The sequence below is a fragment of the Phoenix dactylifera genome, chromosome 13 (genome assembly GCF_051530095.1).
Source record: "Phoenix dactylifera cultivar Ajwa chromosome 13, Ajwa_hap1_PhDact_Kaust_v1.1, whole genome shotgun sequence".
In the NCBI taxonomy this organism is placed as follows: Eukaryota; Viridiplantae; Streptophyta; class Magnoliopsida; order Arecales; family Arecaceae; genus Phoenix; species Phoenix dactylifera.
Window position 1 is genome coordinate 101,778 of NC_143202.1, and position 71,871 is coordinate 173,648.

The 71,871-nt window shown below is 42.8% G+C and overlaps 3 protein-coding genes across 3 annotated transcripts; 2 read left to right on the forward strand and 1 right to left on the reverse strand.

Moving 5' to 3' along the window:
* Positions 1-1,869: 1,869 nt before the first annotated feature.
* Positions 1,870-30,688, forward strand: LOC103722289 (chloroplastic import inner membrane translocase subunit HP30-2-like). The gene is made up of 6 exons (XM_008812787.6): positions 1,870-2,240; positions 3,287-3,402; positions 27,874-28,000; positions 30,051-30,199; positions 30,303-30,365; positions 30,459-30,688. Exons 1-6 carry the CDS (start codon positions 1,950-1,952, stop codon positions 30,490-30,492), a joined length of 780 nt encoding a protein of 259 aa, XP_008811009.2. The 5' UTR covers positions 1,870-1,949; the 3' UTR covers positions 30,493-30,688.
* A 9,732-nt stretch (positions 30,689-40,420) lies between these two features.
* Positions 40,421-42,669, reverse strand: LOC148700159 (uncharacterized). The gene is made up of 2 exons (XM_088710111.2): positions 41,848-42,669; positions 40,421-40,849 (listed from the first exon to the last, which is right to left on the reverse strand). The coding sequence occupies exons 1-2, from the start codon at positions 42,667-42,669 to the stop codon at positions 40,421-40,423; spliced, it is 1,251 nt and encodes a 416-aa protein (XP_088566237.2).
* A 12,301-nt stretch (positions 42,670-54,970) lies between these two features.
* ERD1 (Clp ATPase) lies at positions 54,971-65,884 on the forward strand. The gene is made up of 12 exons (XM_008814254.6): positions 54,971-56,335; positions 58,691-58,848; positions 58,944-59,173; positions 59,262-59,370; positions 59,461-59,591; positions 60,899-61,000; positions 61,097-61,378; positions 61,462-61,589; positions 61,686-61,980; positions 63,057-63,290; positions 64,938-65,171; positions 65,439-65,884. Exons 1-12 carry the CDS (start codon positions 55,674-55,676, stop codon positions 65,748-65,750), a joined length of 2,877 nt encoding a protein of 958 aa, XP_008812476.4. The 5' UTR covers positions 54,971-55,673; the 3' UTR covers positions 65,751-65,884.
* Positions 65,885-71,871: the final 5,987 nt, after the last annotated feature.

Below are 71,871 nucleotides of genomic sequence, written 5' to 3' on the forward strand. Positions count from 1 at the left end.
TGAAGCGCGGGACGATCAAAGGTCCGGCTACTTCCATCGCCCGAGTTGAAGGGCAACTTGACCTCGGAAGTGGGGGGCAAATGATGGGGGGCGAAATGGATCGTCCAGCCCATGGCTAAAAGGCTGCTCAATTTTGGCCCAATAAATACCAACACCGACCGGTTGAATCTTCGGCCCGGCCCAGAGCCAGCTCAGCTTCGAACTCCGCCAAAAGCTCCATCAGCTTCAGATATTCGTCAACTCCTCCGACCAAGCTCAGGGCGTCTCCAATATTCGCCAACCTACCCCGACCGAGCTTGGGGCGCCCGCTTCGGTAATACTCCCTGACTCTCGAGCTCGGGGTGCTCCGCCGGGTACACCTCGGAACATAAGGAGCAGAGCTGCCTTCGGCACCCATCTAGCCGACCTCGCCAAATGCATGATGGGACCTCTCAACGAGCTCGGCCCCGCCATCAACCACACCCATATGCATGCCTATGCCCTCCTACATGGTTGTATATTACAATACCACCGTGCCACGCCTCTATAGCTGGCCCTCAACAGCCAAAGGACGGTACCATGACTACTCCGACCATACTCTGCTATGACTGTCAACACCTTACCATTCTCGAGAACGGACAGCACCACACGCCACCAACCAGCCTTAGCTGCGCGCCATTCGGCTCAGAGCCATGCCCCCTCATGATGAGAGTGGACAGTGTCTCTGCCACTTGGGCCTCTCCACCAGAACTATAAATAGCCCGATCAAGTAATTTCTAAGGAACTTTTGGCTGGACCAAATTTATCCAACTCTAACTTGATCGTCGAAGGGCTCTCACCGGAAACACTGGTGAGACTTTGTGTAGGTCTGCCACCGTCGCGCAGGAGGTGGCCCCTGTTTTCTTGTTCCAACAACCAGTTCTCTCGACTCCTCCGGCGTGGTCACCCTCGGGCCAAATTTGAACCACAACAAGCCCAAACATGCTTGTTATGATCTCCATCTTCTATCCTGCTTTATACTCAATTTCCATGAATAGATCAGAAAACCTTTACCATGTAAAAGGCCCAGATCATGGATCACAGTTGCAGCAGGATGGATAGTCCTTTACATTTGTCACATGCTTATTATTGAAGAATTATTTATAGGTACTGAAAAATCCGTAAGAAATGTATACAACAAGGAAGAGAACTTGCAGAAGTCGCATATTTCTTTAAGGATTTCTTAGAACAGATGCGTTCCCATCAACTGCCCAGCTCCTCCATTCCATGACTATAGTGAAATAGATACCTATGCCAAGTGGTAATTAGGTAGGGCACGTTTCATGGTTTGACAGGCACACGAATAAACAAAGGAGTGAAATATTACAACAGACATTTCTTTTACCTTTCTTCGGTCCTGCTTCGGTGCCCAAAAATACGAAAGTAACCTATGTGTGGGGGGGGGGGGGGGGGGGGGGGCGTTGATCCATGCCATCCATGCCATCATTCACATGGTATCTATTTAGTTCTAAACATTTTTTCCATAAAATTAATGGAGCTATAGATTGGGTGGCTGCTTATGTAGCCAATCACTCCGGTAGTATCCTATATACTGGTAATGAAAAGTTGCCTCTGACACTTCGAGATATTTTATTTTCTGATTTTATTGAATGCATTCATATTCGTCAGATATAATCCGCCCATTTTTTTTTTTTAAAAAACTCTCATGTCATACTCTTTTATCAATTTGATAAATATTCCTTCGTTTGCTTAAAAAAAATTTAAAAAGAAAATTGTAATCAGTAGTCATATTTGCAATAACAACCTTGTCGAATGACGATATCATCGTTTTCCTTTCAGCTGCCTCTTCGTCTTTTTTATCTATTTTGACCTACTCTGTGTGCTCGTTTCTTTTCGTATAAATAGAATAAGAAGAGGGGTGGAGGAAGCGAGACAGAGAAAGGGCACCGAGAGATCCGGCTGCGTCGGCCATGGAAGGACGGCAGGGCTTGGTGTTGGCTCCGGCCGGTTCTCCCCCGAACCCCATCGCGCAGGTGCAGGCCCGGTTCAAGGAGCTGGAGGGCGGCTTCCGGGCATGGCTGGCGAGGCAGTCGATGCCCGTCGAGGCCGCAGTCGTCACCGCTACCAGCGCCGCCCAAGGCGCGGCCATCGGCGGCCTCATGGGCACTCTCACCTCCGACCTCACCTCCGCCTTCCCCGCCCCTCCGCCCCAGGCCGCCGGCCTCAGCCCCCAGGCCATGTCCTCCCTCAAGCAAGCCCAGGTCTACGCCTTTCCTTTCCTTTCCTTTCCTTGCCTTCTTCTTTGTCTTTTGTCAGTTCTTCCACTCCTTGAAGAATCGTTCTACTTGTCGTGGAGTTCCTTGATGGGCTTGGGTTTATCTAGGGTTTCAGTTTCTTGATTGTTCTGTTCCCAAGTATTTTTGCCCGCTTTTTTTTTTTAAAAAAGAAAACTTTCGTCTATTTTCTTGCATAGATTAGCAGCTGAGGAGATCATTTCATGTAAGTAATTTACGAAGATGTATCTGCCTGCACACAGATGATTAAGATGGTCAAGGATGTTGTTATGTCCTGATTCCACGTTTATCTCCAACACTTCTCTTTACCTAAAATATTGGATTTTGTTTCACAAGCTAATGGTTCCGCTGTTTCGGTTCGTGGATATAGACGTCTTCAAATCCAAAGAATTCCGATCTTAAATGCAAGTTGAGAGTCTGTGGAAAAGAAGGAGAACGGATCTTTCCTCTGAAGAAAATAAATGAATGTATTAGAGTTTTAGACCATTAGTTGCGTGGAATGAAGTAAGATAGCACCAATTTGCGAAGTAAAGAAGAGAGTGTTTGACTTTTCATCTGGCAGACTAATATCTCACCTCTCACCTTTTTTGAGGCTTTGTTTTCAGATTGATCTATGCATATTTAAATAATCCAACTAGCATGGCAACATGTTTTGCATCCTTTTTAATCAACAAGAAGAGAAGAGTGTGTTTCAATAACCCGCATGATTGGCTTTAAGAAGTTAGTTACTATTCCAAGTTCTTGTGAGCCACATTGGTCATGTGTATATCTTGTTATGTTGTTAGTAGGTTTGTGCTGCTTGTTCTTGATCTTTGCATGCTGGGAAATAAAAGCATATGGCTATTTTACAGCATGTTAAAAGGAAAATCCTCTTTACTGATTCATTTGTCATGCATAAGTTGCCCCCTTGCAATTTTCCAATCTTCCTAGCACACATTATCTACTGATACACGACACTTATTTTTCTATTTTCCCTGTCTACATATATAATTTTTATGTTACATGAATTACAGGCCTTTGCAGGTGGCCCCTTGGTACAAGCTCGTAACTTTGCAGTCATGACCGGTGTAAATGCAGGTATTTCTTGTGTGATGAAAAGGATAAGAGGAGTGGAGGATGTCCAGAGTAGGTAAGGCTTCACTTAGTATCTTGGGTGTTTGAGTTCATTCTACTGACTATACCCCTTTTTAGTTCTTGGCATTTATGCAATGGCATCCCGATTATAGGATCAGAAGATTGGAAGACATCAAAACTCCTGAAGATAGAAACTGTGCATTTGTTATCATTAAATATGCAATATCAGAAAATATATGGTTTCTAATTACACCTAACACATCTGAACTTCATTTTTTTCCCCTTCAATAAGGGAAAATATATAGGTGGACAAATAAGAAATTTATGACAGGAAATAATACAATAATTCAAAATGAGAAGAAAAGTAGCAAAAGCAGAAAGGGCACTATGACCGTCTATCCCACCTAGAGTTGGGCACTGGGCCGGGCCGCCCACGGCCCGGCACGAAGCGGGCCGTGCCTGGCACGGCCCGCTAGCTACAGTACCGGGCCGTGCCTGGCACGGCCCATTTAAGGGGGCCGTGCTGGGTCATGGGTTTCTGGCCCGCGGGCCGAGCCCGGCACGGCCCGCTTTGGGCCTGGGCTGGCACGGCCCGCTCTTGGCCCGCGGGCCAAGCACGGCACGGCCCATAAGGGCTTGGGCCGGGCTGGCCCGCGGGCCTGGCCCGGTCCGGGCCTGGGCCGGGCCAGGCACGGCCCGTTTCCATAAAAATTAATGTTAGCATCCCACATATGCCATGAAAATTTCGAAATAATTTTCAGATTGCAGCGGAAAAACTATGCGGGATCCGTTCATCGCATGAACATCTTTTAAAACTTTTCGTTTGTAGATAGATTAGAATTAAATTATTTTAAACCATTTTAAAATCATTAAGAAGATCAGATCTTCACCTTGTGCGGGTAGATGGTCTCCGCAAATCTGATTTACGTCGTATTTGATCAAGGCTCAGTGGAAGCCGCACATGCGTCCGGCCTCTACGGGTATCCACACGAAGTAATGAGTCGATCGAAGCCTTTGGATCTCCCCGGGGTGCTAGCTCCCTTGCAGAGAAGGCTTTTGATGGCTGAAGTCTTTCTCCTTACAGCAATCAACACTTGGTTGCTTTCTCTTGAGGATGAAGAAGAGGAGAAAAAAAATAAAAATAAAAGGAAGCATACACTTGCAGCCTTTTATTTTTGGCGGAAGAAGGAAAGAAAAAGAGATGCACACGCCTCCCTTCTTTTCTTTGTTGGTGGCTGATGAAACCCCAAAAGAGGAGAGGGCTTCTCACGGCTCAAAGAAGGTTGAAAGGAGGAGAGGTACGGCTCAATCATAGAAATAATCCATCCATGCGGCAGCCCCCTTTTATTATGGTTTAAGATAAAGTTGGAGCTCCTAAAATTTAGGAGCTCCATCTTTATCCATTATTCAAGAGGAGGGGCGTGGGCCCCTCCTCCTTTTCATCCCGTGAAATGCCAAGGGAGGGGTGTACGCCCCTCCCTCCTTATTTTACATCATGCTGCCTCCACTTGATCTAATCAAGTGGAGGTTAGGGGCTTAATCTTAGGTGGTTTAGTCCCTTTCAAAAGGACTAGGTGCACCCTTTCTTTCATTCCAAATCCTAATCCAATTAGGATTTAATTGAACAAAGACTCCATTGAACTCTTCAATCCTAATCCAATTAGGAGTCTTTAATTAATTAGATTAAAATTAAAATTAATTCTAATTAATTAGGACTTAAGAAAATCTTAATTTAATCAAGACTTGTTCAAATTTCAGCCCTAATCAATTAGGACTTTAGAAATCCTATTCCAAGTAGGACTCTAATTTAATTTGAAATCCTAATCCAATTAGGACTTCATGAATCCTACTCCAAGTAGGACTCATGATCAAGTCTAATTAAGTAATCCAATTAATTAAATTAAATTGCAATCCGATTGCAATTGTTCCTTCTTCCAACCACTAACTCTTAGCGGGTTATCCATTTATCAATCTAATTGATTATTTGTGATTCCTAATCATATTCAACCATCGGATCGGTCATTACCTCTAATGTGTGTGACCCCATAGGTTCTATTCTGACTGGTAGTGAGATATATTGCGATCTCTATCACAATATCATTGAAAACTCCTTTCAATGGGTTGAAACAATTCCAACTCAACTCATCAGGGTTCATCGACCATCAAGATGATCCCTGTAAGTCTCACCATCCACCAGTGACACCTAGCAGTATGTAGTGGCTACCCAACAGAACAGAATGATGAACCTCTAGGTGCAGTTATCGTATGATACAGTCCCTCTATCGTGGATCCCTACAGACCGGAGGTCATGGATAACTCGTCAAACCCCGTTGTCTGTCATATGTCTAGATTTATTTGACTTGAGTTCGATAGTGAAAAACTCTTTCTCCACTTTATATTTTTGCTCTGGCCAAGGTCTTAGAACTCAGTCTAACAAATCACATAGGATTACTCCTCTTCTATCAAGGTCGATAGATTCCATGTAAGTGCATACTCTACTCCTATGGTGAACTTACTGCAGCCAATCTACACTACAAGGACCCATATGGCTAGAGACCATGTATACGTGTAGTCAAACTACAATAACCTTACTGTGAGTAGCCGAAGTACCGCAGGTCAAAGGACCAGTCACACTATTGCAACATCAAGTAAGTCACTGACGAGTGGATAGACATCCAAGTGACTTCTTGTCTTGGTCACGCTCAGTACCCTTGTTCTCTAACAAGCACCTGCACTATCACTTCAGTGTCCCCACACTGTGGACTCGAGTCTCGTCCATCCATAAGGAAAGCGATCTGTGCACTGATCGGATCGATCACCGTCCTCGTGATGATCCATTGATCAGGAGCATTTAGAAATTAATCACCAATGATACATGGCTCAAATTCTCAACTCTTGAGAATATGTATCATCATCTTATTAATTTCTTGGACGATTCATAGACACATAAACAATATGAATGAAAAAGATGCCCATTTATTATTCAATAATAATAAAGTCAAGTACAAATTTATGTCCTAGAATTAATAATGTGTCCGCCAAATTGGCTTCTAGGGCATACATCTAACAATCTCCCACTTGCACTAAAGCCAATCAGCCATATATCTAAGTCCCATCTTCTCAAGGTGGGCTTCAGTCTTCTGCTGACTTAGCTGTTTAGTGAGCGGGTCTGCCACGTTGTCCGCGGAGTCTACTCTCTGTACCTCGACATATTTCTTCTCGAGATAGTCGCGTATGAGGTGGAAACGCCGCTCTATGTGCTTGGACTTCTGATGAGACCTTGGCTCCTTAGCGAGAGCTATGGCGCCATTATTATCGCAGCAGAGTGTAATGGCATCTGATGGCATTACATTTAGCTCTGCAATGAATTTCTTGAATCAGAAGGCTTCCTTTGCAGCTTCAGAGGCGGCGATATACTCAGCTTCCATGGTAGAATCAGCAATGATCGGTTGTTTGGAACTCTTCCAATTTACCGTACTACCATTGCATAAGAACACATATCCAGATGTAGACTTTCTATCATCAATATCAGTCATAAAGTCTGAATCTGTGTATCCTTCTATCTTTAACTCCGATGCTCCTCCAAAGACCAAGAACAAATCTTTAGTTCTTCTTAAGTACTTAAGAATGTTCTTCACAGCTGTCCAGTGCTCTTCGCCTGGATTCGACTGATATCTGCTAGTGACACTCACAGCAAGGGCTATATCAGGTCGTGTATATAGCATGGCATACATGAGGCTCCCTATTGCAGAAGCATAAGGAATCCTGCTCATGCGTTGAATCTCTTCAGATGTATTGGGGCACATCTTTTTGGAGAGATGAATCCCGTGCCTAAAGGGTAATAGACCCCTCTTGGAGTTTTTCATACTGAACCTCTTCAGTACCTCCTCTATGTACATCTTTTGTGATAGGCCAAGCATCCTTTTAGATCTATCTTTATAGACCTTAATCCCCAAAATGTAGGATGCTTCCCCAAGGTCTTTCATGGAGAACTCTTTTGACAACCAGACCTTGACCGAGGTTAGCATAGGAATATCATTTCCTATTAGGAGGATGTCATCCACGTACAGTACGAGGAACACGACAGCACTCCCACTAACCTTCTTGTAAACACACGGTTCCTCTTCGTTCTTGATGAAATCAAATGATTTGATTGCATCATTGAAACGATTATTCCAGCTCCGAGATGCTTGCTTTAGTCCATAGATGGACCTTTGCAGCTTGCAGACCTTGTGATCACCATCACTGGAAGTGAAACCCAAAGGCTGCTCCATATAGATATCTTCATCAAAATATCCATTCAGAAAAGCAGTTTTCACATCCATCTGCCATATTTCATAATCATGAAATGCTGCAATGGCAAGCAATGTTCGAATGGATTTCAGCATGGCTACAGGTGAAAAGGTCTCCTGATAGTCAATGCCTTCGCGCTGACTATACCCTTTCGCTACTAGCCTTGCCTTATAGGTCTCTACCTTTCCATCCGAACCTATCTTCCTTTTATAGATCCATTTACATCCAATAGGTACTATACCTTCTGGTGGATCTACTAAGGTCCAAACTTGGTTGGAATACATGGAGTCTATCTCTGACTTCATGGCTTCCAGCCATTTCTCGGAATCGATATCAGATATCGCCTCGTTGTAGGTATTGGGATTTTGTATATATTCCCTATCTCCCATGAGGAATATTTCCTCTGTGTCCTCTCCTAGTATACCTAAGTATCTATCGGGAGGATGGGAGACCCTACTTGATCTACGAGGTGGAGGAGGTACAACGTGTACTGGCTCTGTATGAATAGCTTCTATAGGATCCATGACTCGTTGCTTTTCAGAGACTCTCTCTTCAAGCTCAATTTTTCTCCCACTGCCTCTATCAAGGATAAACTGTTTTTCCAAGAAGACGGCATGTCGGCTCACAAACACATTGTGATCCTCTGAGACGTAAAAATTGTATCCTAATGACTCTTTAGGATATCCAATGAAACGAGCACTTATGGTCCTAGACTCTAACTTGTCCGCCTGTAGTCGCTTGACGTGGGCCGAACATCCCCAAATCTTGAGATGACCAAGTCTCGGCTTCTTACCATACCATATCTCATACGGTGTGGTAGGAACGGATTTAGAGGGAACTCTATTCAATAAATAAATTGCGGATAATAAGGCATCTCCCCAAAGAAATATAGGTAGATCAGTGAAGCTCATCATGGATCGGACCATATCCAATAGAGTCCGATTCCTCCTCTCTGACACCCCGTTGAGTTGAGGTGTACCCGGAGGCGTCCATTGTGAGACTATGCCATTCTCCTTGAGATAGTCCCGAAATTCCCCACTAAGGTATTCTCCTCCTCGATCTGATCGAAGAACCTTAAGGATTTTTTCATTCTATTTTTCTACTTCATTTCTGAATTCTTTGAACTTTTCAAAAGACTCAGATTTGTATCTCATAAGATATACATACCCATATCGTGAATAGTCATCGGTAAAGGTTATGAAGTATGAATAATGACCCCTGGCTAGCACATCGAATGGGCCACACACATCAGTGTGTATCAGGGTAAGTATTACAGTGGTCCTCTCCCCATGTCCTACAAAGGGTAATCTAGCCATTTTTCCTTGAAGACAGGACTCTCAAACTGGATATGACTCGGAAGTCAATGGGCCAAGAAGCCTATCTTTCTCCATTTTGTTCATTCTGTCCTCTCCAATATGGCCAAGCCTGAGGTGCCACAAATACTTCTGGTTTATCTCATCTTTGGATCTTTTAGATCCTATGGCACTCACTACTTGCTCAGACACATTCACAGACACATCAATATGCAAGTGATAGAGACTGTCAATCATGAAACCACGTGCAACTAATTTATTTCTGAAATAAATAGAACAGCAGTCTTTGTCAAAGGTCAAAACATGACCATCCTGTGCTAAACACGAAACAGAAATCAAATTTCTGCTAGCAGCAGGGACATAATAACAGTCTCTAAGCAATAAACTAAATCCAGACGGTAATCGCAGAGGGTAGGTGCCCACAGCTACAGCAGCAACTCTTGCTCCGTTGCCAACCCGAAGGGTCACTGCACCTTCCGCCAGCCTCCTACTTTCCTTTAGACCCTGCATATAGTGCACAAATGAGCACTAGAACCAGAATCTATAACCCAACTAGAAGTAGAAGAAACCGTAAGGTTAGTTTCAATCACAAGCAAGTCTAGCATACCTTCAGAAGGTGTGTCCCTTTTGTTCTTCAGGCTCTCGAGGTATGAAGGGCAGTTCCTTTTCCAGTGGCCGTCGACGTTGCAGTGGAAACATTTTCCTTTGTCATCAGCCCTTTTCTTATGAACTTCCTTCTTAGGCTTTTTGTCTTTCTTGTGCTTCTTTGCAGGCTTCTTTTTCTTCCAAGTAGACTTTCTCTTGGAACGAGAAGTCAGTTCAGCAGCTAGAACAGAGCCCCTTGAACCTTTCAAGGCCCCTTCAGTAGTTACCAACATATTCAACAACTCGGTCTTCGTGCATTCAATTTTATTCATATGGTAGTTTACTATAAACTGACCAAATGAATCAGGAAGGGATTGCAGGATCAGATCTATCTGCAGTTCCTTATGCATGGACATACTGAGCTTCTCAAGCTCCTCGAGGTCCTTGATCATAATCAAACAGTGATCGTGGATAGACTGCCCCTCGCGCATCTTTGCCTTGAAGAGCCTCTTGGACACTTCAAAGCGTGCAGTGCGGCTCTGCTCACCATACAACTCTTGCAGGTGAGCCAGTATTTCTCTAGCAGTCTTTATGTTCTCATGCTGGCATTGAAGTTCGTTAGTCATGGATGCCATGATGTAGCACTTGACCCTAATGTCGTCATCAGTCCACTTCTGATGCGTCTCACGCTGATCATCAGTAGGACGTGCTGGTAGCCTAGGGATATCATTCTCGAGCACATACCCTATTTTCTCACAATTCAGAACAATTTTCAGGTTCCTAAGCCAGTCTTTATAGTTGGTTCCGGTCAGTCTGTTGGTCTCAAGGATTCGGGTCAAAGGGTTTGAAGCTGACATTGTGATCTGTAGAGAGTAAAGATTCTAGTTAGACTTTGTACTTGAACTTAATTTGTTCTATGGACTTTTAAAACAAATATGCTCCCACTATTTTCTCGAATCCCTCATACTCCCCTGATGGAGAAACGAAAATCCTACGCGACTAGGATTTCTAGTGGGTACTGCGGTCTCACCGATTTACATGCCGCCTCACCTAACAGTTATTGGTGACATATAAATGGATGAGTGTACAACTCTTGTACAATGCTTCTCAAGCATATTGCAGTGGTACTTGGTCTCTAAGTGATGAAGACCTCACCTAACAGTTATTGGTCCCATTACTTAGTTAAGTCAGACCCACCGTATAACCGCGGAAATAAAGTCGTCATTGGGTCCTCACCTAACAGTTATTGGTGCCCAACCCCACCTTTACCCCACAACATCTCATGTCTAATAGAGAGGTCCAGTCCCCCGATGCAACTTGCCCACTGTGTCCAGCCGAGACAAATCAACGCCGGAAAGACCTTAGCAGCTCTACTACGGTGGAAGACCTATGGACTTAATATTGCATAATCAAGTCTTAGTGTTTGCAACTTGAGTTCTTCATAAGAGGTAATCGAACAATTGGCCAGGTAAGCAGGTGGGAGGCTCCCCTTACTCAGAGAGTAAGGTCCTAATTAAGTAACCACCTTATAGGCTTGCCTAGACACCAATTAGATCAATTAATCAAATATGACTAACTCATGTTGGTTCACCCTCGACTGATTAGGGAGGTTTCGATTTAGGTCTCACTCGATCGCGTATTCACATCTCATGCAAATATAAATCTACCCGCATAATCATAAGCATTAAACATCCAGGCATTTATCAAAAATAAAATTAAATGGTGATGATCATGGATCCAGGATGGGGTCATTTTACAAGCACATGCACGTCAATTGGTTTGATCGTCTTCAACTTTTGACTCGATCTTGATCCTCTAGATCCAATTGTGATCAACTCCTTGATCCATCTTCAATCAACCCTTGATCTCGATCCGCGCATGTTGAGCTTGTTGATGTACATATCGATCAACCATCGACGTGCAACACACATCACAGATTACATCCCAGATTGCTTTAAAAATTAAATAAAAATAAAAATAAAATTACAACCCTTTTCATTGAGACACGCAGGTCTCTAATACATAAATTTAAGATGCACGCAGGCATCTGAAAATTAAAATTACATGCATCACAGAACATCGCAGAACATTTCAGCACATTCAAAGGGTCCATCCATGATCATCACCATACGCATCACATGCATAAAAAAATTATTTTCAGATCTGTAATTTAATTGATTATTCCATCTCATGACTTGCTGATCATGCTAGATTTGTCTCTAAATATTTGTAATCACATTATCAAAGCTTTAGAATTATTAATCTAAGCATCTAAAAATTAGTATGCAGAAAAATCAGCAAGCTGAAAATTCTGCATACATAAATTTCAGCAAGCCTAATCCCTTAAATTTCAGATCTAAAATGCCTTGAAAAATTTAATTCTAATCTTAATCTACATAACCATGGCTCTGATACCACTGTTAGCATCCCACATATGCCATGAAAATTTCGAAATAATTTTCAGATTGCAGCGGAAAAACTATGCGGGATCCGTTCATCGCATGAACATCTTTTAAAACTTTTCGTTTGTAGATAGATTAGAATTAAATTATTTTAAACCATTTTAAAATCATTAAGAAGATCAGATCTTCACCTTGTGCGGGTAGATGGTCTCCGCAAATCTGATTTACGTGGTATTTGATCAAGGCTCAGTGGAAGCCGCACATGCGTCCGGCCTCTACGGGTATCCACACGAAGTAATGAGTCGATCGAAGCCTTTGGATCTCCCCGGGGTGCTAGCTCCCTTGCAGAGAAGGCTTTTGATGGCTGAAGTCTTTCTCCTTACAGCAATCAACACTTGGTTGCTTTCTCTTGAGGATGAAGAAGAGGAGAAAAAAAATAAAAATAAAAGGAAGCATACACTTGCAGCCTTTTATTTTTGGCGGAAGAAGGAAAGAAAAAGAGATGCACATGCCTCCCTTCTTTTCTTTGTTGGTGGCTGATGAAACCCCAAAAGAGGAGAGGGCTTCTCACGGCTCAAAGAAGGTTGAAAGGAGGAGAGGTACGGCTCAATCATAGAAATAATCCATCCATGCGGCAGCCCCCTTTTATTATGGTTTAAGATAAAGTTGGAGCTCCTAAAATTTAGGAGCTCCATCTTTATCCATTATTCAAGAGGAGGGGCGTGGGCCCCTCCTCCTTTTCATCCCGTGAAATGCCAAGGGAGGGGTGTACGCCCCTCCCTCCTTATTTTACATCATGCTGCCTCCACTTGATCTAATCAAGTGGAGGTTAGGGGCTTAATCTTAGGTGGTTTAGTCCCTTTCAAAAGGACTAGGTGCACCCTTTCTTTCATTCCAAATCCTAATCCAATTAGGATTTAATTGAACAAAGACTCCATTGAACTCTTCAATCCTAATCCAATTAGGAGTCTTTAATTAATTAGATTAAAATTAAAATTAATTAGGACTTAAGAAAATCTTAATTTAATCAAGACTTGTTCAAATTTCAGCCCTAATACAATTAGGACTTTAGAAATCCTATTCCAAGTAGGACTCTAATTTAATTTGAAATCCTAATCCAATTAGGACTTCATGAATCCCACTCCAAGTAGGACTCATGATCAAGTCTAATTAAGTAAATCCAATTAATTAAATTAAATTGCAATCCGATTGCAATTGTTCCTTCTTCCAACCACTAACTCTTAGCGGGTTATCCATTTATCAATCTAATTGATTATTTGTGATTCCTAATCATATTCAACCATCGAATCGGTCATTACCTCTAATGTGTGTGACCCCATAGGTTCTATTCTGACTGGTAGTGAGATATATTGCGATCTCTATCACAATATCATTGAAAACTCCTTTCAATGGGTTGAAACAATTCCAACTCAACTCATCAGGGTTTATCGACCATCAAGATGATCCCTGTAAGTCTCACCATCCACCAGTGACACCTAGCAGTATGTAGTGGCTACCCAAAAGAACAGAATGATGAACCTCTAGGTGCAGTTATCGTGTGATACAGTCCCTCTATCGTGGATCCCTACAGACCGGAGGTCATGGATAACTCGTCAAACCCCGTCGTCTGTCATATGTCTAGATTTATTTGACTTGAGTTCGATAGTGAAAAACTCTTTCTCCACTTTATATTTTTGCCCTGGCCAAGGTCTTAGAACTCAGTCTAACAAATCACATAGGATTACTCCTCTTCTATCAAGGTCGATAGATTCCATGTAAGTGCATACTCTACTCCTACAGTGAACTTACTGCAGCCAATCTACACTACAAGGACCCATATGGCTAGAGACCATGTATACGTGTAGTCAAACTACAATAACCTTACTGTGAGTAGCCGAAGCACCGCAGGTCAAAGGACCAGTCACACTACTGCAACATCAAGTAAGTCACTGACGAGTGGATAGACATCCAAGTGACTTTTTGTCTTGGTCACGCTCAGTACCCTTGTTCTCTAACAAGCACCTGCACTATCACTTCAGTGTCCCCACACTGTGGACTCGAGTCTCGTCCATCCATAAGGAAAGCGATCTGTGCACTGATCGGATCGATCACCGTCCTCGTGATGATCCATTGATCAGGAGCATTTAGAAATTAATCACCAATGATACATGGCTCAAATTCTCAACTCTTGAGAATATGTATCATCATCTTATTAATTTCTTGGACGATTCATAGACACATAAACAATATGAATGAAAAAGATGCCCATTTATTATTCAATAATAATAAAGTCAAGTACAAATTTATGTCCTAGAATTAATAATGTGTCCGCCAAATTGGCTTCTAGGGCATACATCTAACAATTAATGCTTCATAAGTTTTTTTAATAAATTAATAAATATTGAAAACTAAGGATTTATTAATATAAAGCCACCTTAATGGTGGGGGTTTGGCATAGACCCCTACCAGTTTATTAATTTAAATCAAAAAATGGTACATGAAGGGAGGTTTGGACCTTGGTCTGACCTCCAGAATACAATAAGAAAGGGCCGAGGTTTGGACCTTGGTCTGACCTCCAGAATACAATAAAAATGTACAATTATAAAAAATTAAGAAATCTTACTAATCATCAGTGATTCAGTGAATCAGTATTCACTCTTCAGTAGTGTTTGTATCATCATCATCAGAGGATGTTGTATTATATCCACCTTTATCTTGAAGTCTTGCCTCAGCATCCAACCAATCTTTGAAGCAGAGAAGCATCTCCACCGTTTCGCCCGTCATCCTACTTCTCTTTTCGTCAAGAACACGCCGACCTGCACTAAAAGCGGATTCCGATGCTACCGTGGACATCGACACAGCTAAAATATCGCGTGCAATTGCAGACATAACAGGATATTGATTTTTAACACTCTTCCACCAAGATAATACATCTAGATTCTCTATTTGATTTTCATCATATGCAGACTGAAGATCATTTCGTAAATAAAATTCTAGTTCACTAATTAAAGATGAAGAAGATGAAGATAAACTTGAAGCATGTGTGTGTTTTCTCTGTGCAATGAATGAAAAAATAGATGACGAACGAGAACTACTAGAAGAAGAAATAGAGCTTTGCACGGAAAATCTAGATCCACGAATTTTTTCATCATATATAGCATAAATATCATAAAGAAGTTGTTTTACCTCATTTTTAGCAGGTTCAGGATCTTGATTCATATTTTCACAGTATGCATCAAGTAAAATTAGCACGCCATTCAATTTAACTCTTGGATTCAATACAGCAGCTAAGTTATGCATAGGACATATCTTGTCCCAATACTTATTCCATTTAGATTTCATTTGGTCAATAATAGGCATTAAAACATCATCATATCTATGTTCTGCAAATTTTTGATTAATTATATATGCTTGTTGTAAAAATGAACATGAAGTTGGATAATAAATACCAGAAAGAACATTGGTAGCATTATAAAAACTAAGCAAAAAATCTTCCAAAATTTTTTCTTTATTTCAATCAGTTTCAGTCAATGTAAAGTCTAATCCACGATCATTAATATATGCACTTAATAAGTTTTTATATGGGTATGCATCATGTATCATGCTATATGTTGAGTTCCAACGAGTAATTACATCAAGTTTAAATTTTTTAAAACGTTTACCATGATTTATACATAGTTCCTTAAATTCTTGAAGTCTTGATCTTGAAGCATGAATAAAAGAAACTGCATTTCTAATTTTTGAAATCACATCTTGAATCATGCCCATGCCAACTTGAACAGAAAGATTTAAGATATGACATGCACATCTAATATGCAATAAATTTTCATCTAACATGGGATGCAATGAGTCTTTTAATAATGTAACAGCAGAATTATTATTAGATGCATTATTAAAAGTAATAAACATAATTTTATCATTAATATTATATGAACATGCAGTTTGATAAATGACATTTGAAATTTGTTGCCCAAAATGTGGAAAATCAAAAGCACGAAAAACAAGAATACGTTTATTTAATTGCCAATCATTATCAATATAATGAGCAGTAATGGCAATAAAACAATTACTACCTACAGATGCTGACCAAATATCAGAAGTTAATGAAATTTTTACATTTAAAGTAGAAAGTGTTTCAATTAAACTTTGTCTCATTGCTAAAAAGTTAGTCATAGCTACTCTTCTAAATGTACGCCTACTAGTTCTTTTGTAAGCAGGTTGTAGGTTTAATTGAACATATTCTTCAAAATTAAAAGATTCACATAAACTAAAAGGTAATTTATCCTTAACTATCCATTTTACAAGTGCTTTTCTTTGATTTTCATGATTATATGCAAAATTACCTACAAGTAATCCCCCTTGTATATTAAGGGTACTTTGAGTTTGAGCATGAGAATCATGCATCCTATGACTCTCTTGATGTCTTTTTAAATGCCCTGTTCCCCCACTACTACTACAACTATAAAGTTTGGCACATTTTTTACATTTAGCTTTCCAGACTCCATCAACCATAACTCTATCAAATTCATTCCATACAGTACTAGTCCTCTTACGAGAAGAGGTTTGATCTTCACTCGGTTCACTAGTTCTAGAGGAACTAGGAACATGGGGTTGGGGATTAGTTTCTTCTCTCTCAGAAACAGGAGGAATGCCAAAATGACTTTCCTCAAAAGATGACATATCTAAATTGATGAATTCAAAAAATAAAAACTAACCACAAGGAGGAATTGAGTAGAGGGTCGGAGGGCAGAGGCAGAGCCGAGATTCTGAGCTTCCTCTTGTGCTCTCAACAGGAGTGACCTTCTCTTCTCAACAGGAACCTCCTCTTGTGTAGCACTTGAACACTTGCTAAATGCAAACTAAAAATTAAATTGCTAGAAGAGCACTTTAGAAGAGAGAAATAATAGCAGTAGAGAAGGAGAGAATAGTTGGTTTGGTGTGGTGAGAATGAGGGAGGAAAGGGCTATTTATAGAAGCCCAAATTTTTTTTCCCAAAATACCCCTCAATTTAGACGTTTTTGGACTGTTGGGAGGGGCAATTTTGGAAATTTCCCAAAATAGCCGTTGGAAACGGCTATTTTTCTCCCCCTCTCTCCAGACGGGCCGTGCCCGGCCCGGCCCGCCAATAGACGGGCCTGGGGCCGGGCCGGGCTTCCGTTCTGTGCTGAACGGGCCGTGCCGGGCACGGCCCGTTTAGACCTCGGGCCGGGTGGGCCTGGGCCGGGCCGGCCCGGCACGGCCCGATGCCCAAGTCCCACCTCCCACCCACTGGTAACAACAAAAGCATTAGCAGAAGCTCCTAATAGACCTATCATCTCCAAATTACAAAGTGGAACATAATGCTGCAAAGAATTTTTATGGAACATTGTAATCAGCTGATAGGTGACTGGGGGCCTCTGAGCAAAGGCAGATTGTAATAACCCCAAATTTTTTTTTAATAAAAAAGGGATAGAATAGTCCTTTAAAATTGATATAAGGGGTAAAATTGGAAGGAATCAAAAATTAATGGCATAATAGTAGATGCGTTGAAGTGTTAGGGGCAAAATGGGAAGGAATCAAAAGATAATGGCATAATTGCAGATATATCGAAGTGGCAAGGGCAAAATGGGAATTTAATAATATTAAACAAAGGGTGAATAGTGCTTTGATGTGATTTAAAGGGGGGGTTTACTGTGGCTTTTGGAATGAAACCGAGAGACAGAGAGGGGGAGTCTCAGGCGTGAAACAGAGAGGAAAGAAAAAAAAGAAAAAGAGAAGAATAAGAAGAAGAAAGAAGAAGAGGAAGGGGATTCGAGGAGGAAAGGGATTCCGGTTGCACTTCCAGCTGAAGGGAAAAACGTAGGTCTCCTTCCTCTCTACGCAAGGACCCAAGTTTCACAAGAAGAAAAAGGTAAATACCCGTCCCTATCTAGTATTTTAAAGAATTTATGCTATAGAAAGGGTAGATGACAGTTGTAGAGGGTGTTAAAAGAGGAAGAATCGGATTTCGACAAATTTTTCCGGCACTACGGAAAAACTGTGTCGAAATTCCAACTTCGGTGAATTATTTCAGGGGTCAATCGGCCTCCGATGGGGATGCATGTTACCATTTTGGAAACCCCTATGAGTGTAGAATATTGGGTATAAATTTCATAAAAATTGGAGTTCGAAAAGTGGATCAAAATCGGGATGAAGTGACCCACTGTAGGTCCGGGTTAGTGTTCATCCGAGATAAAAAAGATGAAAAAGGTGGTGTTGGGTCGACTCAAAGTAAGCCGGAGTCGACTCAGGGCTGAGTGGGGTCGACCCAAGTCTGGTAGGGTCGACTCTCTCAGAAAATCCCAGAGAATGGGGATTTTCGGCTCAGTGCTTGGGGTCGACTCAGGATAAGCTGGGATCGATCCAAGCGGGAGAAGGTCGACTCTCAAAGTTGGGGTTAACCCAAGATTTAGTAAAATTTTGGATTAGAAGGGATTCGATCCTCTCGCACACCTTGATCCTAAAGTATTGGCCCAAGGTGTGTGTGGGATACTTTTGCATCATGATTCATATAAATTGAGGATACTCTTGCATCATGATTCATATAAATTGAGGATTTATTTAATATGAATAAAGGGAAAAGGGAAAGGATTTAGAAAAAAGAGGAGTTGAATCAATTAAAGTTTTCTATATTTATGATTGGCATGTAGATTATGGCCCTTGATACAAGACTAAATGTATTGTAAATGCATGTATCAGTTGGGCAAGAAGCTAGGGAACAAGAGGAGGAAGTCCCCTACTGCCTACCATAAAGTTCTAGAGGCGTATCAGGGCTGTGCCAGATTGGCAGGTGAGTGGAAGTTTGTACTTTGCACCATGAGCACATTCCTTATTCATTTTTATGAATGTTGCCAAGTGTGACTTGATTCCACCTGAGCTTATTGATTAATTGTTGTGATAGATTCCTCTATATTTGTTCTCCATGATTATTCTGTACATGCATTTAAGGGAACATTGAGAGGAATTACGAGGGGTTGATGAGTAATCAAATTGGTTCCAAATTGTGAAATGATTTCTTTTGTAAATTAATTTCATTTTCTCTATTTCAAAGACTTGTGAGTGGTAGTCTTGATTATACTCTTTTATGAGTAGTTAAATTGGATCTGAATTGTGAAATGATTTCTTTTGTAAATTGATTTCATTTCCTCTATTTCAAAGATTTGTAGAGCCCATTTCAGTGGTATATTGAGTTACATTGCACACCCTTGACCCCTCACTCCCAATCCTGATGTTAGTTTATGATTGGGTCGGAGTCGAGTGAGTGGTAGTCTTGATTATGCTCCTTTTTAGTAGAGTATTGGGAGTGTGCATTATGGCATTTATGCATGGCTTGGCAGTATCTGCAGGACACTTATAGTCGATGGGGGTTGAACATCGGCCTGTGTGCACATAGTAGCCTTCTGGGTGGGCGGAGCCCAGTCCCTTCCTAGGGAGGACACGGCTCTAGGTGTAGGATCGGCCAGTCCTACGACTTATATTCTGCTTGCCGCCGGGCATAGTAAGACCCCGCGAGGTGCAGTATGGCTTTCCGCGGATGTAGAATTACCGCGAGGTGCCGTTTAGTATATAGATGTGAGATGGATTTCTGTTCTGGATACTGGCCAGCATTTACATTATCAGTATGGTGTCTTATCCTGCATGTGCATGTGACAGTGGGGAGTTGTTGCTGGTTCGCCTGGGGCGTAAAACCCACCTCCCGACAACTGTCTAGCATTTACATTATCAATATGGTGTCTTATCCTGCATATGCATGTGACAGTGGGGAGTTGTTGCTGGTTCGCCTGGGGCGTAAAACCCACCTTCCGGTAGCTGTCTTGTTGATGATTCAGCCTATTGACACCTGATTTATATGATTCAGTACTATGACCTGTTGAGAATATTCACGTTATCATACATACTTATTTGATTATTCTATATATGCTCCAGATGAGTTGATTGGGATTGTGATGATTTACTCCTTATTTCTTATGTTGAGTTGTGTACCCTGTTCTTGACGACTGCTCATATGCTCTTGAGATTTCACCTCGAGCCATGATTATATCTTGTCTAATGTGCATAGTACTCTCTACTCCACTCACTGAGTATTTATATACTCACTCCCCAGTTTGATATTTTTGATTGCAGGGCAGGTATTGTATAGAGAGGAGCAGGATTAGTGGTTGCCTGCTAGCTGTGCCGCTCCATAGTATAGTATAATGTAGATAGAGGTTTATACCCTTTTGGTGTATTATAAACCTTCTGTTGTATATAGTGTATAGTTACAGTTATAGATCCTGTTGTGGATATGAGTTTGACCATGGATGGAATGGAAACTAGATTTTTATACAGATGAGTTATATGCCTGTGATGATGTATTGATATATATTATCCAGGTTCATTATGTGACAGGTTATGTGATTGCTGCTCTGACAGGTAGTGTTGTTGTATGTAATGAGATAATTCTGACAGGTCACCATAGGAAAGGTGATCATTTTGTGCATGCATCATGCCAAAATTTTTCAGAATTTATTGATGATTGATAGGTAGTAGGGTTCTACGTGGTGGCTGGTGGCCTTATGCCTACCCGCACCCTAGGACCGTCGCGGCGGCCCGCCGGGAATGGGGCGGGGGTCGTGACAAAGCTTGGTATCAGAGCAAAAGTTAAGAAGAGTCATGTCAGAGCAATAGGGTGAGTCAGGAATAAGTATAGGATTATACTATGGAGCATAGGGTTTTTCTGTAGGTTATTTTATGAGTCATATACAATTATGTAAAATATATTTAGGGATGAGATTTAAGAGTTCTTTTTGGCTCTACTTGAGACAAAATTTTATATCATTCAGTTTACAATCAAGATTTATATTTTGACAGAAAGTCAATTAATAAATTCGGAGGATATTGATCAGAGTTGTGTAGCGAAAGTATAGTGGATCGAATCAATTTAAATTGGTCAAAAATATTGACTGTGATGGGAGACTAGATTTTTCAATAATGAAGATTTGTGTTAATAAGAGAAGGTGAATATTGTAGATTCTCAGATTAATTATGATATGACTATGTGATCTCTTTGATGGTTTTTGCTATTTTACTATGTTAAGAGATAATTTATGTAAACTCATCATAAATTCTTGACTGCTAGGTAGCCGTAAGCAACATGGAGGATGAAAGAGAAATAAGGGCACCTTCTCCGGACCCTGATAGCCAATCAATTTCACAAACTACTCCACACTCCATAGCAACCCAGGCAGATTTAGCAGGAGTGTACCAGTTAATAGCACAACTGCTTGAGCAACAGCAGCAGATGCAGTTAGCTGCCCAACCTGTACAGCCGATAGAATCCTATTACGAGAGGTTCCGTAGGCTGAATCCACCGATGTTTAATGGTGGGTCCGATCCCATGATAGCTGAGGCCTGGATCCGGGAACTGGAGAAGATGTATGAGTTACTTCAATTTTCCGAGGAGGTAAAAGTCAAACTAGCTATCTCCATGCTAAGGGGGAGTGCTGACTCTTGGTGGACTGCTATGGAGACAGCATATGAGGTCAACGGGATGGCCTGGGGGGATTTTAAGAGAGTATTTTATGCTAAGTACTTTTCGGACTCAGTTAGGCAAATGAAGCAGAATGAGTTTTTATCGCTGACTCAGTCCGAGCATATGACTGTCTTGGATTACGTCAATAAGTTCGATGAGCTGGGTCGATTCTGCCCCCAGTTCATGGAGGATGATATGAGTAGAGCCAACCGGTTCGAACAAAGGCTTAGACATGAGATCAGGTCTCGGACTTCTTCACAGTTAATTACCAGCTATATGGATATTTTGGACAGAGCCTTGAGAGTAGAGGCTGAATTGAAAAGATCTGATAGAGAAAGGGCTGACCTGATGAGATCCAGATCAGATAGAAGTCAGAGTGGCAGGCCATGGGATTTCAGGGGCACTCCAATTCAAGAGAAGCCCAGGGTCCGCAATTATTCTAGCATATCCCATAGTGGAATCATCAATATCACCATAGCAGATCCCAGAGCCCGCACTTACTCTAGCAGATCCCATAGTGGGCCCTATATGAGGAGAGCGAGGGCATGTTATAGTTGTGGGCGGACTGGACACCTGGCACGTGATTGCCCATACAAGAGGAGGAATGAGCTCAGACCTTCTGTACCTGGTGACCAGAGGCCAAGAAGTAATGCTCGAGTTTTACACTGACCCACCAAGATGCTAGTGTTAATGACCGGGTGGTAACAGGTATATTACCAGTCAGCTTGATTGATCCCTCTATTTTGTTCGATTCTGGCACTATGCATTCCTTTATTTCAGTTAGTTTTTCTAGATAACTACACTGCATACTTGAGGAACTAGAAGAATCACTGTGTGTTCCTACACCCCTATAGAAAACAGTAATTGTTGACATTAGTGCAAGAATTGCATAATTCAAATAGGGGTAGGAGAGTTAGTGACAAATCTTATATAACTTGACATGCAAGATTTTGACATCATTTTGGGAATAACTTGGAGGTCTCAGTACCACACTCATATTGACTGCTACAGTAAAAGAGTGATATTCTAGATATCTGAAGAACCAGGGTTCTTCTTTCAAAGCGATGCACTCGTGTAATGTAATTCATCATAACATTAATTTCTGCCCTGAAAGCTAGGAAGGCATTAGAAAAGGAGTATAAGACTTATTTAGCCTGTGTAATGGATACCTGAAAGGAGACCAACTTAGAGGATATTCCAGTAATGAATGAACATCCTGATGTTTTTTCAGAAGATCTTCCTGGTTTGCCACCAGAGAGAGAGATTGAATTTGCAATTAATTTGATTTCCAATACCATACCAATCTTCAAAACCCCCCTATAGAATGGCTCCAACTGAAATAAAAGAATTAAAGGAAAAGTTGCAAGAATCGCTTGATAAAGGCTTCATTCGACTTAGTGTGTCATCTTAGGGAACTCTAGCATTGTTTGTAAAGAAGGAAGATGGAAGTTTGAGGTTATGTATTGGTTATCAAGGATTGGACAAGGTAACAATACAGAACAAATATCTTCGGCCCTGTATTGATGAATCTTGTAAGGTGTATACTGATCATAAGAGTTTAAAATACCTTCTTACCTAGAAGCTACTCAATATGAGACAGGAAAGATGATTGGAATTGATAAAAATCATGCCTTGTCTATACACTACTCTCCAGAAAAAGCTAATGTTGAGGTAGATACACCGAGTTGAAAAACTTCTGGTAGTATTGCTGCTCTACTCACATCCGAGAAAAGCTAATGTTGTGGTAGATGCACTGATCAGAAAAGGTGTTAGTGATACAAGAAAGGTTGAGGACAGTGTTTAGTAGGCAGAAGAGCTACGCAGATGTCAGAAGGAGAGATGTGCAGTTTGGCACGGAAAATCATGTGTTCCTAAAGAACTCTCCTATGAAAGGAATAATGAGGTTTGGAAAGAGAGGCAAGCTTAGTCCTAGATACATTGGCCCCTTTGAGATATTAGACAAGGTTGGTGTATCTTACAGATTAGCACTGCCTCCAAACCTCAGTCATGTGCATTCAGTATTTCATGTATCTATGCTACGGACGTATGTGCCAAATCCATCCCATGTGCTGTCAGTGCAGGAAGTTACAGTAGAGGGAGACCTTTCTTATGAAGAGCTTCCTGTAGCTATCCTTGATACTCAGATCAAGAAGCTAAGAAATAAGAAAATATGTATGGTAAAGGTCCAACGACACCGGCACAATGTTGAAGAATGCACTTGGGAGTCGGAGCAAAGTATGAAGAGCAAATATCCTCACCTCTTTGAGTAATCAGATAATTTACCCTTTTAAATTCGAGGACGAATTTTATATAAGGGGGGAGGATGTAATAACCCCCAAATTTTTTTTTTATAAAAAAAGGGATAGAATAGTCCTTTAAAATTGATATAAGGGGTAAAATTGGAAGGAATCAAAAATTAATGGCATAATAGTAGATGCGTTGAAGTGTTAGGGGCAAAATTGGAAGGAATCAAAAGATAATGGCATAATTGCAGATATATCGAAGTAGCAAGGGCAAAATGGAAATTTAATAATATTAAACAAAGGGTGAATTGTGCTTTGATGTGATTTAAAGGGGGGTTTACTGTGGCTTTTGGAATGAAACCGAGAGACAGAGAGGGGGAGTCTCAGGCGTGAAACAGAGAGGAAAGAAAAAAAAAGAAAAAGAGAAGAAGAAGAAGAAAGAAGAAGAGGAAGGGGATTCGAGGAGGAAAGGGATCCCGGTTGCACTTCCAGCTGAAGGAAAAAATGTAGGTCTCCTTCCTCTTTACGCAAGGACCCAAGTTTCACAAGAAGAAAAAGGTAAATACCCGTCCCTACCTAGTATTTTAAAGAATTTATGCTATAGAAAGGGTAGATGACAGTTGTAGAGGGTGTTAAAAGAGGAAGAATCGGATTTCGACAAATTTTTCCGGCACTACGGAAAAACTGTGTCGAAATCCCAACTTCGGTGAATTATTTCAGGGGTCAATCGGCCTCTGATGGGGATGCATGTTACCATTTTGGAAACCCCTATGAGTGTAGAACATTGGGTATAAATTTCATAAAAATTGGAGTTCGAAAAGTGGATCAAAATCGGGATGAAGTGACCCACTGTCGGTCCGGGTTACTGTTCATCCGAGATAAAAAAGATGAAAAAGGTGGTGTTGGGTCGACTCAAAGTAAGCCGGAGTCGACTCAGGGCTGAGTGGGGTCGACCCAAGTCTGGTAGGGTCGACTCTCTCAGAAAATCCCAGAGAATGGGGATTTTCGGCTCAGTGCTTGGGGTCGACTCAGGGTAAGCTGGGATCGATCCAAGCGGGGGAGGGTCGACTCTCAAAGTTGGGGTCAACCCAAGATTTAGTAAAATTTTGGATTAGAAGGGATTCGATCCTTTCGCACACCTTGATCCTAAAGTATTGGCCCAAGGTGTGTGTGGGATACTCTTGCATCATGATTCATGTAAATTGAGGATTTATTTAATATGAATAAAGGGAAAAGGGAAAGGATTTAGAAAAAGGGGGAGTTGAATCAATTAAAGTTCCCTATATTTATGATTGGCACGTAGATTATGGCCCTTGATACAAGACTAAATGTATTGTAAATGCATGTATCAGTTGGGCAAGAAGCTAGGGAACAAGAGGAGGAAGTCCCCTACTGCCTACCATAAAGTTCTAGAGGCGTATCAGGGCTGTGCTAAATTGGCAGGTGAGTGGGAGTTTGTACTTTGCACCATGAGCACATTCCTTATTCATTTTTATGAATGTTGCCAAGTGTGACTTGATTCCACCCGAGCTTATTGATTAATTGTTGTGGTAGATTCCTTTATATTTGTTCTCCATGCTTGATTATTCTGTACATGCATTTAAGGGAACATTGAAAGGAATTACGAGGGGTTGATGAGTAATCAAATTGGTTCCAAATTGTGAAATGATTTCTTTTGTAAATTGATTTCATTTCATCTATTTCAAAGACTTGTGAGTGGTAGTCTTGATTATACTCTTTTATAAGTAGTTAAATTGGATCTGAATTGTGAAATGATTTCTTTTGTAAATTGATTTCATTTCCTCTATTTCAAAGATTTGTAGAGCCCATTTCAGTGGTATATTGAGTTGCATTGCACACCCTTGACCCCTCACTCCCAACCCTGATGTTAGTTTATGATTGGGTCGGAGTCGAGTGAGTGGTAGTCTTGATTATGCTCCTTTTTAGTAGAGTATTGGGAGTGTGCATTATGGCATTTATGCATGGCTTGGCAGTATCTGCAGGACACCTATAGTCGATGGGGGTTGAACATCGGCCTGTGTGCATATAGTAGCCTTCTGGGTGGGCGGAGCCCAGTCCCTTCCTGGGGGGACACGTCCCTAGGCGTAGGATCGGCCAGTCCTATGACTTATATTCTGCTTGCCACCGGGCATAGTAAGACCCCACGAGGTGCAGTATGGCTTTCCGCGGATGTAGAATTCCCGCGAGGTGCCGTTTAGTATATAGATGTGAGATGGATTTCTGTTCTGGATACTGGCCAGCATTTACATTATCAGTATGGTGTCTTATCCTGCATGTGCATGTGACAGTGGGGAGTTGTTGCTGGTTCGCCTGGGGCGTAAAACTCACCTCCCGCCAACTGTCTAGCATTTACATTATCGATATGGTGTCTTATCCTGCATATGCATGTGACAGTGGAGAGTTGTTGCTGGTTCGCCTGGGGCGTAAAATCCACCTTCCGATAGCTGTCTTGTTGATGATTCAGCCTATTGACACCTGATTTATATGATTCAGTACTATGACCTGTTGAGCATATTCACGTTATCATACATACTTATTTGATTATTCTATATATGCTCCAGATGAGTTGATTGGGATTGTGATGATTTACTCCTTATTTCTTATGTTGAGTTATGTGTACCCTGTTCTTGACGACTGCTCATATGCTCTTGAGATTTCACCTTGAGCCATGATTATATCTTGTCTCATGTGCATAGTACTTTCTACTCCACTCACTGAGTATTTATATACTCACTCCCCAGTTTGATATTTTTGATTGCAGGGCAAGTATTGTATGGAGAGGAGCAGGATTAGTGGTTGCCTGCTAGCTGTGCCGCTCCATAGTATAGTATAATATAAATAGAGGTTTATACCCTTTTAGTGTATTATAAACCTTCTGTTGTATATAGTGTATAGTTACAGTCATAGATCCTGTTGTGGATATGGGTTTGACCATGGATGGAATGGGAACTAGATTTTTATACAGATGAGTTATATGCCTGTGATGATGTATTGATATATATTATCCAGGTTCATTATGTGACAGGTTATGTGATTGCTGCTCTGACAGGTAGTGTTGTTGTATGTAATGAGATAATCCTAACAGGTCACCATAGGAAAGGTGATCATTTTGTGCCTGCATCGTGCCAAAATTTTTCAGAATTTATTGATGATTGATAGGTAGTAGGGTTCTACGTGGTGGCTGGTGGCCTTATGCCTACCCGCACCCTAGAACCGTCGTGGCGGCCCGCCGGGAATGGGGCGGGGGTCGTGACACAGATGTTCAAAGGTCAAGGTGGTCATGTCAATTGTTTTTAATACATAGGCTGCAAGTGGTGTATCTTTTCCAAGTTTTGTTGAACAACATCTTGTTACTTGTCAAACATGATATTGGAGGTGCAAACAGTAACAAGTATTGTAAGCTTTTACATAATTTAATATAGTAATCAGACTTAACATAGTATTTACTTTTGTAGTATCTTCTAGATAAGCGTTCAAAACCTTAGAAGTTGGGGTACTTATTATTAGTAGTAGTTGGATATTTTAACGAGGGGAAAATTTAAATTCAACAGAATTCAGAGATGCCAAAATAACTGTTATCACAAAAATATATCAAATTCAACATCAGCTATTCACTAAATTGCAGTCAGCTTTAGGAAGAAAAACTTCAGTTGTAATACTATTGCTTAGCTAGTTTGGACAATTGTGTGACTAAACTGATAATTTTTAAAATAGCTTTAGGTTTGGTGTGCAAGTTGTGGATGCTATTAAGAAACCACTACAGGCATGGATGGGTGTTTCGGTAACAATATGAAAATTGATTGAAATATGAAGTTTTAGCTTCATTCCATATTGGAAGTGCTAACCTTTGTTTATCCCATACAAGTAACAGGCATGGTATAATGAAACAAAAGGTTTGTTAAAAAAACATAAGAGTGGTTAGATTAAATTTGGTAATGCTTGTCGTGATGGATGATATCTCTGGAAATATAGACAAATGACAAACACCACTCATATAGTTGTTTTTCTCTAAAAAAGATATGTTATTGATCTTATTGGTTATGTTAATAATTATAGAATCATGATATTAATAGAAAAGGAGTTAGTTGATATTTTCTAATTGAGATATGTAGCACAGGACTCAAAAAGCTTCTGTTGCAGCATGGTGGCAGCTTTTGGTTCTGGAGCATTGTTTTCATTGGTCAGTGGCATGGGGGGCCCAAATCAGGCAGCCAATGCAGTCACATCAGGACTTTTTTTTGCAGTTGTTCAAGGTGGCCTCTTCAAGGTAAGCAGGCAAAGGCATTTACAATCCTTAAGCAGCTCATCATGTTTTCTATTTCAGTTGATGCCAAAGCAATATTTCCAAATTGAAATATATTATCTTGTTTGTTTCACATGCAAAAGTTTTCAACATTACTGAACTCCCATAACTGAATTCTGATAAGCATGCTATCATGATAGTGGTTGTCATATCATGCATTCGAAAAACATTCACATTGGGAGTTCAATTTCTTTTATAATTTGCCTTTCTTAGAATCATTTCTCCATCATAGATTTTTGCACTTGTTCTATATTTGCTGTTCCCTAGCCTTCTGGTATTCAAGCTTTGATGGATGAATGTTCTTTTCAATTAGAATGATGATGATACAATTAGTAGAGAAATAAAGGGTAATGAAGATAATGTAGATCTTAATGCATAAAGAACTTGATGTAAGTGTTGAGAAGTGGAAATATGATCTTTTGATTTAGTGTGGCATGAGGATGTTGAAGGTTAAAGTATGGGGGAATGCATAGCCCTTCGGTTGACTGGCATTTTAATCTTGGGGCCCTGTTGATTGGGCATTTTATTCCCGCTTCTTGGTTTCTATGGTCATTTTGTGTATGAAATAGGCATAACTGTGTGTAAAAACAGGCCTAAATTTTGTATAAGGGACTTAACATAAAATGCTAACTGTATAATATCAAAATGTAAAACGGCAATCAAACAGAGTACTGGGTGTCAATTTTTCTAGAATATATTCTGCTGAACCTAAGAAATGCAATTGCTCGAACCACAAAGGTTAGAATTTGGGATATGGATGTTTGAGTTAACAAATTAGTAACCAAGGTCTGACATGGGATTTTAAAGAGCAATGCTTTCTGGAAATTTACTGCTGGATCGAAATTTGGATTAAGTGAACTATAAAAGCTCAAAACAAGAAGTAAATCATGAGATAAGTGTTTAGTAAGATATGGTGAAGATTGAGAAATTATGGTTAGGGGTTTTATGTTGTTCACAAGGGGTTTGATGAGGGTTTAAAAGGATTTAAACAAAGATAGCATAAAGAGAAGACTAAAAGAAAGAGAAATGTTTAAAGGAATCAGTAAGGAAAATAAGGAGGATGATAAATGTGGTGTGACACAAGTAACATGCTTATGCATTACACCTGAAAAACTGAAGGATTTTCACCTATAAGTTATGGAGTTGCACCATGAAGCTCGACAACATTCTCGTGAGGTAATCTTAAAGTGAACGATGCATTTGAGAGGTACCCATTGTGTAACCATTGTGTAAGAAATCCTATCATCATTAATAATAAGGTTGGGGACTAGAGGCTACTGAAGAGACTAATGCAATATAAGATACAAAAAGAAAGCAATTTTCAAAGTTCAGGTCCCCCAAGATCCCATTCATGTAAAGACATTTTAAATCTTCTGAATTTAGTCCTTGTTGTTTTTATGGGACACCTAGCTTATTGCCTGGGTGGACTCCCTCATTTTATGGCCGTAGACATCTTGTTAAGGTTCATGGTGGACTCCCTCGTTGCTAGAACTTTGGCACAAGGTCACTAAGGGTCTTCATCAAGTTGATAAGTTCATAGCTCTATAAGAGATAAGCCTAATTAGATCAAATGAGGATTCATGAAGCCAACTATAAAAAGTTGGGACGAGGCATGATGGTTATGGTTGTGAATATAGTCTTTGATAAATTTGTAGTCAGGTTCCATTTCTAGGATCAATGTCATGGAAATGCATACTTGATGAAGGATGTGAATCTTGATCCTTAGGCATCCTATTAATGTAAGATTGTTGCTAGATTTCTCGTTTGATAAATGTTTGATCTGTTTAAACATTATTTTTGTGTGTCTAAAATATAGTTTTTTTTACTTTCTAGGGATCTTTAAATTCATTCATCTGTCTTATCCAACTCATTTTGCAATCTCATATTTCTAGATTGATATGCAGTGATTTCTATCCTTCTGCTCGCAGTTTCACAAAGTGGAAATGTTGACATCAATAATTAGTGTACTATAGGTTCTGCGGTGTAGTTCTTATTTGCATTGAGACTTTTGCAGTTAGGTCAGAAATTCTCGCAGCCACCAGCTGAGGATGTATATTACTCTCGAGCAAGAAGCATGTTGACGAGTCTTGGCCTCCAGAACTATGAGAAGAACTTCAAGAAAGGCCTGCTCACGGATAGTACCTTGCCTCTTCTCACAGATAGGTAAGATGATGATCTGACTTCCTACCTTTCTGCATACCCACTTGATATTTCAAATTACCAGACAAAACTTAAGCGGTCGGTCTCCCTTGTTTATTTGCTCCAGTGCTCTTAGAGATGTTAAGATCCCTCCTGGACCGAGGCTTCTCATTCTTGATCACATTGACAGGTTGTGAGAGCACTTCGAAGCTTCCAAGATTTCTAAAATTGTTACATATTGTTCTCTCCATCTGAATCTTTCCTGCCTGTTCTATATTTGCAGGAACCCGGAGTTTGTGAGGAAGGTGAAGTCATAGGCAAATTACATATCCGACAGTTTCCGCATCTTCATGGCAGTTAACTGAGCTACCTTTTGTTTCCTGTCTGTCACTTGTCAAATGCCGAAGTCATTAGCATTATTATGATAATTTTCTGAAGATATTGGACTTCTAGAGATGGTTAAATGTACTTTTGTCGTGTCTTTTTTGCATGTTGTCTGTCTTTTGTTTTTTTTTATCTGAGTATTTTCACCTGCTTTTTGTTTTGTGAAAATGGCATCTTGGTGGTTTCTTAAGAGCACTAATATGGTAACCAGGGAAAATTAAACAAAAAATGAAAGGTTTAAAGTATGTAATTCTTGATAACTGGAATTGAGGAAGTCGCTTCAAAGGTTAAGCAATATTGCCTCTGTGTATGTCAAGCAGCATAAACCTTTGTGCACATATGATTTTGACTGATTTATGCCATCCTTATTACTAATACGAAGGGTTGTGTAACCAAAACAGAGATAGGAAAAAGAAAAAGAAAACAAAGCCTGAACCTTTGGTTGGTTGTTGTACACCATAAATGATGTGCTTTAGGAGAGGCAACTCTTCTTATTGTGTTTCTCTAAGTTATTATTAGTTTTTCCATGCCGAACCAAAAAAAAGTAACAAAATAATGTACCGTTGTTTTCTTTTTTTACCTCCATGAAATACGCTATTTATAAAAATGAAAGTTCGAAATTAAAAAAAAAATGCCTTTCTGATTCTATTATTTTTTCCCCTATCAAGAATGCCCTCTTAGAAAATATATAATTAGTCTCGCATATTAATCATGTATATGAGCTTTTTCTCGCCTTTTTTTTTATAATCAGATTTTATATTAGATTGGACACTTTCTTATACCCCAACCGAAAAGATTACAAATCCAAGCATCCTTGTTCCACTCTCTAATATAAGCCCTTCCCACTCTCTTTTTATCTCTCGCTTCTTGCTGTGTCATATCATCTCTCTCCTTTCTTTCCCTCTTCCTCATCTCCGTCTCCCTATCCCCCATTCCTACTTCCCCCTTTTCTCCTCCTTTCCCCATCCTAACGTCCTCCCTCTCTCAAGCCTCCACTTTCCCCTCTTTTCTCCCACAAGATCACAAACAACCCCCATTTGCTAATTGATTCATTCTTAATTTTTGCTAATATATGATTTTTTTAATTTATCTATATTATTACATCAATTACTTAATATTTTACTTATTTTATTCTGTTCTGTTTAACTTATTTTTCTATTTTAAATTCTTCACATTGTATCTCAAATTTTGTTAGTCTTTAGTCTACATGAATTTGTATCTCATTCAAATTTTGTATATATTTTTCAATTTTCTTCCTATTTGGATGTTTGCTTTTTATTATCAGTTCTTAATGAATTTCTATTTTAAAGTTTGTTTTATTTTTGTTCAATTTTATATTTTGAATATTTAATTTTTTGCTGTTGATCCATTTTTATCTTTCTTTCATATATCTTCTTATTTTATTTTATTTTATTTTGTGTTATGAAATTTTAGTTTATGCTCTTCAATCATATTTAGGTGCTTGATTTTGTATTTTAAAATTTATTTTTACCATTGGTCCGTCTATTTCAATCGAGAATAAAAAGTAAAATATAATATCTAATCAATTGTAATAAAATTTTTGATATTACTCTTTTTCTTTTTCTTTTTCTTTTTGGTGAGAGATATTACTCTTGTAAACATGCGGTTGCACATGCCAGATTGATGGTAAATCAGAGAAACAGCTCTTACAGGAATTTGATAGCTACTTTACATACCAATAAAAGAACTTCAAGGTGGTCACGGGCGAGAGAGGGTGTCACACCGTTAACAAATGTGTAAGGTACTAGATTTTGGCAGAGTGATATACATGGTGTGCCCAATAAGGAGGAATAAGCATCTGATGGTAGCTATGACCTTATAGAATGCAGTAGATGATGAAATTACTGATGTCTCCTTCTTAGGAATTATCTGTTTGTGATTCTAACTTATCATACTTTGTTTCCTGGCATGAGTAAGACAACCCAAATTTTTAAGTGTCTTGCACTTGGTTTTTTATTTGTCCATAATTCATATAGAGTCTTTTGCAGTTTGTAATGCATAACTCTAAAAAGATATAGAAAGATCTAACATACTCATCATTGAACGTACTATATCTAATAAACTACGATTTCTTTTTTCTGAAATACCATTATATTGTGGTGTTTCAGGAGGGGTAAGTTGAGATGTGATCCCATATTCTTTTAGATAGTTCTGAAACTCATTGGATAAGTATTCTCCTCCTCAATCGGATCGAAGAGATTTAATACTTTTTTCTTCTGTTTTTCAACTTCATTTGGAAATTCTTTAAATTTTTTAAAGGATTCCAATTTATGTTACATAAGATAGACATATCTATATCTAGAAAAAACATCAGTAAATATTATAAAATATATAAATTCACCTCTTGGTTTATAGGCCCACATACATCTATATGTATGAGTTCTAAAAAATATGTGGCTCTTTCACCTTTTTCTTTAAAAGGTAATTTAGTCATTTTTTCTTTGCGGACAAGATTTACAAATTGGATAAGATTCCATTTTAAGAAAAACCAAAGGACCATTCTTCATCAATCTATTAATCCGATCTACATTAACATGACCCAACCGTAAGTGCCACAAATATGTAGGAATCATATTTTCACTTTTTCTTTGTTTTTTTTTTGTTCACAGCAACATTCTCATCAAATGTTAAATTATCACTAGAAGAACTAATAAAATAAAGACTATTCTGTAGAAAACCACTAGCCATAAATTTATTATTTAATTTAACAGTAACTTTTGTTCCAAACAAAATAGAATAACCACATTCTTGTAACTTTGAAACATAAATCAAATTTCTTCTAATTTGTGGCACATAAAGATAATCTTTTAGTGATAAAATAGCTCCTCCATGTAACACTAAATTAAACACTCCAATAGAAACTACTGCAACATTTGCATCGATTCCCATAAGTAGTGATACTTCTCCTTTATTCAGCTTTTTGTTTTTCTAAAACTCTTGCATTGTATTGCAAATATGAGAAGTTGCTCCAGAGTCAAAACACCAAGAGTCAGAAGAATTAACCAACATATTGGTTTCAGTAATGTGAGTATCAATCATACCTTTAGAAGACTTATTTTTGAGTGAAGCAAGGTATTGAAAACAATTTCTCTTCCAATGATTATGTTTACCATAATGATGGCAAGCATCATTTGATTTGTCCTTCTTTGCTCGCTTCCTATTTTCATCTCGAACTTTCTTAAAGTGTCTTTTCTAGAGGACAATCCTCTTTCAGATACCATAATAATTGGTTTGTTTTGTTTTATCGAATCTTCCGTACGTTATAACATATTGCATAGTTCTGGAAGACTCACCACCAAATTGTTCATATTGAAATTTAATACAAACTGATTGAACGATTCAGATACTGAGGATACAATGGCATCTACCTTAGTTTCATTCTCCATCACAGATCCAAGAAATTTCAATTCATTAATGTATCCTATCATCTTCGTGACATGATCATGAACCGGTGTTCCTTCGAGCATCTTAGTAGACATAAGTAACTTCATAGCACTTTGCCTTATAGAACGATTCTGCTGCTCAAACATCTCTTTTGGCAGCGAACTATTCCATGAGAGACCTCAAAATGTCAGAATTCATGGCAACTATGGGGGTTCTAGGTTGATTGAAATGGTACTCCCTACTACTACGGGTTGCATGCAATGACAGCACTAGATGATGACGTGAAATGCAATGTCACTAATGAAACTCTAGTAAATATGATGTAAGACAACCTACCAATGCAACCTACTATGAATTCAGAGATCAACAAGCTTTCACAAAATAACTTCAAATTTAAATATTGTTGATTTTTTACTTCGGTTATTTTGGAGTTCAAGTATGAGATTAATCAAGTTTAGAAATTAGGTTGCAATTACGTAGTATGGTGGTTCTAATCATAAAGTAATATAATCGAAGAATGTCGAGAAACGTCCTGTTACTAGGATGTACTAATTTAATATCAAGATTTAATGGGTAATAGGACGGGTTTGGAAGTGAAAAGTTCAATGTTCTGAATGTTGACAGTAATGTAAGTTTGTAAGAATAGGGCTATCATGCAAGAGAACTAGAACATAATTAAATGAATAAGCCTAAGAAAAGTAGAGACCTATCACCTGTCGTGGAGAAGGTGACTAGAATCGTTTGCTCGTGTATCGGGCGCGGTTGCAACCGTCGTGCACTTCAGTTGGCTTCAACTTAGGTTGGATCACTACAATCTGGTGGGTTTGACTGGCCTGTGAACTACGGGAAGGAGTTGCACCAATGGAGGAGAGTGCTGGCGCGGCGGCGTCTTTCTCCAGGATCCGACCATGGATGGTGTTGCTGGAAATTGGACCCGAGGGCGACGATCGGCTGAGAAGGAGGAGCTCCGGTGCTGGATCGACAGGAGGAGGCGGTCGGTCGGCGAGCGGCGTCCTTCGGTAGACCTGCAACAAGCCGATGGCCGGGGTTTCCGGCGCCGGCCCTCCGATGCTCAAGTCAGAGGGGGGAGATATAAGTAGGAGCAATATGTCCAGAGTTTTAGCGTCCAGCCCCCTTTAAGGTAGAGGGGTTCTCCTTTTATAGAGAGGTGCTGGGTTACCTGTGATGCGACGGGACCAGGTTGCCGTACGACTGAGCACGTCGCATGAATTGGTGTACAATCATGTGAATTAATGCCTTGCCGTAGAGGATGAGGTCGGAATCAGGGAGTTGTCACAGCTGACTGAACGCAGCCGAGCTGACTTGCCGTGGAGGACTGGAGATCCGCAGACAGCAGAAGCCATGCGCATTAATTGTTGAGTAAGCCGGAGGTCTGCAGAGACCATGCGCATTAATTGTTGAGTAAGCCGGAGGTCTGCAGAGACCATGCGCATTAATTGTTGAGTAAGCCGCTCAAGGCGTGGTCCCAAGTCGGGCCGTAGGAGGATTTGACCGCAGCGAGCAGTCGGTGAGGTCCGACTTCTGGGATTGGATGCCTTCCGAGATCGGGTGCTTTCTAGGCCGGACGTTCCGAGGTTGAGAGTTCCAGGGTTGGACGCCTGGTTGGGCGCCAGGTCGGTCGTCCGAGGTCGGGTGCCAGGTCGGTCGTCCGAGGTCGGGTGCTTCCAATCAAGTATTTTGGGGGGACTCGTATTTTCCTCAACACTACCCCCCGACTTCCGAGTCCGAGCTGCTCGTGAGCTGGGACATGGGAAGTAATTGCTTTTATTGCAGTGGTGGGGGTTAGGGAGGCTTAAATTATGCCGGCGCTCCGCGCGCTTCGGGGTGCTTTTAATGAGGGGAGAGGAGGCGACGCCCTTTCGTCCTTCGAGGTCGTTTCATGTAGTGGGCTCATGATGGGGCTCCGAAATCCGACGGGACGGCGCCTTGATTCCGTATTCAAGGCGCCGTCCAGAATAAATGCGCTGCTTTGTTCGGGGCCGACATGTGGCACAATCCGGACGGGAGGCGGGTTTTAGCCCTGCCGATCTGGGCCGTCGGGAGGGTCTATATAAACCTCCGATTTCGCCCTAAAAAGGTCTCGCTTGTTTGCTATTGCTGTCGTCCTTCCTTTTTCTTCTGGTTGCGGCCGAGCTTTCCCGACGGCATTCAGAGGCGATTTCCGGCAGTGTTCAGAGGCGGTTTCCGGTGACCCCATAGTAGGTCGTTTTCCCGCATTGGCTCGGAAGTTCTTTTCTTTTCTTTAAATACCTCTTTTCTTCCCCTTCTTCGTTTTCGTTTCTCGCTTTTTCCTTCATTCCCCCTCTTTTTCTTTTGAGATGGGTCTTGGTCCCGATGAGGTTGGGTCTACTTTGACCGAGGAGGAACTAGAACTGGTCCGTTCCCGGTTCTTCTTCCGATCCGGGTTTCGTCTCGAACTCGCAGGGTCGGAAGACCGGGTAACTAGACCTCCGCCAGGTCGGATCGGGGTGTACATCGATGCGCTCTGGGCCGGCCTGCGGTTCCCCCTTCATGAGTTCGTGAATGACTTGCTGGTGGTGTACCAACTTGTCCCGGCACAGCTCACTCCAAACTCATGGAGGACCATTGTCGGGTTCGCATCCCTCTGCCTTGCGCATGGGATTCCGACCTCGGTGAGTGTCTTCCGCCGATGCTTCATGTTAAAGACGAACCCGGCGAATGTAGAATGGTTGTACTTCACCTGGAGGAGCGGTATGTCGCTCTTCCGTAGTGCCCCTTCCTTGATTCACGAGTGGAAGGGGAGATTTTTCTTTTTTTCTTCTGAGCTCTCGTGGGGGTTCGATCCGAGGTGGGGGCGTCCCAGGGTGAAGGCCCTGAATAGGCTCAGTGGTCTTTTGGTGGACGAGCAGAGGGCTTTTGATGCTCTGCGGGGTCTCGGGAGGGACATCCTTCTGACCGAGTTTCTGACCGAGGAAGCTCTGGTGAACGTCGGCCTGAGCTCGGCGCACCCCGAGGGTAAGGGCAGTTGTACTGCTCCTTCATTTTTCAGTTTTTGCCTTATCTGTTTCTTTCCTTTGTTCTCTTGATGTTAGTTCGATACTTGGCAAAATTTCTTTCTTTCTTTGTTTCAGATATTCCCCACATGCCGACCAGTAATGCATCCCTCTTCGCCCGACTGAAGAGAAGGTCGGCCGAGGCCGGCGGGGCTCTCCCCAAGCCCCAGAAGAAGGCTAGGCTGGCTGCTACTTCTGCGCCTACTGAGGCGAGGGGCTCGGGGGCCGGAGCTTCGGGGTCTTCCCGGGGGAGAGCTCCAGTTACCGAGTGACAAGCTCGGGCTCCGGGGGAGCGTCGGGCTCGGCTTCTTCGACCTGCCCCGCTCCCATTCCCCAGCAGGCGGGCCGGCCAGTTATCCGTCTGCGGTGCTTGGGGCCCGAGCCGAGCAGGGGCCTCGGGGTTCCGGGCGCGTCCCGTCCCGTTACCATGAGCTCGGGCGGGCCGAGTTCTTCAGGGGCCAGAGGACGCTCTGAAAGGAGATCGGCCGACCCGAAGTCCCCGATCTCGGAGGGCAGCTCGGCCTTCCGGAACAGTGATGTTGCGCGCGCCGTATTTCGCCGCGTGATGCTCCCGGCTGACCGGGCCGAGTTCGGAGCCCTCGGCCTCGAAGAAATTGTCGATCAGACGTACTGCAACACTGCTCGGGTAAGCTGCCTTCTTATTTTATCTTTAGTCGTCGGTATTTCCTTTATCCTTACTTATTGTTATTTTTCCTGCAGCATATTCATGAAGTAGACACTCTGGTATTCATTGCCTCGGAATGCCAGAACGAGTCTCGGCGATTCCAAAAACAACTGGAGTCAGCCGAGAAGAGGCTTGCGGAGTCGGAGGCCGTGCTGGCGGAAGCCGTAGCACGGAGGGAGGCCACTGAGGCGGGTCGGCAAGCTATTGTCGACGAACTTGAAGAGGAGAGGGCCGCGCACTCTTTGACGAGATCAGCGCTGCGCGCCTCCGAGGCACGTCTTGCCGCGGCCCGCTCTGAAGCTGCCGGCCATAAGTACGAGGGCGGGGTTCTCCGCCTAAAGGTCGAGCAGCTCGAGGCCCGAGAGAAGAAGGCACTCGAGCGAGCTGAGAATGCCGTGGAGCTCTTCAAGAAGTCGGAAGAGTTCCGCGACATGCTGGAGGAGGAAACCGTGGACTGGTTCCTCCGGGGCTTCGAGAATTTTCGAAGGCAGATGGCTCGATACTGCCCCCAGCTCGACCTTTCGGGGATCCATTCGAGGATGGGGATAGGTGTTGAGACCGAGGCCGACGTCCCTGCAATCATTGCGGCCGAGAAGGAGCTCGCCAAGATCGAAGCTAGTATGCCCGATCAGGCGACGTCGGAGGCTCCTCCTGGGGAGGTTGCCGAGGAGGCTCCCGAGGCCACTGGTGAGGCCCCGGCTGAGGCTGCCGCGAAGGGTTCGGAGCCAGCGCCCGCCGAAGGCCCTCAGGTTATCGCTATAGATGACCCTGAGGGTGACACTGGTGAAGCTGCCGCTCCCTAAGGCTTAGCTTTTTCTTTTTGTTTTCCTTTTTGTAAGTGAGGTCGGCCTTCAAACTTGTTGTATGGCCGATCTTTGATTTTGTATTTCAACCTTCGGACTTTTATAAATGAAAGAACTTTCTTTATGAATTCGTGTCTACTTTTCTCTTCTTTGCGTAACGGATGGGCCTTTACTTTAATCGTTCGAGTTGATTTCCTCCTGGCGAATTCCTCTAAGTGCTGGAGCTCGGCTAAACTCATGGACTTAGGTTCGGATTATGTTTGCCAAACCATTGAGCTTAGGTCCGATAAAGAACTTTTAGACGCCGGGCTCAAGCCTTAGGAGGATTCACTAAGTCTTCGAGCTTGGATTCGAAGTTCGCCAAGCCCTTGAGCCTGGCTCCCGAATTTCTAAGGCATCGAGCTCGGGCCTCGGACCCCAAAAGGAGTTTTGCTAGGCTTTCAGATTCATCTTCTGGAGTATTCGGCCAAGTTTTTGAGTTCTGCTTTTTCGGATGTAGGTTCGTGAAGAGTGCTGGGGCCGGTCTCTGAGGAGACCGTGAATCAAAGTTAAGTTGCTGTTGGGGCCTTTGCGGTAGTTAGCCTCGAGCTCAGTTGAGGTGCTGACAAGTGGAATAAAAATATATGGTGGGTTCCCTGGCACTCCCGAGCTCGACCAGAGTATCAGAGGTCGAGGTCATCGTTACAAATGGACGTCGACTTTTCGGTGTTTGGGTTTGGCCGAGCCCTCATTAGAGGGATTTGTATGGGCTGAAATGGAGATCATAAATAAGGAAAGTATGCACGGGGTCGATGGGACCCCGGCCTTGGGTCGATTCAGAAGGGCATCCCGACCTTGGTCGGAGAAAATCCCGAGCTTGATCGGGGTCTCGCCAGCGATTCAAAAGCAAATAGATGTAATGGAGCAAGCGCTAAGTGGGATGTACCTCTTGCACTTTCGATATCGGGCGCCCCATGTCGAAGCAAGCCGTTTCGTTCCTCGGTCAGCTTTCAGAGGCATTTTTTAGCCTGGGATCCGCTTCAGGAGCACCGGTATGCTGGGAGACATCGCTGTCGTCGAGGATCTGCGTAGGTGTTATCCTACTGTCGTTGTCAAATGTCACGGAGGGCCGCGAAGGTACTATACTGTCTTTCCGAGGTCGAGGAAGTTTGGGACTCTACGGTCGACACACGGGGCATCCCAACCTTGGTCGAGATATCGAGCACGAGGTCAAGGGAGGTTGGGCTCGCTGTCGACCTAGTGACGCTTTCCGAGGTCGAGGGAGATTGGGACTCGACGGTCGACACATGGGGCATCCCGACTTTGGTCGAGGGATCATGCGCAAGGTCAAGGGATCTGGGAACGCACTATCGACCTGCGACGCTTCCCGAGGTCGAGTGAGTTTTGGACTCTACAGTCGACACACGGGGCATCCCGACCTTGGTCGCGGGGGATCGCGAAGGTACTACCCCGTCGTTAATGTCGAGCGCCACGGAGGGCTGCGAAGGTGCTATCCCGTCTTTCTGAGGCCGAGGGAGCTTGGGCTCACTATCGACTCAGCGGGGCATCTTGACCTTAGTCGAGGGATCGTGCGCAAGGTCGAGGGGTCTGGGAACGCACCGTCGATCTGTGATGCTTCTCGAGGTTGAGAGAGTTTGGGACTCTACAGTCGACACACGAGGCATCCCGACCTTAGTCAGGGATCCGAGTTGAGTCGGGCATCCGAGCTGAGTTGGAAAATCTGAGGATCACAAATGCCCCAATATTAGGAGAAACATAACATGATCAAAGGAGAACCGTAGATGAATTATTGTAAGGAGGAAATGGGACCCATGTTCCCGATCACCAGGGACCCCTTAGGATTTTACTGGTAATACATCCGTAGATTCTCGAAATTCCAGCTTCGTGGGATGAGGATTCCTTCGAGAGATTCCATCTTGTATGCTCCGGGCCGCTAGTCTCGTACGATCCGGTAGGGTCCTTCCCAGTTGGGGGCTAGCTTCCCCTGCTCGGTTGGCTGAGAGGCTTCAGCTCTTCTGAGGATGAGATCTTCCACTTTGAAAAGCTTGGGCTTAACTTTGGAATTGTAGTACTGGGCCGTTGTCTGCTGGTATCTTGCCATGCGGACTCGGGCGACCTCTCTTGTTTCTTCAATGAGGTCCAGATTGTTCCTGAGCTGAGAAAAATTGGAGTCGGCGTCGTAATGCTCCACCCTCGAGGAGGGGAGACCAATTTCCAAGGGGATAACTGCCTTTGTCCCGTATGTCAGGTTAACGGAGGTTTCGCCAGTGGGTAGCCGGAACGTAGTCCGGTAGGCCCAGAGAATGTTGTACAAGTCCTCGACCCACTGTCCCTTGGATCGATCGAGCCTTGCTTTGAGCTCCTGCAAAATGGTGCGATTTGTTACCTTGGTTTCTCCATTTGTTTGCGGATGGACGACCGAGGTGAAGCGGTGGTCGATACCGAGCTCGGAGTAGAATTTTCTGAAACAAATGTTGTCGAACTGGCGGCCGTTGTCGGATATGAGGATGCGGGGGAGTCCAAATCTACAGATGATCGACTTTCACACGAAGTTCCGCATTTTCTGCTCGGTGATCCGGACTACCGGTTCAGCTTCAACCCACTTAGTAAAGTAGTCGATGGAGACAACCAAAAATTTTTTCTGTCCGGTTGCCAGGGCAAAGGGTCCCAGGATATCATCCCCCATTGGGCGAATGGCTAGGGGGCAATAATCGAGGTCAGCGGGGCCGAGGGTCGGTGCTGGATATTGGCGTTCCGCTGGCATCGATCGCACCTTCAGACAAAATCCGTTGCATCCTTTTGGAGAGTGGGCCAAAAGTACCCTTGGCGCAAGATTTTATGAGCCAGTGCTCGGTCTTCCAGATGGTTCTCGCATATCCCTTCATGGACCTCTCGCATAGCATAGTCCGCTTCCGACGGACGGAGGCATCTGAGGAGAAGAGAGGTGAAGGATTTCTGGTAGAGCTTGCTTTCATACAATATGAATCGGAAGGCTAGACGCCTGATTCGGCGAGCCTCAAGCTCATCATTGGGGAGGGCTTCACTTTGTAAGTAGTTGACGAGCTCGTCCATCTAGCTCGGCTCGGTGTCTATGCACATGGCCGGCTCAAGCTCTTCTGTGCTGGGTGTTTGGAGATATTCAAGCGCCGTCGCCTTGGGGAGCTCGCTCATGCGGAAGGTCGCCAGCTTCGACAGTTGATCCACTCTGAGATTTTCCGTTCTGGGGATATGGTGAATGCTGAGGGAGCCTAGGGCGGATGTGAGGTCTCGCACCTTTTGGAGATATTTCTGCATCGACGGCTCCTTTGCTTCAAAATCTTCCAAAATCTGGCTCACGACCAGTTGGAAGTCACTGAAGACCTTCAGGTTCCCGACTTTTAGCTCCTTCGCCAATTTGAGCCCAGCAATGAGCGCCTCATACTCCGCCTCATTGTTCGAAACTGGAAACTCGAGACGTAGGGCCTGCTCTGCCACCATCCCATCTGGGCTTGTAAGGATAAGACCGGCCCTGCTACCCCCCGAGGTCGAGGAGCCGTCCACATATAGGACCCATAGCTGCCCCGGGGTTTTCTTTGTTGGCATGAGTGGGTGCTCGGGGTCGTCCGGCAAAGTGCACTCCACAATGAAATCGGCGAGCGTCTGGGCTTTGATTGCCGGCCATGGACGGTATTCGAGGTCGAACTCTCCGAGCTCGACTGCCCATTTGGCAATCCTTCCGGTGCAGTTCGACCTCTGCAAGATTTGCTTGATAGGCTGGTCAGTCAGTACGGTCACAGTGTGGGCCTGAAAGTAGGGCCAGAGTCTCCGAGCTGAAGTGATCAAGGCGAAGATTGTTTTCTCCAATTTAGAATATTGGGTCTCAGCATCCCTAAGGACCCGGCTGGTATAGTAGATAGGCCTTTGGAGCCTGTCCTCTTCCCGGACTAGGATTGAGCTTACTACAACCGGGAAGATGGCCAGGTACAAGTAAAGATCTTCGCCTTGCTGAGGTTTGGTGAGTAGTGGAGGGGAGGCAAGAAGGCGCCTGAGCTCCTCAAAAGCTCGCTGGCATTCCTCCGACCATAAGAAATCTTTCGGTCGCTTCAGGATTTTGAAGAATGGGAGGCACCGCTCGGCCGACCTAGAGACAAATCTCCCCAGAGCTGCGACCCGCCCAGTAAGTCGCTGTACCTCCTTGACCATCTTCGGTGACACCATGTCTTGCAGCGCTCGAATCTTCTCGGGATTGGCTTCAACTCCGCACTGGGTTACCACGAAGCCCAGAAATTTGCCCGAGGTGACTCCGAACGCGCACTTTGCAGGATTGAGCTTCATTTGGTACTTCCTAAGCTTGGAGAAGGCTTCGTTGAGGTCAGCCACATGGTGCTCTGCTGTCCGGCTTTTCACCAGCATGTCATCCACATAGATCTCCATATTTTGGCCTATCTGGTCTTTGAAGATTTGGCTGACCAGCCTTTGGTATGTAGCTCATGCATTCTTCAACCCGAATGGCATCACCTTGTAACAATAAGTGCCCTTGTCGGTGATGAAAGTCATCTTCTCCTCATCTTCAGGTGCCATTCGGATCTGATTATATCCCGAGAAGGCGTCCATGAAGGTTAGCAGCTGATGTCCCGAAGTAGAGTCGATGAGCTGGTCGATGCTGGGGAGGAAGAAACTGTCCTTTGGGCAGGCCTTGTTCAAGTCGATGTAGTCCACGCACATGCGCCATTTTTCGTTGGCTTTCTTCACGAGGACCACGTTGGCGAGCTAGTCTGGATAGGAGACCTTTCGGATGAAGCCAGCCTCGAGGAGTCTGTCCACTTCCTCGTCAGCCGCTCGCTGTCGTTCCATGGTGGAGCCTCGCTTCTTTTGCCTCACGGGTCTGCAGGTCGGTTTCACCTGAAGTCGGTGAACCATGATCTCGGGGTCGATTCCCGGCATGTCGGCGGGCGACCAGGCAAAGACATCCATGTTAGCCCGAAGAAATTCGATCAGACACTCCCTTTCGCAAGAACTCAAGCCGGGGCCGACCTGCACGGTTAGCTCTGGACAATTTTCTCGTAAAGGGATTTGGGTAAGAAGCTCACCGGGCTCTACCTGTTTCCTCCAGAGGTTGTTCCGCACGTCCAAGGTTTCAATGGGCAGCGTGCAGTCCATTGCTTGAGTTGGCGCCTCGGCCGGTAGCTCCTGCTGGCTTACTGCTTCGGTCGATCGCTTTGCTTTGTAGGTCGCCATGTAGCACCGCTTGGCCACCATCTGATCTCCGCGGACTTCGCCTACTCCTTGGTCGGTAGGAAACTGCAGGAGCAGGTGGTAGATCGAGACTATAGCTCGGAGGGCATTTAGCCCTGGTCGTCCGAGGATAGCGTTGTAGGCTGAAGGCAGGCGGACCACGAGGAAGTCCGTCCTCACAGTACTTTCTCGTGGGGCGAGACCAATCGTGACTAGAAGGCTAACCTCACCCTCAATCGGGACCGAGTCCCCGGTGAATCCGACCAACGGGGCATTTATTTTTCGAAGCTGGCTTTCCGTTAATCCCATTTTTTAGTAGGCATGGTAATACAAAATATTTGCCGAGCTTTCATTATCAACTAAGACCCGTTTTACATGAAACTTGTTTACAATCATGGAGATGACCACAGCGTCATCGTAAGGAGTCTCAACTCCTCCTAAGTCCCCCTCCGAGAACGAGATGGCTTCAGAAGTGCGTGAGCGCTTCAGAGGGGTCCTTTCCTCGGTTGACCCTTCAGCCGAGTTTCCTCCTCCAATGACATTGATGGTGCCGGCGATGGGCCTATTGTCATTTGGATTTCCGGGCGGCACGGCATTTTCCACTGGCATCCTTTCCTCACGTCGGTTCCTCACAAACCGATTGAGTACCCCGCGGCGGATAAGCGCCTCGATCTCGTCTCGGAGCTGGAAACAATCCTCCGTGTCGTGGCCGTGGTTCCGGTGGAAGCGGCAATACTTTCTAGGGTTGTACGGGACTCCTACATCCCGCATCGGAGGCGGAGGTCGGAAAAAGTCCCGACCTTCAATCTCCATTAGAATCTCGGTCTGGGGTGCGTTGATGGATGTGTAGTTCTCGTACCTCCCCGAATGCATTCGAGGCTGCGGCGGGGACCTCGGTCGAAGTGGAGATCTTGGTCGAAGCTATCCCCACTGTCGGGATGGACTCCTCAGCCGAGGAAGATTCTTCTCTTGGTGGGGAGATCGGCTTCTCTGACGGCCGCGCTCCTCGCAGCGCTTCTTCTGCTTCTTTGAACCTGCTCGGTCGCACCCCGCCTAGAGGTGATGGCTTCCTCGGCCTTTGCATACTTCCGAGCTCGAACCAGCATTTTGGTGAAGTCGGCGGGAAAGCTCTTTTCGATTGAGAAGAGGAATCTGTAGGAGCGAGCCCTAGTCTTTAGTGCCGACATGGCTATCGACTGGTCGAGCTCGCGGACCTCCCAAGTTGTGGTGGTGAAGCGTCGAGATACTCCCTGAGAGATTCCCCCTCCTTTTGCTTGACGTCCAGGAGGGAGTCCGATGTTCGCCGCTGGCGCCGGCTGGCAGTGAAATTGGTGGCGAACTGCCTACCGAGCTGCTCGAAAGAGGATACCGTGTTTGGCTTTAGTCCAGAAAACCAAAGCCGAGCTGTACCCTAGAGAGTCGCTGGGAAGGCTTTGTAGAGCACAGCCTCCGAGGACCCTTGTAGTGCCATGAGAGCTCGGTAACTCTCCAAATGATCGAGGGGGTCGGTAGTTCCATTGTAGGGCTCCACTTGGGGCATCTTGAACCTCGGAGGGACCGGCTCGTCCTCGATCTGGCGGGAAAAGGGAGACTTGGTGGTAAATTCAAAGTCACCCTCACGCCTCGCCTTCCTGCTGTGAAGCGCCTCAATCTGGCGCTCGAGGTTCTCGACCTTCCTGTCGAGCTCCCCAGCCTGGAAAATTATCACAGTAGTCTTCTCCGGTTTGTGGCGGTCTGGAGCCGACTCAGCTTCCGAAGGCTGCAGCCTTCGGTCTATGCTCCTCCCTGGCATTTCTCTCCGGGGAGACGTCCGGGCCGAGCCTTGGTGACGACTCCGTTCCTCATTATTAGTCCCCGAGGAGCCATGGGGATTCCGGCCCTGGGGCACCGGCCCGTTTGGAGGGTGCACTGGCTCAGCCTGGGCCTGCGGAGGCGGTCCAGGCACGTCTCCCCCATGTTGCAGGCCTTGGATGGCTGCGACCAAGGCCTGGACCTGCTGTACCAGAATGTTGAACTGTTCTGGCTGAACTTGGAGGACCGGGTCAGCCGGAGGCGGCGAGTTCTGGACTGAGTGTCCAGGATTTGGTGGAAGACGCCGGGAAGCGTTGGAGGCTCCTTTACTTCTCAACTTCATGGCCGCGACACGGGCCCTTTCTCTAGCGCCAACTGTTGCTGGAAATTAGACCCGGGGGCGACGATCGGCTGAGAAGGAGGAGCTCCGGTGCTGGATCGGCAGGAGGAGGCAGTCTGTCGGCGAGCGGCGTCCTCTGGTAGACCTACAACAAGCCGGTGGCCGGAGTTTCCGGCGCCGGCCCTCCGATGCTTAAGTCAGAGGGGGGAGATATAAGTAGGAGCAATATGTCCAGAGTTTCAGCGTCCAGCCCCCTTTAAGGTAGAGGGGTTCTTCTTTTATAGAGGGGTGCTGGGTTACCTGTGATGCGACGGGACCAGGTTGCCGTACGACTGAGCACGTCGCATGAATTGGTGCACGATCATGTGAATTAATCCACGATCATGTGAATTAATGCCTTGCCGTAGAGGATGAGGTCGGAATCAGGGAGTTGTCACGGCTGACTGAACGCAGCCGAGCTGACTTGCCATGGAGGACTGGAGATCTGCAGACAGCAGGAGCCATGCACATTAATTGTTGAGTAAGCTGGAGGTCTGCAGAGACCATGCGCATTAATTGTTGAGTAAGCCGGAGGTCTGCAGAGACCATGCGCATTAATTATTGAGTAAGCCGCCCAAGGCGTGGTCCCAAGTCGGGCCATAGGAGGATGTGACCGCAACGGGCAGTCAGTGAGGTCCGACTTCTGGGATCGGATGCCTTCCGAGATTGGGCGCTTTCTAGGCCGGACGTTCCGAGGTTGAGAGTTCCAGGATTGGACGCCTGGTCGGGCGCCAGGTCGGTCGTTCGAGGTTGGGTGCCAGGTCGGTCGTCCGAGGTCGGGCGCCAGGTCGGTCGTCCGAGGTCGGGTACTTCCAATCAAGTGTTTTGGGGGGACTCGTATTTCCCTCAACAGATGGTGTTAACAAGATGCAGCCAAGGGCTTCTGTGGAGATGTGGTGGTTTCCGATGGCGAATCGGTGGTGCTGCGAGGTGGAGGCGGTGGTTGGTGCGTGCGCAGCGACAACTGGAGGGGAAAATGATGAAGGGACATATTTTATTTCCTTCCCGAATTGCTGTGGAGGTATCCAGCGATGGGGTTTCTTTCCTCTTCCTTTTCTGTGCGAGAGCCGAGAGAGAAGGCCGAGAACAGGGAAGTCAGTGCTCCCATCCTTCGTGCGACACGCATTGTGCAACGGCTTTTGACACGCTCTGGAGTCTGTGGCATGATCGTTATAGCAAGGAGGCGGTGGGGTGAGGCTGCGCAGTGGGGCTGAAGGCGGGGGCGGTAGTGGATTCCGGTGGCAGCAGCAGCAGACGTGAAAAACAATTCGAGGGTGTTCCGTCCATAAACTGGATCCCTGGAGCTTTGGTAGCAGGGGCAAAGTCGGCCTGCTCTGATACTAAGTTGATGGCAGACCACTACAGAAAAAAGAGAGGAGGAAGAAGAAGAGAAAAAGAAGAGGAGAAAGAAGAGAAGAGAAAAGGAGAGGAGGAAGAAGAAGAAGAAAGGAGGCTAGGGTTTATTCAATCATTCAATTGCCTCATACATGAGAGGGCTGGCCTTTATATAGACCTTACATCATGACCAAGTCAAGTTAATCAATTGACGACATACCAAAATTGGACCCTCAATCCGTTGACTAAGTCAACCGATTGATTACATACCAAAATTGATCCAATCACTCGATCTAATTACTTGACTCAATTGACTTGATTAATAACAAAACAACTAACCAAATTAACTTAACTAAAATAAAAGCAAATAATATAACAAAATAAAAGTGACTTGGACTCAAATGGACCTAATCTGGGTCTGATTCAATTTGGTAGCTCATGATCATCTTCCAGCCACAATGAAGTCAATCTCCGGTGTGAACGCGAGCGTCTGATAGCGTGATCGTTTGGACGAACGGCTCTGATGTCGCCATTAATAAGTTTAAGAAGCTTAACTTTATACGAAGGAAGCATTTCATTCCACTTCGTATAGTTGAGCGAACATAGCTGACCCTTGCGTGCAACCAATCCTAAGAACTTGATAAAAGACTTCTAGCCCTCTTGATGGCCTGCCTTAGTTCGTTGCATCAGATAATGATCTTATCACCCTTACGAAGCTGCCATACATCCTTTGCTTGAGTGGGCCCCCATCTCGTCCTCACTTTTCCTTGTCCATCTATTAAAATTAAATAAAATATGCATTAAAAATTGAAGACAAATATGAACTTAAAATATAGAATTTAAATCGAATTATCCTAGATCTGGAGGTCATCCATAACAACATCCTCCCCTGAGTAATCAGCAGGAGGCTCATGCTGAGACTGGGACTCATGCTGTTGGTGCTCACAGGGATGCTGGGACTGATCAAAAGAAGATTTCATCTGAGAATGCTGAAACTCCGCATCTCTAAATCATTTTCCTCGGGGCATATTGTTACCTGGTATGCATAAAAAAGAATTAATATTAGTTAAATGATAAATCAATAGTAAGTGAATTGCTAATAAAAAAGAACACAATAATTTATTCAACGTATACATCATAAATTTTACTTACCATTAAGAAACTACGTTCTCATTCAACATCCATCCTAATCAAACTCGTTGGTGCATTTACTTCATCAGTTGGCACAATATTATAAGGCATACACTGAGTATAAGTATTATCATCCTCTTCCAATCCTTTTTTCATATCATACAAGTTCCTAAATTTTATCTTAATGACAACAGACCAATTTTTATCTTTTGAGTCTTGCACAAAAAATACTTGTCGAGCTTGAGATAAAAAAATAGATGGGTTATCTTTCAATAATACACCAATATATATCAATTTTGAAAAATTTACAAGTGTGAATCCATTTATATCTTGCCTCAAACCTGCACGTAAATTTATATCCACCCAATCACATCAAAACAATACTACCTTAACCTTTCATAATAATCTAGCTCATAAATATTTATTAGGGCACCATAATAATTTTTTCCGTCCGTCTCAACCATAACCCTACTATTTTGGGTTTTTCTAAATTTTTCACGCTCTTTAGTATGAAATTTAAAACCATTTATAATGATTGCCCATGAAGAGCTGCGCACGATGTAAAGCACGTGCGTGCTTCCCCAAAGCGGACAATACCTCTGGTCCGGACGCAGTTACTTTTCCGCTCTAACAGATGACAATATTATTCGGACCTCGAGCAATGACTATTAACTCATCAGAATAATTTCTCTCCATCATCGTTGATACCTAAAAAGAATTATAGAAGTAATGATTAATTTCTCTCTATAGAAATTAAAAAAAAAACTTATTATATTAGACATCTAACCTGTTTGAAAAGTCATTCAGAAAATAACTCAATCAACCATCGTTGCTCAATCCTTGTTGTAGGATAAATGTTATGGTTGAGACTTCACTGAGCTATTAAAAATTTTCTGCACAATCTAAAAATCTTTAATTAAGTACCCTTCTTTTACATTCTTCTCACAGTAAATTTAGATTTCAAATAACCATACTAACCTGTGAAACTCGGATATTATGTCATTATGAAGTAAGACAATAGCGATGTGCCTGTGCCAACGACTTTTGGTTGAGAACAATACTTTCAACTTTTTCCAAAACCCTTCCACCAGATGAAAACTTGTAAACATCTGCATTCTCTATTATAACATAATTCCTTTGAGCTTGATTGAAAACTGTTTCAATGCCTTGAAGATATCTCGAACAAAATATCAAATACTCCTCAGCAATATATCCTTTAGCAATCAAGCCCTCGGGATAGGCTCGATTGCGTACATAATCTTTTAAGCGCATAAGAAATCTTCAACCATAAATTTTTAATATCAATATCAACATCAAATTGATTATTAAATATGGACATTAGAGTTTAGAAAAATTACCTCTCAATAGGATACATCCATTGGTAGTGAACTGGTCCACCAAATTTTGCTTTTGCCGCTAAGTGAATGAGTAGATGAACCATAATTTAAATTTTTGGCCAACAAAAGCATCAAATGCATCAATACCCTTCCATAATTGTTTCAATTTCTCTATTAAAGACTGTAGAAAAATATCAATATCATTATGTGGGCCCTTGTCACCTAGAATAACCATTGACAGAATTATTGAAGACTGTTTCATACACATCTATGGTGGCAAATTATATGAAATCAAAACAACCGGCCAAGTGCTGTATGTTGAACTCATCGTTCAAAATGGATTAAATCCATTAGTAGTTAAACTTAGGCCAACAATGCGAACATCAGAAGCAAATTCGGAATGTCTATCATCAAATGCTTTCTATGCGAGAATATCCACTGGGTGTCTTAATATTCCATCCTTTGTACAATCTTCGTCATGCCATCTCAATGAGTAAGCCATCTTCGGTGATGCAAACATCCTTTTCAATCTAGGTATAAGAGGAAAATACCTTAAAATTTTAGCCGATTTTTTCTTAGTGGGTGTAGCATCCACTTCTATCGACGAATCATTCTCGTCTTCTTTATATTTTTTCCATCATGAAGTTTTACATATTCGGCATGACTCTTGGTTGATATTTTCACCACGATGTAATATATAGTCATTTGGACAACTGTGTATCTTCTCGTATCCAAGATCCAACTCTTTTACTAGTTTTTTGGCTTCATATGAAAATGATGACAAAGTAACACCTTTCGAAAATGTATTCTTTAATAATTGAAAAAGCATAGTAAAAGATTTGCTATACCACCCATTCAAATATTTCAAATGTAATAAATGCTGTAGAAAAGAAATCTTTGTAAAATTCTTACAATCCGGATACAGTTCTTGTTCACAATCTTTCACCAAGTTATCATACCGAGCTGTATCATCAGAATGTATAGATTCCTCCACATGCATGGACTGATTAATAACTGTACGCTCATCACCTATTACGGCTGTTTCTTGTCCTCCACTGAAATTTGTTAAATTTTTAATACTATGTCCAAGAGCATCTCTGAGTATGCCCCTCATATCATCTTCTCCTACAAAATTTCATTCTGTGTTACTAGATCCAAAATTGAAGGTGTGTTCTAGATAGGAGGGCTGGTTACATGGAGACGGCAATGTGGACTCTCCATGAAGTACCCATTCAGTATAACCCTTTAGAAAATCATTTCACACCAAGTGTTCTTCAACAATTTTTGGATCAAGATCAGAACCGTTCATACATTTTTGACATGGACATAAAATCTTTCCATTCATATTAGATTTCTCAAAAGCAAACTTAATGAAATTCTGAACTCTATTCAAATATTCAGCACTGGATCTCAACTTATTTATCCAACTTTTATCCATTCTATTAGAATACCGATTGAACTGCAATTTATTTTAAAACCATAAACAAAATTAGGTCTCTAATCCTTTTGTTTCTGTAACATAAAAGAAGACATGAAAGAAAGGCCAGTACTATGGGCAACATCAAATTAAAGGCAGACTTGTCCCTCTTTGTCCCTATCTCCTCCCTTAAGCTAAATAAATTTACATTAAATATATTGTCAAGGGCTTGAACAATATTGATCAGAAAAATATAGTCTTTCAGAATAGGTAGAATGATGTCTCTAAAATAAAGAACCTCATCACCTTTTATATTTGTAAGATTAAGATCCATTCAATGCATTCTTCAAATTCTAAACACTCTTCAGTCATTCTTGAAGTAGCCTGCTCTTAGTTTGAAGCTTTAGTAGTTGTGAAAAGTTGAATCTAGATCTTAAGTATGGCTAATTCGAATCTGATGTACTCAACTAGGCAAGCAAAACATAACACAAAACTAAAGCAAGAAGAAAAGATGGTGTAGAACAAAATCTGCAAGGGCCATCCGCTTGGCACATCATATCGAGTGTCATCACCTTCTTCAAAATTATTTTTCTAATTAAACAGATATATTTCAAACTAAGAGGTTTCCATTTCTCTTTTTCTTCCAAGGGACTCCAACAATTGCAAAAGTGGTGGGATCAAGCATTAATGTTCTAGAATGCAATTCATTGACAAATATCTTTGCTTGATTATTTGAATATTCATATCACGGCATCAAGATAAAGGTTCCATTGTGGCTAAATTGGGGAGGGAGAAACTGACTTAATTTAATAATTGCATCTCAATTTTATAAGTTCATCAAATAATTTAATGATTACATAGCTCTATTCTAATTCTTATATATCAAAAAAAATCAAATTGATAATTTAAAACCAAGAGTACATGACTAAGCACAGAAGAATAAAGAAAAGATAGTGCATTACCTCGGGCTAGTCGGTCGACGCCGATCTCCGGAGAGGAGGGCAGTCGCGAAGCTCGATCGAGGTTTGAGGGCTGCTTGGTTGGCACTGGAGAGGAGGGAGGAGGAGGAGATCCTCGGGCAGAGGCGAAGCTAGAGAACAAATTAAAAAAGAAAAAAACATCCACGAACATACGAACAAGAGGAGGCGAAGAAGGAGGAGAACAAGCAAGAAGGAGGGAGAGGAGGGAGGAGGAGAAAAATACCTTGGGCAAAGGGGGTTGGGGTCAGTCAGTCGATGCCGGAGAGGAGGGAGGAGGAGAGGAGGTTGGAGTCGGATGGTCGGCATCGGAGAGGAGGAAGACGGGGGCTAGGGCAGCGCCGGAGAGAAGAAAGACGGGGGCTAGGGCAGCGCCGGAGAGGAGAAAAAGGAGAGTATCTAGGGCAAAATGAGGGCTCGGGGTCGGACGATGGGTTTGGAGGGGTCCTTGCCTTCGATGATGCTTATAAGCATCGTCTTAGCTCGACGCTTATAAGCATCGTCTTAGGTCGAGGATAACAATGATGCTTAAAAGTATCGTCGTAGGTCCACTCCCCACGCTTTCCAGCGTCGTCTTCGCTTGAGGACTACGATGATGCTTTTAAGTGTCGTTTGTTTTTTTAAGTTGCCGACGCTCATTAGAAGCGTCGGCAAAATTTGGCGCGGGAGCCAAATTTACCGACGCATCTCCCTAACATCGGCATTCAAAAGTCAGTTTTGCTTCATTTTTTGTAGTGTTTGAACTAAGGTGGAATCGGCTCCTTCATAATTCTTTGAGAAAAGAGAGGGTCTACAGTAAAGTTGAAGTTGGTGGCAGACTTCAAAGCCTAGCCCCTCAATGCCTCAATCTAGTAACCTATCTCCTCGATATTTCGATCAAAGTTAGCTTCTAGCCTTGAGATATGGTCTACCTGGCGAGGAGAAGAATGCTTTAGGGCTTGTTTGGTTCGCGGGAAGCATTTTTTCTCCTAGAAATATGATTTCTGGGAAGAGAATGCCTGGGAATGTACTTTTGGCATGTTTAGTTAAACATGAAAAAGTGACAGATTTCCAGAGTGCTTATGTTTAGTTGACCATCCACTTTTCTGGAAAAGTAATATGTAATTTCTATTATACCCTTAATTAAAATTAGGTCTTTAATGCCTCTTTAATGCTGAAAGATTTTTTTGGAAAAAAATAAAGATGGAGTGATTTCCGCCTCATGGAAAAGTAACTTTTTCATATTTCTCATGGAAAAGACTTTTCCATGAAATATGGGAATCATATTTTCTGGGAATACAACTTTTTCATCTCTCTCCTTTGAAAACTCCAATCAAACAAGAGGCATCTCATTACTTTTCCGTTGACCACACTTTCCTCCCTTCTTTTCCCGCGAACCAAACGAGCCCTTAGAGTGGAATCCTTGTCAGAGTGGGGGCTATGTGCACGACGCCTTTCGTCTTGAGGTTTCATGGCTTTATAGATGAGAATGATGACTATATGGATGAGTACGGTGCGTCGATGGTCGAGAATGTTGACTTAATTGAGCAGGACCAATCTATTGCTGTTGATTTGCTGCTGTCTATTACAAGCCCCGAATGATCTTATATTACTATACTATAATAATATTATATAGTAATTGTTGCTGGTGGTCCAAACCGAGAACGATTGACACGACGGTGTGAACGGGGTTCCGCCTGAGTTGTCTTGGTTGGTGCTGGTTGCGCTCCACCTTCCGCCAAGGAACCTGCAAACAAGCCTTGCACCACCACCAGGGTGGTGATGGCCCTCCGACGGTCAAGTCAGAGGAGATTGGAGGAGGAGAGATGATAATCACAAGTGGGAGAGAGTGCTCTGGGAGGTATTGCTTACCCCCCCTTCTCCCCCCAGCCGCGTATATACCTGGCTGGGAGGTCCCTCAGGGGGGTTTGTCGTCGTGGGGCACGATAGAATGGCCACTGACATGGCCGTTACGGGGCGTCGTGGAGCAGCGCTGGGTACGGCCATGACAGGGCGTAGTGGAGCTCCGCTTTGTACGGTTGATACAGGAGATCGTGGGCAGCATCGGGTACAGCCGTTGCAGGGAGTAGTGGAGCAGGAGGCCGCGGCGTGCCTCTGGAGAATAGCCTGTCGTTATCAAAAGATCTCCGACTCGGGGTCGGAGTGCTGGATCATAGGGCAGCCGACCCGGGGTCGGGCTGCGGAGCCGAGGAGGTCCGACTCGGGGTCGGAGTGCTGGATCATAGGGCAGCCGACCCGGGGTCGGGCTGCGAAGCCGAGGAGGTCCGACTCGGGGTCGGAGTGCTGGGTCAAAGGGTAACTGTAGCTTTCCTGGATACGCGTGCCGATCACGTGGGGCATGGCGGCTTAATTCCCCCATAACAGTAATATTATTCTATGATTTAATTGAGCACCGTTGCTAAGATTATGATTGCAACTTATTCGATGATCTTTAGCGTTACTCATAGGCAGGATCGATCAGAATGATGCATCGACTAATGCTGAAGTTATTCATTTCGATTAAGGTTGAGGTCAAAAAAGTCGGATGAGCAATATTCTTTCCATCAACTCTAAAAATCAATCTATATAATATTTGTTGACCTACTAGCTGAAGGACCCATGAACCTGTAATGGAAGATCACTTCTCGGAGGACTAGTGGAACGCGTGAGACCGAACACCGTAACGGACACGTTTGACTACCAACCGTAGCTAACTACACGACGCTGCTGCTATTACTATAGGAGGGAGGAGTAGGAGAAAAATATGCCGATCGGGTCAGTGCGTCCCGGGCCGCAGCAAACAGCCAAATCAACGAAGGAGACGGACGCCGGCCCACGTTTTTATTTTCTTTGATTTGTCCACCGCTTCCGTTTTCCCGTCTTCCCTTTTCCATGCCAATCGCTTCTCGCCCTCTTCCGTTTCGTGTCCGACTTTACCACTGTTTAATTTGATGTGGATCTTGGACCTTTCCTCGTCCTCGCTCCTTCCCTATTCGTTTCCACAGGCCGCTTCCTTCTCAACGTCCACTACCCGTCATCGCACGCCGCGCGTGACTGGCCCGACCATGATCCTGTAGCTTGAGCGGTACGCTTATCTATCATCCGCCATCGTTCAGTGCACGAGCCAGCCGACTGGATGCCATCGGACGCTCATGAACCGGCCGTCTGGTGGTGGGCCCCGATCACAGATGCTAAGCGTGCACGAGTCGCCGATCGTCGAATTGGAACGGAAGAAAGGGGATCCCTGCCTCTCCGCTGTCCCGATCCAATTCCTTCCTTCCGACCGTCCGACTGGCCTGCTCTTTACTTCCTTTATTTCCCCAACCCCCATCCGTCGTATTATTCCAAATATCCAGTTCCCACTCCTCCTCTCCTTCCTTTCTTCTCCGCCCACGCCAAGCTTGTCAAACGGTGCCAGCCTTCCCCAGCTCCCAATTTATTTATAGCCCCAGAACTCCACTGAGTAAAAGGACAGCTCTGCCTCTAAAAAAGCAGCGGAAAGGGGAAAAGCGGGCGAAAGAAAAGCAAAATATCTACGACCCTCCCTTCTCTCTCTATCCCATCCGCTCTTGCCCTCATTTTTTTCCCCCTAGACCTAGACGGACAGATCGAGAGAGCCCGCCCAAATGGAGGCGTGCTGCTGCTCCTACTCCCCTTCCATCTTCTCCGTCCATTCCATGGACCCCTCCCCTCTCTCCGCCCGCTGCCGCCCCCCAAGCCCCAGCCCCTCCTTCACCCTCCGCCGCGCCGCCCCGATCCCGGGCTCCCCCGCCGCCGCTCCCTCCAGGGCCTCCCTCGAGTGTCGCGGCCGCACCTCCCTTCTCCCCCTCCGCCGCTCCTCCGCCGCCGTCCCCTCTTCTACCCCCCGGCGGCGCCCCAGGCGCCCCGTGTCGGCCGTCTTCGAGCGCTTCACGGAGCGGGCCATCAAGGCCGTCGTCTTCTCGCAGAGGGAGGCCCGCGGCCTCGGGGCGGACATGGTCTTCACCCAGCATCTCCTCCTCGGCCTCGTCGCCGAGGACCGCTCTCCCGACGGCTTCCTCGGCTCCGGCATCACCGTCGACCGCGCCAGGGAGGCTGTCCGGTCCATCTGGACCGAGACGACCGACGGCGGCGATCCCTCCACCTCCCGGTCGGCCACTGACGTGCCCTTCTCCATCAGCACCAAGCGCGTGTTCGAGGCCGCCGTCGAGTTCTCCAGAAACATGGGCTGCAATTTCATCGCCCCCGAGCACATCGCCATCGGCCTCTTTACCGTCGACGATGGCAGCGCCGGCCAGGTGCTCAAAAGGTAAATCTGACCCCCCCGCGGCTCGTTCATTCTGATTGCCTCCTCCAACCCTTGCTTTGCTTCAGCTTCGGTCTGTTCGCCCTCTCCTGTGTGATGTTATGTATCTAGGGACAAACTTAAGTTGCTTTTATTTTATTTTATTTTATTTTCTAGCACTGACTTTTGCAGGACTGATAAATTCTTTATTATCTCGATTGATGTTTGTTGAGTTGATCTTGAACTAAAACAAATGTATCGGTGAGCTAAATAATCTGCAAAATGTCTATTGTTGACGTTAGAATGTGAGAAAACTTTTAACATAATTATTCTGGGCAATAGAAGTGGAGTGCTAAAACTACATGAGATGAGAGATCTGCTTCAGTTGTCGGAGACAGATCTTGTCAAATGAAAGCACTTACATCTTGAAAGAAAGAAATAAAAAAATCAAAATCTTAAATAAGTACCATTACTTAAAGTCCATGATTCACATAAGTTATCAGCTGAGAATACATATATGTATGCAGGGATACAGGTTATGCAGAATGTGCTATAAATTTTCTCATAATAATTAATTCATATTTCTATAATTGGCATGATATTAGTATATTATATTCTGTACTTTCCCCTTACTTTTAACTTTTAAAGTATTATTTCTCTGGCTTGATCCAGTTTTGGTCCAAAATCTTTTAATATAAGGTGAACTAAACTTTTTGGCCCGCCAAGACTTTATTGGCGCCAAGCAATGGCCCCTCTTTTATAACCAAAACTTGTAAGCCCAACTTGTCTGCATATAGTGGATCTGTGGCAGTATATGCATGTATATGTGTGTGTGATTGTTCAGCATTAACCAAGTTTCTACATCACCTGAGAGGAAAAATATTCAGCAAAACAGGCATATTTGTAAATGTATAACCTACAGAGTGTCAAATTTTGTGTCCTTGTCATGGTCATCATTTGACACCTTTATTTTCAGCTCAAACACTTAGGCCCTGTTTGGGCGAGCTTTTGGCAGTAGAGCTTTTCGAAGTAAAGCTTTTGAAAATAGAGCTTTCTAAAGTAGCGCTTTTATAAAAAGTTGTTCGCTATTTGGTAACTGTATTTCTAAAGTGTTGTGCCACTTTAACATGTATTTAGTAAACAAATTGAGAAAGTACTTTTAGTATAATAAAATGATCATAAAGGACATTGCATAGTATTATACAACAGAGCATAATAAAATATAATATGTATTAATACATAAATATATAATATAGTATAATATTACTATAATGTAATATAATATTATTATAATGTAGTAATATAATATTATATACTATAGCGTAATAATTTAATATAATATTAAATTAGTTAACATAACATATCCATGCATTATAATATAATGTAATATAATATTATATTTATAGTATAATATAGTAATAAAGATATAAAATGTTATAATTATTATCATAAATTAATTTTTCGTAATATAACAAATTTTCTAGCTAGGTGATAAAATTGGTTAAACAATTATTAAAGGAACATTTTGTATAATTGTTATATTTTATCAAAGGTATTTTGGTCAAAAAAATAGTTTTCTGACCGAGCCTAAAAGTGCTTTTTCGGAAAGCTTCAAAATGGAGCTTCTCCCAAAAAGCTACTTTTTAGCTTTCTGAAAAAGCTAAAATAGTTTTCTGAAATTTTTACTAAACACTTCTATTTTATCTAAAAGTGCTTTTGGAGGGCTAGAAAGTACTTTTTGGCCCTCCAAAAGCTCCCCTAAATAGAGCCTTAAACATTGAGAGAAATATTTGCTAGATCTGTCCATATTTCAGATATGCATCTTTAACTTCTATATTTTGATAATTAAATGTCATTTTTTACAACATCAATGCTTCATTATGAAAGATTTGGACTACTTCTGGAAGTGCATGCTTGAGCATAAATACCACTACATTGTATGCATTTTAGACTTGTGGTATAGACATTTTGACTTAGTAATGCCTTTCAAGCATATCACTATGGAACTTTATTGTTTGTTCTAGACCAAGTTACATGCTAGATGGACTTGGGTCTATGTCTAACTGTGCGATGTGGGTCTATATCTAACTGTCACATCCTTCTAATATCAAATAATACTTTCTCGTGGATTGGTATTCAATTTTTGTACATGGGGTTACTCTGATTAAACCCAAGGGTCCAGGTAAGACAGCCCTAAATGATGAATGATTAAAATACTCTTCCCATGTCTGTTATTAAACTCTCTAATAAGGAAAAACTTTGAAATATCTTTAGTACAATATCCTCTGAATTGCTCAATGCCTTCAGGATATTGTGATATATTAGCATTTACTTCCCTAAACTGAAACTGGCAGTCTAATTTGCTGAGAACGGCTGCAGCTTGGGAGCAGACCTCAACCACTTAGCATCAGTGGCACTTTCTAGGCTTCAAGGGGAACTTGCCAAGGATGGTAGAGACCCATTGGCATCAACTCATAAGATGCAAGAAAAATCTCCTGCTCGAAAGGCTGCAGTTGTAAGGTCCTCTGAGAAGAAAGGTTGGTGGTCCTGTTCAAGAGCTTCAGATTTCTAAACTTATGATACCTAAGTATCTTGCTTAGACTGATTTATTCTGATTGATCTCCAATTTCAGAGAAAAGTGTATTAGATCAATTCTGTGTGGATCTAACTGCTCGAGCTAGCGAAGGGCTTATTGATCCTGTAATTGGACGAGATATAGAGGTTCAAAGAATTGTTCAAATCTTATGCCGAAGAACAAAGAATAATCCGATTCTTTTGGGTGAACCTGGTGTTGGGAAAACAGCAATCGCTGAAGGATTGGCCCTTCGCATTGCCATAGGAGATATTCCCATTTTTCTTATGGTATGTTTTTCATGCTTTATTGGTGATATATGTTTCTTCTTTTCTTATATTATCTATAATGACTTATTTGTGATTGTTTTTATTGCAGGAAAAGCGCATAATGTCACTCGATGTTGGTTTATTAATGGCAGGTGCAAAGGAGAGGGGTGAATTAGAAGCTCGAGTTACTAGTTTAATAAGTGAAGTGCAGAAAGCAGGTTGATGGGCAAAGCTACTTTGGAATTCGAGTCTGTTTTTGTGCCATGTTTTTTTTTTGTCATTTCTAATATGTTGAAAAAAATATGCAGGTGATGTTATTTTGTTTGTTGATGAAGTTCATACACTTATTGGATCTGGAATAGTTGGGAGGGGAAACAAGGGGTCAGGTCTTGATATTGCTAACTTGTTGAAGCCTGCCCTTGGTAGAGGTGCATTGCAGGTAATGCTCTTATCTGAGTTAAAAAATCCTTGCACAGGGATAAAACTATATTCACAATTTCACATTTATTTGAAATCATGGAAATAATATAATTTTGAGAGCCTCATTCAGTCCAAGTTGAAGAAACCACTAGTTTTATACAATGCTTAATGGCAAACCTTGTGGATCAAATCTCTTTATTCCTTCGAGTCTGTAATATTAAATGCTCATTGCAATATTAATGGAAATTTGACATATAACTTCAAGTTTGTTTGCTACACCAATTAAATCTGTACCCATGCAATATTAAGGCTTTCAGCTTAGATGCTTATATGGGAAACTGAGAAGAACAGAACAAGGGTTGGAAGCAAAAGTACTTCTCAAGAGTACTAAAATATGGTGTACTTTGCATTCTTATCTGACATAGGAGCCAGTCATTATTAATTTGTTTTTTACCTTATTGGTTGTTAGTGAATTGATCACTCTTGACAGTCTGTCTCCATGTTTTTTTAATACTCTTAGTGCTCAAAATAATTTTGGAACATTATTCTTATTTCAACATTTTTTTTAAATACGGAAATCAAGTTGTAAAGGAGGCTTGTATAGTTGTATGACTTGCATAATCTTGCATTTTGCCCAAGGCTCCTTTTGACTTGTCCGACATGTTTGAGATTAACATTGAGATGTTGGAAATCCTGACTTAGTTTCCTGCAAAATTATATAAAAAAACCTCTTTATGTTTCAAAACTTTCCACTACTTACGTAGCATCTGTTGTTTATTTACGTTAAGAAGTGCAAATTGAGGTATGATGGCAAAAATCCATGGTTATGTAATTGTATTCATTATGCCATGCTGTCATGTCAGTGATCCTTTATATGACTTTGAATTTTGAAGTCTTCTTACACATACACCGCAACTAACATCTGCTGCAGATTTTATAGCCATCTGCTCCTCGTAGGGTGTCTCTAATATTGGATTAAGCACCTGAAAACTTGGAAGTCTAGAAATCTGTATTTCATCAAAAATAATTGAATAGATAGAAACTTCAGTTCTGTATTCATCTAAGCTGTACCAAGTATCAGCTTGTCTAATGAAATGCACTATCTTTTTCATACATTTTTGCGCCACTTATTTTTCAGTATCCTCAGGTAAAAACCTTACAAACATAGTCTATTGCTCCTTATTTATTAAATTATACTGGGTTGTACAATATTCTATATCATGCTTTCCTGGGTTTCACCTGTATTTGTTGGTGATCTTCCAATACTTCTTTTAATTTGTTTATCATTGTCAATGTCCATTATACTAATTATCTGTGTATGGCCAGTGCATTGCATCTACAACTGTAGATGAACATAGAACACATTTTGAGAAGGATAAGGCTTTAGCTCGCCGTTTTCAGCCAGTGTTCATAAATGAACCTAGCCAGGTAATGTTGGGGCTCTTGCTGCTGCAGATCATTCAAGACTGCAGTCTTTTCTCTGTGGTTTAATTGCCAACTATTCTTCCTTTCATAATCTTATAGGAGGATGCTGTGAAGATATTACTCGGTCTACGCAAGAGATATGAAATTTTTCATAAGTGCAGATTTAGTTTGGAAGCCATAAATGCTGCAGTATACCTATCATCTAGATATATTCCTGATAGGTATCTTCCTGATAAAGCAATTGATCTGATGGATGAAGCTGGCAGCAGAGCTCGTATGGACGCATTCAAGAGGAAGAAGGAAGAGAAAGTTTCTATACTCTCAAAGTCAGCAGATGAGTGCTGGCAAGAGATAAGAGCTGTCCAAGCAATGTATGAAGTGGTACTGGTTTCTTCGATGCTGATGTCTAATTATTCTTGTGATCCATTTCTGGCTAACTACATTAGGTTTCTGTTTATAATTAGGTAGCTGCAAATAAGCTGAAATATTCTCTGGATGAGAGCAGCAGCACAGAGGGTTGTGCTGATGCTGAAGGAGCGGGTGAAATCAGGATGGTCTCAGATTCATCTCTCCCACCAACATTAGATGATGAGTGAGATATTTCGTTCTTGTGTTATGAGGTAGATATCCATCACCTTCTGTGCTAGTTTGAAACCTGTTCTTTTGTGTGGATTTTGCTTCTATGCAGACCGGTGGTTGTTGGACCGGAGGAAATAGCCCATGTCGCTTCCCTGTGGTCAGGAATCCCAGTTCAGCAGCTCACTGCAGATGAAAGAAAGCTTCTAATTGGCTTAGATGAGGAGCTTAGAAAACGTGTAATTGGCCAAGATGATGCTGTCATGGCCATTTCTCGAGCTGTGAAGAGATCACGTGTTGGCCTGAAAGATCCTGATAGACCCATTGCTGCAATGCTCTTCTGCGGCCCAACTGGAGTTGGTAAAACTGAGCTCACAAAAGCTTTAGCAGCAAGCTACTTTGGTTCGGTAATTCTCTCTTTTCTGTTATTATACCATGGACTCTTAGGGATGTTTCCAGCCTCAAGTGTGACTCAGGATTGCAGTCACTCCTCCCCACTCTGGTTTTTGGCATACCCTCCAACAGGCAGTAGCCAAAGTAAGAGATGGGAGGGAGAGATAGTAACTGGAGTCTTTACCTAACATGACTTATGCAATCCATGCTAAATTGGCTGTTGGACTGACATCTGACAGCAAAAAAAGGCTAGTGCATACAAGAGGAGAAAGGGTGAGAGAGATCAATAGACCAAATCATTTTGAACATCTCTTGCTTCCTCCTCTTCAAGAGTTGGATAGGATCGTAGGTCTTCACTAATCTTATTTCTCAAATTAATAATGTGTATTTCTTATGCGGAATGCTCGTTTATGCATCTCTCTCTCTCTCTCTCTCTCTCTCTCTCTCTCTCGCACACATACACATGCGTGCGCAATGCAGGTGCATACATGCATATGTACCATGCATAATGAGTTCAAATGTGCTATGTGTGGGCTTACTGCTCTTTATGTAACATATGAATCCAGCTTTTTCAGACTTTCAGTTCATAAAACATATCAGTAGCAGCAGCACAAATAAAATAAAGAAAAATTGACAACCTTATCAAGTTTCACTATGTGCTTTCTTCCCCAAACAATCTTGGTGGTGTCTGTTAGTTCATTTTTTGTAAGTATGCCATGATCTGAATGGATTTCTTGAACTGCTCGATAACTTTATTGGGTTCAGTATTCTATTTTTTAGAATAAATTTGAAAGATGATCCTTCAATCTTCCTTTCAAGATGACCTTGATCCCTTGATCTGCTTAAATGTCTATAGTAACAGTAGTCAGCTTCCTCATTAAATCTTCCAATTGCAAATATTTTCATTCCTGCTATTCATCTATTGAGTTCAACCGATTTTAAGCATTCATTACTATCTTTCTTAGGTGTCCTGTGCTATTAAGTGGTGATTTCCTTTTTCCATGATCTTTCATGCAACTGTTTATTGTTAATTGAAATTTCTGCTACTGTGCAAGTGACTGTAATAGGTTCCCTTGTTTTGATATGACAGGAGACAGCTATGCTGCGACTGGATATGAGTGAATACATGGAGAGGCACACTGTAAGCAAGCTTATAGGATCTCCTCCGGGGTACGTTGGTTATGGAGAGGGTGGCACTTTGACTGAAGCGGTCAGGAGAAGACCTTTCACAGTGATATTGCTTGATGAAATGGAGAAAGCTCACCCTGATATATTCAATATCCTCCTCCAAGTATTTGAAGATGGCCATCTCACTGACTCTCAGGTTAGTATTTGTGAGTGAGAAGATGGGTTAAGTCATATTAATCCATTTCACAATTGCCATCACAGTAATTGACATGGCGCTAGCCAATTTTTATTTTTTACACCATGCATCAGTTTGTTTAGGCTTGTTAAGTTTTCCAATAGTGTTTTTATAACATAAAGAAACTTTATGCAGCATGTTGCATACAATTGTTGCCAGACAAACTGTTAAACATGATACCACTAAATGCATGTTGCATAATATCTCACATGATGCAGCATGTATTGACAGTTCCATTTTACGTCAATGCATTAAAGTTATTGGTTTTGATATTGTATCAATGATGTTCTCGATTTCAACATCCAACATTGTTGTCATAGAAAGATCAGTTTTTCTCTCTCTCCAAAATTAAAAGAACCGGAGAAGGTTAAATTAATTTACTGGGATACAGAATTGTTCTTAATTCATCTTGTCTTATAATAAAGGAAAGTGCTTACCATGATCCTTATGGCTAAGTATTTGATATAAAAGAGTGTTCACCAATTGACCCTTATGGCTAATTATTTGACATAAAAGAGCCTGCATGTGTATTCTGATGGACGAAAATGTATTACCTGTGTCATGCATTTGCAGATTGGTTTAAGATCTATTACATAAAATTGTCTGCTGATTCAGTTCTACATTGAACAAATCTGTCCGTTGTTCCCTTTTCCTTTATTGTTTCTAGAGTCTCTAGAGTTGACATTTATGTCGAATAAGTGCACATGGATCCTGCCGCTGCATGGTCTTGGGGAGGGTCAGAGGTACGCAGCTTTATCCTTGCATGCGGAGATATTGTTTCCATTTTTCGAACCTCTGACATTCAGGTCACAGTGTAACAACCTTACAGTTGCACCAAGGCCCACTCTCATATTTGAACTAAGCTATTATTTTTCTAAATTCATGGGTTCCAACCATAAGGTCTCAACTCAGCAAGAAGAACTCGCTCTACAAGTAAAAGAAATTGAGTTTGAAGTCTTTTCCCCTCTACTATCTTTTGGTGTACCAGAATCACATTTCTCAGGCCATATCATGGATAGCTTGATTGTTTCTCTAATTTTATCAATGTATCATTCTAGTTCTTACAGGTTATCTGATGTTCCTTTTTATTATTTTGAGAATCTTCATGGACATTTTTCAAATGTCCCTCTTTGTATATTTGTATGAGAGAAATTGTAACCATAGCCTTATCCCCACGTACTTGGGATTGGCTTTTATGAATCCTGACTTTCTGTCTGTGCATGAGAGGAACCATACCATAGATGTGAGCCCCTAACCTCCAAGCCTTATTATGGCTACTTGGTGTTGTCTCTACAAGTCATATTCCAACAAGCATTCCTATTTAGGGCTACATTTGTTTGTTACTAATTTTAAGTTTGCATGAGAGAAACAAATGCTAATTTTGATATCTTGTTGCCCAATAAATTGGCTATTGCTATTTGAATTCCAGCCCACTCCCCCTTCTCTTTCTGTCTCTGTTTTGTAATTTATTCACAGCAATATATTTTTTTTTGTGAAAAGTATGATGAAAATTATATAAGCATGTTGGCAAAGATAGATCCCTAATTTCCATCTGGAGCTTTTTTGAGTTTGAATCTCTAGCAACTTCTGTATCTTCTTGTTCAACAGGGGCGGAGGGTTTCATTCAAAAATACATTGATTGTCATGACGTCTAATGTGGGGTCTACAGCAATATCCAAGGGTAGGCGAAGCATAGGTTTTTTGATTGCAGAAGACCAGGAGTCAAGCTCATATGCTGGAATGAAAGCACTAGTAATGGAGGAGTTAAAAGCATATTTCCGGCCTGAGTTACTTAATAGAATGGATGAGGTGGTCGTATTCCGTTCCCTCGAGAAAGCTCAGGTTTGTTCTGCTCTTTTGTTTCTCCTGGTTCGTTTTCTTCCAACAGTCCCTGAAATTTGGTCTCTTATTTTCCTTGGTAAATCATCATAAATGTAGTTAGCACGACTTCAGATAATCTGCAATATCACTTGCACACTAAGTTCTCAAGTAACTTTCGAGGATCATGCTTTTCAAACATCTGCAACTTTCCCATTGTTGTTGCAAGCATCAAAGTCACTATCTATGAGTTGGTGCATGGTCTTCATATTTTCTACCTTCATCTTTCAGATGCTGGAGATTCTGAATATAATGTTAGGAGAAGTGAAGGGCAGGCTCTTGTCCCTTGGGATTGGTCTAGAGGTGTCTGATGCAGTCATGGATTTGGTTTGCCAACAAGGGTATGACAAGAGCTACGGCGCGCGGCCATTGAGGAGAGCTGTGGCCCGTCTCATTGAAGATGTCATTAGTGAAGCGATTCTGGCTGGAGATTACAAGCCTGGTGGCACTGTTGTGATTGATGTGGATGCTTCAGGGAACCCTTTCGCGAGCCAGCTGCCTGATCAGACAATCCATCTATCTGATGCACCATCGACACTCTAATAACTGCGTATCAATCTTTTGTAGTCCTATTCTTTCATTTTGGTGCGGTTGGGAGTTTATGCTGCATGGATGCCATCGAAAATAACCTGTATATATTTATATGATTCAGTGAATTCAATTCTCATTCAGTGAAACGTGATGGAAAAATATGTTGAAGCTCACTCGTGATGGGCTACATAAAACAAAATTTCGAGCAAGTGTCTTTAAATGGTACGGGGATACGCACAATGCATCCATAAACTCGATCAGTTCCCATTTCCGATCTCATGAAAATATAAATAAACGTTACCAGTGGCGTAAAGAAACAGCTATTTCGGGGGGGAAAAACCACCATGGGAACCACTATTTTCCTCTAAATACTACAGCACAAACAGCGATGAACATCTAGAACTTGGGCAGCTTGACCTTTATGGGTAATCTAGAACATCTCGGTGGGGTGCCCGTACATGGTGCATCTCCCCAGCCCTCTGGCTTGCCCGGACAGACAGGGTAGCAGCACCTTCAAATCAATATATTTGCGCTACTCTTTCACATGACCAACCTTCCCCTCCAAGGAGCAAAGAACAGATATGTTTTCATGTTGAAATTTTTGAGTCTTCTTCCCTTCTGCAATCCCATCCACCCCTGGTCATAGAGCTTTTGTGAGATCTTATTTGCATGCATGTCTTGGCGTCTCCTCCTCTAATAATCTCCTCCATCCAGTTGTTAATGAACAAAGATTGACCTGCTCCAGCTGCAATTTTCATGAGCATGCGTTGATCTCATTGTTCAACTTGAAGGTCTAGCAGCCCCATCTACAATGAAGCTTTGGTGATTGAATCAACCCCTACCCGGAAATTTGGCTGCCAACACTCCAAGCCAAGAACCTAACCAGGAACCGCCCAGGGCCCATTCGCAATCACCTTATGACGATCCTTTTCTTCATCAAATTGGAAAATCAAGTGACTTCCGGAAAGTGAAATAATCTTGAATTCTTTAGTCTTTCCAATGGAGTTTCATTTTCTTCGTAGCGAAACCAAGGAGCAAGCCATTTTCAAGAAACTTCCCTATAAATGAAATTTCCCGTCATTGACATGCGCCATCATATTCCTCATCAGAAAATGTAACAGAATCAGAAAATTGCTCTTGAAGACGAGCAATCTCCTCCACAGAAACAATTTGTATTTCCCGACGCCAGTATCATCTTTATTTTCTGTTGGCACGGTGTCTAAGATATGATGTCAAGAATATAAAAACATAACTTTTTCGTAACAAGCACATAACTAATTTAATAAAATGCACGAAAGCCTGCAACAGGAACTACATGCCATTAGAAGTTGGTATCATGCGCATTTTCATCTTAAAGTTAATCGATTGTCTTAGCATGTAGTAAAACCTAGATAAGCTTGTTTCTCATGTAATAGAAACATATTAAGTAAGGTTCCCAAAAATTTTATAAGTGTTGGGGAGGGGGGGGGGGGGGGGGGGGGGGCCCTGAATTTAGTCCCACATCGGCTAGTAGCGGAAAAGTTCTATGCCTTAATTGGGGGGCAAAGCCTTTTTCCTCTCGAGGTGCCTTTTGAAGGGCAAAACTGTGAAAGGCGGGGGACTAGGAATGGCCCGTACCCTTCGGGGGCGGGGGATCAGAAATGGCCCGTACCCAAAGCGGACAATACCTCGGGAGGAACACGGTCCTCTTTCTCTGCTAGCTTAATGTGGGCTATGTTGTTGCGCGAGGCTCCGGCCAAATCGCCGTCCCCGCAACAGATGGCGCGTCAGGTAGGGGGCGCTTCCTGCCGCTGGCTACCCTCTAGGACTGGGAGGCGCACTGAACCTTCCCGCTAGGGGGGCTGCCGAATTTAGTCCTACATCGGCTAGTAGTGGAAAGGTTTTGTGCCTTAATTAGGGGGCAAAACCCTTTTCCTCTCGAGGCGCCTTTTGAAGGGCAAAACCGTGAGGGGCGGGGGACCAGGAATGGCCCGTACCTTCCGGGGGCGGGGGACCAGAAATGGCCCATACCCAAAGCAGACAATACCTTATGAGGAATGCGGTCATCTTTTTCTGCTAGCTTAATGTGGGCTATGCTGTTATGCGAGGCTCCGGTCAAAGCGCCATCCCCGCAACAATAAGATATCTTAAAAAAAAGTCATCCAACACAGCATAAGTAGAAGCCAAATGCAGTAGCTGATAAAAGGATACTGCTCTAGTATTTGCATCTTGGAAAGTACAGATCTTTACATTTTGTACTGCAGATCTTTACATAACCATTTTCGGGGGATATACCCATTGGCAAGAATGGTTATGCCCCAGAAAGTACTCGAGGGCAGTGCCTATTATTGTCTCTTTTATGCTTTACATGCTGCGTCATCAACCAAAGGGAATATCAATGTGCATTCAAAATCATAGGTAAATTATACTTTTAGTACTCCAAGTTTAGGCCAAATTTTTAGTAAATTCCTAAGCTTCGCAAAGATCAAATTTGGTCCCTATCATCCTTTTCTTTGATTCCGGCCACTTTCTATTACCAAAAATTCCTGCTGACATTAACCGGTACCCCGAGAACAGAAAGGGGGAGTTACCCAGGTCCGAGGAGAGGAACAAATCGAGCGGTGGAGTTGGAGATTTGGTGGGTAACCTGATGCCCTCTTTGTCTGGGTTGAGAAGGTTGGGCCAAAATTAGAAACAACACGGGCAACTAGTGCACCAGCTAAAGATGGCGTTCTTTAGTCCGGCATTCCGAAGATTTGTACAGCTGCATAATCCAGAGGTATGTGCTTTCTTTTGGGTTGTCGGGTGGAATTATTATGACATGGAGGTTAGGGAGCTGTAATCTTGATATTTTTCATTAGTACAACCAGCACGTCATTATAGTGATTTCAGAGGGCAATGAGCGTTTGTGGATCCTATCGGCGGTTTATGCCAGCACCGATTATAGGAAGAGAAGGGTCCTTTTTTTGGGTACTATGGTAGCTCACGTCAACCATGTGTGAGTTCTACCAACAACGTAAGAGGAAATAAGAGTACATAAAGGTAGGAGAACAATATCTGTCCTTGTCCACAAAACCTTTCTCAAGTGCTGAGTAGCGAAGGAGGCAATCCAGTCTGCTGTCGTGTTCTCCTTCCTAAACACATAGGCTATCTGAAACGAGCTGCAGTCAGCCACCAAGCTCCGGATGTCACTAAGTAGGTGATGACCATCGCCCTATCGCCCAACATCTCGAATCCACTCAGTCACTGTAGTTGAGTCTCTCTTTAGGATGATGTAGTCTGCCCTTAGAATCATCCTCGCATAGGTGACTCCCTCCTATGCTGCTCTGAGCTCCATTCCAATAGCGGTCATATTCCCAGTGCACCTCCTGCCCACCATAATCAACTTGGAATTGTGATTCTGGATCACAAACCCGATACCTCCCCTGTCTCCACTCGCTAAGGCGCTACTGTCAAAGTTCACCTTGAGGTGATCAAGGATGGGGGCTCTCAAGAAACAAGAGTAACTTGGAGCGCTGTAGTAGCGAGATGGGAGCTCCAGATGTCCCTAGCCTACTCCTATGAAGATGGATCCTTTATGATGAGGTGACTACCTTGATTCAGCAAGAGCACCCAACGCTAGTTGTGGGGTACTTCAACTATATCGATGGGCCTCTGGAGAAGCGTGGAGGAAAGGCCTTTGGCGACAAAGTTGAAGTCATAGAGTTAGACTTCATCATGGCCAATGGACTCGTTGACCTGGTGTTCACTATACCGAGGTTTACTTGGTGTAACGATAGGTTAGGTCAAGTAAGGGTTTGGGAGAGGATAGATCGGGTGTTTGCTATTGCAAGATGAATCCAGCATGCCCAGACTATTGGGTGAGCCACTTTTCTCGAATTACTTTGGATCATTGTCTTATCCTGGTAAGCACCTCGACTCTAACCCCCTATCATAACCCATTCCGATTCGAGAAGATATGGGTACCTTACTCTTGGTTGTGGAACGTGGTGTGGAAAGCGTGGTGATTGGTGGTGTGGGGGGATGCAATGTATAGGGTGACCTGAAAGCTGGAGATGACAAAACATCGGTTGCGTAGATGGAGCTGGAAGGAGGTAGGGAATAATGGGCAGAAGCCGGTAGTCCCAACAGACTTCAGCCCAAAGCCCCTTTTTGGAAGAATCCATAGCAAAGGATCGCGATCCTCTCTAGGTTCTTCGGACACGACGAGAGCAGAGGTACTGCAGGTGTTTTGCGGCCATCCCACTACCATTTTGTGGCAGTCCTGCAGCAGCATGAGCGGCTGCTGATCATGCTCAACCGCCGCAGGAATCGCGACGGTGAGCTATTCAAAATCGCTTTATAAAACCCTTCTCCTTAGAGATCAACCCACCTTTGAGCCTTCTTCTCCTTCTTCTCCATCTCTTTCTCCTCCTTCTTCGGTGGCCAACGTGCCACCCTGGCCAAGTTCCACCCTTTGAACACCCTCTGTGTTGTTGCTCTATTTTTCTAGAAAAAGTTCTGCCGTCGCCACCCCAAGCTTGCTGTCCTTGGGGCGAAGCTGATGGCATCATGGGTTAGAGTTTATCATGCTCGGCGTATGCTGAGGGCTAAAGCTATCCCGCTCAAGGATGACTCGGCCACTATGGTTAGTTGGATCCTAAGGTTTTCTAGGAAAGTTGGGGGCCACCACTCCTACTTCAGGACATCTAGGGAATAGCTAGTGGTGGCATTATCTTCAGGGAGAGGCATATCTATAGGGAGGTCAATGGGGTTATAGACTAGGTGGCTTCCTTTGTGGCAAATCACTCTGATGGGGGTTCTTTAGACTAGTGAGGTGGAGTTGTCTCAGGCACTTTATAACATATTGTCTTTTGACTTTTTTAGATATATTTACACTATAATATAAGTCATCCGGTGTAGCAAAAAAAAAAAAGCCTTTCAGCTTGTTCTTTTATCAACTTTAAAGTTATCTTGTTTTACCTTGCAAGTGGCCTTAGCATGGCAAGCACTTGGCACGAGAGAACTTCTAGTCGGCTATGTTGGCTCTCTTGCAAAAAGGATTGGAATTGGATGGTCAAACCTTTAGATCAATTAGTAGATGGGCCACTACCATCTCACAAGCATCCTTCTTTTCTTGGCAATATGATGATAGCCATATGGCAACTTTTCATCGAGCATGTCGAAAAGCTTGTTTCCTCTCTTTTCCATTTGGAGACAAATGGGCGTACCAAAGAGCTTGCTACCACACTCTTTCCTCTCTATTGGGAGATGGACGGTTGGGGGAGTTACAAGCCTAATGGTTAGGTTGTGCACGAGCATGGCACCAATGTTGAATTAGTCATAAAGGAGATAAAAGGAGGATAATGATAGTAGCATGGGTCCAAGTACCGTGACCTTCAAGGACTTCTGCTACCATTACACTACTTGTTAGGAAGGAAAAAAGATAGTGTGTAGTAGGGAATAGATAGTGTATAGTTGAGCTATGAAGTATTCTACTGGTATTTCTACACATAAAATAGAATCTTATCACAAAAATAAGCATTGAATTCAAAAGATAAAAGCAAGGATAAGTTAAAGATAAAAATAAAGATAAACTCGATTCACAAACTGGACAAATGCTTCATTTCTTCAAATTACAATCTATATTTATACTAAAAGACAAATGATAGAATAATTGTCCATGCTCGTGGTAGCAGCCCACGTCTAGCCTCCACTTTTTTTGATATTTCTGGTGATAAGCACCAATTGCCTTTTACTACTCATGTTATCGTACTGACCAATCTTGTATCTTCTATCAGATCGATAGCCATACTAGATCAATGTCGAATGCGTCACTAGTCTTCATTTGACCAGCCCATAATTATTTTGGATCTTTATAAAACTTATGATATCATACCTTTTAATTGACTCAGTCAGCTTCTCTATAGTATCTACTACTTCAGTCGGTTACAATTAGGATATTCACTTAAAGCCCTATTACACTTGTCATGCTCTAACGTTACCACATAGTTGAACGAGCACATGTCTCAAAGGTGCCATCTTGAGTAAGAATGTGGTGTGAACATCTAATTGGAGGCTCCATGGCTAATATTTGTGTATGAACATGGTTAAAAGCTTGTTTCGGCCTCATTAAGATTTGATCCTTTGTTTGCATTATCTTCATTATGTAGTT

Excerpts from the sequence above, each read along its gene's own strand:
- ERD1 (XM_008814254.6), top strand. The coding sequence starts at position 55,674 with ATGGAGGCGTGCTGCTGCTCCTACTCCCCTTCCATCTTCTCCGTCCAT. Across the intron at positions 63,291-64,937 it reads GCCATCTCACTGACTCTCAG|GGGCGGAGGGTTTCATTCAA; the intron begins GTTAGTATTTGT and ends CTTGTTCAACAG. Across the intron at positions 65,172-65,438 it reads GTTCCCTCGAGAAAGCTCAG|ATGCTGGAGATTCTGAATAT; the intron begins GTTTGTTCTGCT and ends TTCATCTTTCAG.
- LOC148700159 (XM_088710111.2), bottom strand. The coding sequence starts at position 42,669 with ATGGTCAAGGAGGTACAGCGACTTACTGGGCGGGTCGCAGCTCTGGGG. Across the intron at positions 40,850-41,847 it reads TAAAAGTCGGGAACCTGAAG|GAGCTCAAAGCAAGGCTCGA; the intron begins GTCTTCAGTGAC and ends ACCATTTTGCAG.
- LOC103722289 (XM_008812787.6), top strand. The coding sequence starts at position 1,950 with ATGGAAGGACGGCAGGGCTTGGTGTTGGCTCCGGCCGGTTCTCCCCCG. Across the intron at positions 2,241-3,286 it reads CCTCCCTCAAGCAAGCCCAG|GCCTTTGCAGGTGGCCCCTT; the intron begins GTCTACGCCTTT and ends CATGAATTACAG. Across the intron at positions 28,001-30,050 it reads TTCAAGGTGGCCTCTTCAAG|TTAGGTCAGAAATTCTCGCA; the intron begins GTAAGCAGGCAA and ends AGACTTTTGCAG.